The 72,089-nt window shown below is 45.1% G+C and overlaps 3 pseudogenes; all 3 read left to right on the forward strand.

The window, feature by feature from the left end:
* The first annotated feature begins 22,707 nt into the window (after positions 1–22,707).
* LOC144771357 (18S ribosomal RNA) lies at positions 22,708–24,460 on the forward strand (annotated as a pseudogene).
* An 8,453-nt stretch (positions 24,461–32,913) lies between these two features.
* Positions 32,914–34,685, forward strand: LOC144771360 (18S ribosomal RNA; annotated as a pseudogene).
* A 987-nt stretch (positions 34,686–35,672) lies between these two features.
* On the forward strand, positions 35,673–35,825 carry LOC144771165 (5.8S ribosomal RNA; annotated as a pseudogene).
* The last annotated feature ends 36,264 nt before the right edge of the window (positions 35,826–72,089 follow it).

Genomic DNA, 72,089 nt, shown 5'->3' on the forward strand with positions numbered 1-72,089 from the left:
GACCAATGGGTGCGCGGCCTTTTCGCGAGACAGGTTCTCACGCTTCGGCACTCACCCCTCCTTTACAATTCCAGCTCCGCTACACACCCGCTGTTTCGACCAATACCAGCGCGGCACAGAGTGACGTCAGAGCAGCTCCGCAACTGACTCCCTCAAGGAGCCTCTTCTTACAGCTTGGGAGACCTTCGAGGGACGCCGCCACTCACCTTCCTGTTTTCTCTCAACGACTGGCCGCACCCGCTCCGCGGGTGCCGCTGCGCGGTCAGAGACACCGCCTGGACGAACTGCCCTGGGACCTGGAGTGTGCGTGGGACGAGAGGAACATTGACCAGCACAGGAGAGCAGCGCTGCAGGGACTCGCTTCCCCAGGAGTCCCTGCCTGACCTCTGACAACAGGTCAGCGCCCCCTGTTAGCCCCGCCCCCCGGACGGCACACACCTTCATAAACAGACTTTGATCCCTGGCGCAGGTGGGAGCCTCTTCTTACAGCTTGGGAGACCTTCGAGGGACGCCGCCACTCACCTTCCTGTTTTCTCTCAACGACTGGCCGCACCCGCTCCGCGGGTGCCGCTGCGCGGTCAGAGACACCGCCTGGACGAACTGCCCTGGGACCTGGAGTGTGCGTGGGACGAGAGGAACATTGACCAGCACAGGAGAGCAGCGCTGCAGGGACTCGCTTCCCCAGGAGTCCCTGCCTGACCTCTGACAACAGGTCAGCGCCCCCTGTTAGCCCCGCCCCCCGGACGGCACACACCTTCATAAACAGACTTTGATCCCTGGCGCAGGTGGGAGCCTCTTCTTACAGCTTGGGAGACCTTCGAGGGACGCCGCCACTCACCTTCCTGTTTTCTCTCAACGACTGGCCGCACCCGCTCCGCGGGTGCCGCTGCGCGGTCAGAGACACCGCCTAGACGAACTGCCCTGGGACCTGGAGTGTGCGTGGGACGAGAGGAACATTGACCAGCACAGGAGAGCAGCGCTGCAGGGACTCGCTTCCCCAGGAGTCCCTGCCTGACCTCTGACAACAGGTCAGCGCCCCCTGTTAGCCCCGCCCCCCGGACGGCACACACCTTCATAAACAGACTTTGATCCCTGGCGCAGGTGGGAGCCTCTTCTTACAGCTTGGGAGACCTTCGAGGGACGCCGCCACTCACCTTCCTGTTTTCTCTCAACGACTGGCCGCACCCGCTCCGCGGGTGCCGCTGCGCGGTCAGAGACACCGCCTAGACGAACTGCCCTGGGACCTGGAGTGTGCGTGGGACGAGAGGAACATTGACCAGCACAGGAGAGCAGCGCTGCAGGGACTCGCTTCCCCAGGAGTCCCTGCCTGACCTCTGACAACAGGTCAGCGCCCCCTGTTAGCCCCGCCCCCCGGACGGCACAATCTCCCATTTAATCAAGACAGGAACTCGCTGCGCGAGAGCGCGCGGGAGCGCCGGGCTAAGCCCGGGCAAAGGGCGGGCCCTCTGTGGCCCTCCGTGGACCGAGGAGCCGGGCCGGGGCCATATCCTTTACGTCCCTTTAATCATCTTACGAGCAGCTTCTTAATGTGAGTGAGAACTTATCTGTCTTCTTATTCTTCTCGTATTAAGCCAGCATTCAACCATCAGCCACTATGATTACTAAAGTGGTTACTATGGACAACTTCCTTATAAAGAAGGTAGCGCAAATTAACAGTAACAGGAGGGCTTCACTGGGTTTGGAACACTCACCTACTATTACTACTGTACCAGAACTCCTAGTAACTGATCCTGATAACCCTGTGGCTATGGAACACTCAGTCCCTGCAGGCAAAGTAACCATTGTAACAGCTATGGTCCATGCAGGCCAGTCTGATAACTTTTGTGCTCCAGTTCCCACAGTATTGGCTATATCATCAGCCACAGGAATACATGATCTCGCAACTAAAAAATCTCCTAGAAAATACAAGAAAGCCCGAGTGAGACGGAGGGGGAAGCAAAGTAAGGCAAATTATAAAATTACACAAGGAGGGGGGAGTGTGCCTGAAACTGCACCTCTTCTTCTTGAGTTGAGATCCTCAAACCTGGGAGGAGTGGGGGATGCTATCTCACAGAGTCGACCCACAGATTCTGTGATGCTTATTGACTGCTTACAATCAGGGATTATAGACAATACTGATAATTTTCCCCTTGACCCCACTACAATGAGTAAGCTTCTTTTGTCTAGTACGCCAACTAGCTTTCCTTTACCAGATTCATATACAGGGAACGATAATGGAAGGCTATCAGGATCTCCAGAAATGCCCATTGAGGCATCTTTTAGGTCTTCCATTTCACCACCCACTATAGGATTAAGTAAAAAAAGGGGGGGTGAACCACTGTGTAATAGACCTCAGAAGATAAGGAAAGGGGTAGCTCAGTCCCCACAGCCACATATTGGTCTAATCCCATTAGGTGAAGAGGCCATGCTGGCCAAAATCTTAGAATTAATTAGGGGTGTGTTGCAACCGATTTTGGATAAGACCGACTTGATGTCCACACATTTGGACATCATAGAGAAAAAGGTTGAACAGAACTCCGTCCTTTTACATGAATTAATAAAAGGCCCGGAAAAAGTTAGGACGAATCCCACAGTTAAGATTAACCCTCCTGCAAAACCTAACGCTGTAATGCCCCTTATAACATCTGCTCCTATTACTCCAGTAACTAAGACATCAGCACCCGTGTTTAAAAAAAGGAAAGTAGTCCAAGAAAAGGGTAAAGTGGGTAGTCCAACGACTGTGCCATCAGCTCCCACATTGCAACCGCCTGCTATTCAGCTGGCGGCCCCATTAACTAAAGAACAAACTCAAAAACCTGGGGGATCCCAAAATCATGGTGGGAGAAAAGACCCTTTAATAACTAATCCGAGAAATAAGAATCCCCCAACTATTGCCTTAGAAAAACCGAGTCATACAATAGACTTACCCCCAGATTGTGCCCCTTTTGTCATTGTAATGGCAGGGGTTCCAGAGCTACCTACAGGTAAATGGGAAGATCACGTTGCCTTACGGAACAAGGTTACATTCTGGCTCCGAGACAACAGACCGTTGCCTGCATCCATCAATGGAGAAATCGTAAGTGTAAGACGTGCCCATTGGGTGGGAGTCAGACCTAAGGACAGAATGGGTGATGTAATAGTCATCAATTTTAAGGATTATAGGGCCGTGAGGCACATTGGAGATTGGTTTGATGCCAGTAGCAGCGATGCCATCTCCACACATCTTTTATCCTATTTCTATCCCTATGCACCATCAAAAGACAATAATAAACAGGGTTGGAATAGGCAGCTATTTCAGAAACCACCATACCGACAGCGGGGTTTTAGAAAAGTGGGACCATGGGATATGCCCGGTTTAATGGGGCCACCACCGTTGAGGGGTTATCCTCTTTACGTAAATGCTCAGGAGCCCCATATTCATATGCAAAGCTCGGAGGAGTTTTATCCCAGACACCAGGTATTAGATTATCAATACCCCCCTATAAATAGCCGATATCCACTACATCCTGAGTCCAACCTCCTGCAGGGGAGGCGATGGTATAATAAAGAGTTCCACCCGCCCATGTACAATTTACCTATTCAAAATCGTTTCCAGATTTTTAATGGGCTGGACGGGGTGGATTGACAACAAGCTCAGATATCCCAAAAAAATTTGGCTGGGAATAAGTTTTATCCTTTAGTCTCTTACCCCTTTATTAAGGATATAGTTCCCCTTAAAAGTACTGAGACTCTGAGTAGGATTCCCCAAGATTTGCCAACTTTACAAAAGACCCCTAATACTAACAGCTTATTGCTATGTAACAGTAATATCCAGGAACAGATACAATCCCCCACAGTTGATATCATTATTAGGGGTGGGGAACAGGCAGGTGAAGGCCTGTCCCAGAAAGAGAATGATTTATGTGCACTGTTGTTTTGGAATATAGCAGGGTTTAGGCAAAAAATCACAAATCCGGCATGGGAGTCAGTAATAAATGGTCAGGATATAGTGGCTCTGCAAGAAACCTGGATACAGGAATCAATTCATGTAAGTGGCTATAGAACTTTCTTTACACCAGCTGTCGGAGGTCATTTTGGAAGAGCTAAGGGTGGGTTGACAACGCTTGTTTCAAATCAACTTAAAATTAAACAAGCTCACTGCCATTTAAGTTCTTGTTATTTCCAAATTATAACTTTACGGAATTATAAAGGAGCTGTGGTGCTAATTATTAATTTTTATAACAATGTCCCGAGAGATGATATTCTGGTTGTAATGAAGCAGCTTAAAGATGAAATTCAGTTAGAGGTAGACAGAAATGAAAGGGACCTGATAATCATATGGGGGGGGGATTTTAATTGTTCATTATGTACTAAAAGGAATCAGGGCCTATGTGGCCTTATGACTGAGAGAGATATGTACTTGACACACTTTGATCATACCTTGATGGGGGACTTACTAAATGAATTATTATTCATGTTTGACTTGGGGTTTGCCAACGAATCTGCCCCAGAACCTACACCCTTTGTTCCGACTTTTGTTGGTAGAGGCTCATCGACAACTATTGATTTTATTATCACTTCCAGTAATCTCAATCATAGACTCCTGGGGGTTACGAATATCCAATTACCCATAAGTGACCACCTCCCACAATCTCTTAAGGTAGTAGATTTGTTCCCAGACCCATCGACGGCCGCGCCTCTAGTAGAGACAGCGGTTGATGTTGTCCTTGGGAGACAAAATGGGTACACACTTAAATGGAGTAAAGTAATCCCCACAACCTTTTTTGAGAAACTGTGGGAGGCGTGCTCAAATAGTTTTAGGATTTGCCTAAGTGATAACTCCACTAAAGATCAAATTATTGAGCACTTTGGAACAATTGCTGCAAATATAAAAAGCAGCCTAAGGGTGGAGGCAAAACGCAGAGGCAGGGGGCCAAAGAGCTGGTTTAATACTGTATGTACAAGGGCTTTGAAAAATTTAAAACAGGCAGTACATAGATGCCCTAAGGATAAAAATGAAATAAGAGAATGTAGGAATACATATACTCAGGCCCTGAAAGCAAGGAAAACCGCATTAAATAAGGAGGCTTTAGATTCCCTCTGTGAGGCCTCGCAATCCAAAGATTCCGCTGCATTTTGGAAAGCAGTTAATACTCCTTTCCCTTATGAAACCCACACGGCGCGAATCGAGATTGCAATAGATGAAGATAAATGGGTAGACCATTTTTCAAATCTTTATAAGGCACAGGAAGACATCCATGTTGGGGGTATTAACTCTAGCCTGGATGTACAACAGAGTTATAACTTGGTTACGACAATTGAGGAAGTGCTCTTAGCCCTGGGATCAACTAAATGCGGTAAGGCTGCCGGACCTGATGGGATTCCGGCAGATTTATTTAAAGCTAATATTGAAATTTGGGGGCCAATGTTAGTACAACTTTTTAATGCAGCTCTCTCATCGGGCCTGAAAGAATCTTGGTTCACCTCAGTCATTGTCCCGATCTACAAGAAGGGGGATAGGAATAGCTGTGCCTGTTACAGACCAATCTCCCTTCTTGATTCCTCAGTAAAAATTTTAGGACGTGTTGTGTTGGCAAGACTCCAAAGCTGGGCAGAGGATAATGATATTATTAGTGATTTGCAATTTGGTTTTCAAAAAGGGATTGGTACAATTGAGCAAGGGTTAAACCTCATGCTCTTGCAGCATAAATATATAAGGATAAAATCCGAGCGCTTGTATTTTACTTTTGTCGATCTCTCTTCAGCGTTCGATTGTGTATCACACTCTAAACTGTGGGATATAATGAAAGGTTTGGGAGTGGATAATAACATTATCTGTTTTTTGAGGGAACTCTACAGTGGAGCTACAGCCTCTGTTCGTTACGGCAGGGGGGGAGAATGCTCCAGACAATTTAGCATAGGTCGCGGAGTGCGGCAAGGTTGCGTACTGGCACCTTTTCTATTTCTTCTCTATATCAATGGGCTCGAGCGTCACCTGCTGCATGAGTGTAGGGATATGCCCAGGGTGGGGAGGAGGGAAATCCCTGCGCTCATGTATGCGGATGACGCAGTACTCATGGCACGCACTCCTCGTGCTCTACAAAAACTAGTAGTTAGCTTTGAGAAATTTATGTTGAACCTGGATCTACTAGTTAACTGTAGTAAGACTTTCTCAATGAATTGCGGCCTAAAACCAGGCAAATCAATGAAGCGTATTGTTTTAAACAATGTCCCGCTGGATAACACCCCAACTTTTTCTTATTTGGGCATTTTATTCCATGAGTCAGGCTCCTGGACAAGCGCTATTAAGGCTAGAACTCTTTTATTTATGAAAACGATCATGGCCTTACAGAATTTTGTTAGGAAATTGGGCAGGAAGCCGATAAAAGAAATGTTAACCATCTACAAAGCTACATGCTTGTCTGTGGCTATGTATGGCTCTGGTCTGTGGGGATATGCAAATGTTGATCAAATCCAGCTGGTAGAGAACAAATTTCTGAGGGGAGTTCTAGCAGTCCCACAGTGTGCAGCCACATTCAATTGTCACGCTGAACTTGGCCAACCTTACATAACGGACATTATCAGAATTCAACCTATCCTATTGTGGCATAGGGTATGGACTACTAATGAGTGCGTTATGAATCGGGCTTTGCTATGTGACACCCTCAGTTTGGACCATGCGGACAGAATGGAATGGTTGAGTTACGTAAATCATTTCTTGACCGAGATTGGACTACATTCATATTTTTCGGACCCAATCTCAATGGATAATATTCCTAGGAAGCTATTAAAAACTATCTGCCTGGACCACCTGATGAGTAAGAGGAAGAGAGTGGAAATTTTGAAATCTACAGTACACTCTCACCTTCCTACCCTCTGTGATACTAATACTGTACAGCCATATTTATCCCTGCCCATGACTAACTATGATCGCTTTCTTTTAACTCGTTTTAGATTTTGTATATTTTTTAGATTAGTGTCTTTTCCATGCATGAACTCATGGACTCATATTCTGCCCACTTGTTTGTGTGATGGTACATCACAACAATCTGATATTCATATCCTTTTTTTCTGCAAATTTTATACTGCTATACGTAGGAAAATTATTGTCCCTTTTTTAAAAAATATGAATTTAACCAGATGTCGCCCAGCTTTTTTAGAAGTACAGAAAATGGACACGATTTTAACTGTTACTGTGATTTTAAATTATTTAAAAAGTGTTTTTAAATTCAGAAAACAAATTCAAATTGAAATATCATAGATTCCTTATTGATCTACCTCACTGTATTATCAATTATGAGAAGAATTTATTGTAATTACTGTACCTTGTTTTATGTTTGCTACTTTTATGGTTAATTGTTTTTTTAACCGAATAAAGTTTATTGAATGAATGACTCCCTCCCTCACAAGGTAACGGAACTTAATTTCCCTCTTAAAGTGCAAGTGCTTCAGTTATTTAACAACGAAAACACATTCGCCACTGTACTCGAGTGTCTAGAAAGGAAAGATTATGTTTCACTGCAAGTAAATCTCTTCTGTCTACTTTTCATTTACTACGGATAGATCTCTTCTGCCTACCCTTCACTCAAGCATTAGGGAACCTGCTACTTCTTTGACTCATCCACTTCTTTTCGGGATATATACTAAGTCTAAAGTTTCACTAGCGAACCCCTTTTGCTATCACCCAAGCTTCGACGAACCTGCTACTCCTTCCGGTGTGACCCTTACTAGGTTATCTCACAATAGAAGTTTTGCCAGCGAACTCGTCGCTATCATTTATTCAAACATATATTCAGAAAACCCTAATTAGCGCTTCCAGTTCTGCCTAACCTGCACTAATTTTCCTCTAGTAAGTGACCTCACTACGGCGTGGATTCTCTTCACCACCCGCTATTCAATTCCCCGGGGATTCCAGACAAACACTAAACAATTACTAACGAGTGGGTTAATACATGTATCAGTATATCAGCAGAAAAAACAATTTAAAACCTTTCATAATTTTCAAAGCAAAAACATTTCACGTGATCGATCAATTTCAGAAGTAAAAATATTCACAATTTAGCAGCAAAATCTTTATAGCAGCATCCGACCTATCTAACTACCTTAACTAGTCCTACCTAACTTTAACTAGTCCCTAACCATAGCTCTGCTACCAGAAAATTACTGATAGAGCGCGCAGGTCACCCGGCCAATAATTTCACCATACACGTACCGGACCCATAACACTTCTTAATTTATCATATACATTAATCAGGTGACCTTGCACACTACTACCAGTAACCCTGGTTCCTTCCTATTTATTTCTACCTGTACCCGACTTACCAATCCACCGTTACGGGTACCCATGACCACAACGGATCAGGGAGCTAGCTGTGAAAGAAAGGCAGACAACCAAAAACCCAACATTTATCTTTCTTTGTATTTGTAAATGACCACAAACTCAGGAAGTTTTAAAGGTTTTATCTAGAATTCAGATTCAGAGAGCATACAGTTTATAACTAATAAGCAATCAATAATTAAGATAACAAAGAGCACATATCCATATAGAAAATATATCAGGGCAACCATTTATGAGTCTAATGAAAGATAAGAACAAGAAACATGTTAATCAAACTTGCAGAGATGAAATGTAAGATTAAATAACTCTAGATGGGGCAATCTTAGACACAACTAGAATTTCACTACTGGGAAATACTTCAAAGTTGAATACGAGTTTGGGGAAAAAATCCTATACATCTATAGGAAGGGTAGAGAAATGGAACACGCTATAGTTCTAGGAACATTACTTCAATCCACTCGAAAAGGGAAGATTATAAACCACATCTATATTTCATAAACGGTATGAAGAGTTGTACTTAAAGGAAGGGTAACATAGGAACATGCTAAAAAAACAGCAATAACGTATGAGCTTTCATTCAGTAGCTTTGCGAAAGCATGGAAAATCAATTATGCGCAAAGGTGTGTCTTTATTAAAGCAAAAGACAGAAAATAGAAGGTGCAGTATAGAGTTTCAGCACTATATATTTACCTAGAATGGTGTGAAAACCAACCCTGGCCATGGATCAGTCAAGGACAGGAAAAACCCCAAGGAAGGACAGTCATCAATGGGACAGCAGGTGCAGAATGGACACCCCAGGACAGGACAGGAAACCCAGATTAGGATCAGGACAGGACCACCAAGGCACGACCAGCACCCGCAGTTTGGAAGCAACGCCTGCGCTCCACCCTCTCTTCAGCTATCGGCCAGAACCCCGATTGGGTTATCGAACTCCCCAGCAAAGTGCTCCGCCAGCACTTAGGGTTTCTTTAGCAAAACCCCCCAAAGTCTATGGAATTTTCGGACAGAGTGCTCCGCAGCCCTCTGTATAAAGTCACCTATTGAGTGCGTTGGGTCAGTGACAGGTCAGCTATTCGGACAAGTCGGACAATTTCTCTAGCTAAACCTAGGCTAGTTATACTGTTTTTGGGTCAGTGTACCACCCCCCAAATGTTGCAAGTGTCAGAATCCCCAATTTCGATTGGTCCCCAAGTAGGATAGGTTGACACACCAATCACATTTGACTTCTACTAGCCGGGTTTTACATATTCTGAGACCGCCTATTGATTTTGGGGTTCCCATGACCTATTCTACTGAATACAAAGAAAGATATACAAATGTTTCAAATGTAGAACATTTCGACTTCTTCGGCTGGGTGAAGGTGCATCTTCCCAGGCACATCTTGGCTGCCACCTCTGGTTGGCAGTCATTCAATGTCACCGGCCAAAGTCTGTCATGCGCAGTAAAGCATCTTAATATGGAGTCTCGAGCATCCCATCAGACCCTCGATATTGCGGTACATGAAAAGTAAGCGAAAACAAATTAAAACATAGAAAATAAATGAATACACTGTATACCATGAATAGCTACTCTATACCCCTTTACTTAAAAATATACTATGGCATTAAGGTTTAGTGCAACAGACAATGACATGAACGCATCAGTGCAAGCTTCACCATGTGAGGGCATAGGCAGCCATCTTAAAAGCCAGTGCGCAAGCGCAAAGGTTCCCACCAGAACTGCAAGTACGTCACGTCACGTCACGTGAGTGTGACTAACGCATGCGCAGAAGGAAAACCCGCCAAAACAGCGGCCATTTTAGATACAAGAGTTATTGAGTTAGTAAACACAGAGGCAAGCTTCACTAGGGCAATCCCAATGTAGAAATAAAGGGAAATTAATAAGACAAACAGGTTGAATTACGTTATTACATGTTATTTCGAGGTTCATGAATCCAAGCAAGTCGCGTAATATGCGAATCCTTGCTCCATCAGAGGGCCTTGTGTGCGTGGGTGAGGAGACGGAACGTTATTCTCTTGCTGACGGGGAGCCAGTGGAGTTCCTTCAGGTGACCGGAAATGTGAGCTTGACGGGGGAGGTCCAGTATGAGTCTGGCTGAGGCGTTTTGGATGCGTTGGAGTTTTTTCTGTAGTTTGTCTGTGGTTCCGGCGTAAAGGGTATTTCCATAATCCAGTCGGCTGGTGACCAGTGCGTGGGTGACTGTCTTTCTTGTTTCGGTGGGGATCCAACGGAAAATTTTCTTGAGCATGCGTAGGATGTTGAAGCATGAAGATGAGATGGCATTGACTTGTCTGGTCATCGAGAGGGAGGAGTCTAGGATGAAGCCCAGGTTATGTGCGTGATCTGTAGGTATGGGTGATGTACCCAGGGCCGGTGGCCACCATGAGTCGTCCCAGGCAGAGGGGGATGATCCTAGGATGAGGACTTCCGTTTTGTCCGAGTTTAGTTTTAAACGGCTGTTCTTCATCCACTCGGCTACTTCTTTCATCCCTTCGTGTAGGTTGGTTTTGGCGGTGTTTGGGTCTTTGGTGAGGGAGAGGATCAGCTGGGTGTCGTCTGCGTAGGAGATGATGTTGAGGTTATGTTGTCGCGCGATGGATGCGAGGGGACTCATGTAAACGTTGAAGAGGGTGGGACTGAGTGATGATCCTTGTGGAACGCCGCAAATGACTTCGGTGGCCTCTGATTTGAAAGGGGGGAGGCGGACTCTCTGGGTTCTTCCGGCGAGGAACGAGATGATCCAGTACAAAGCTTTTCCTTGTATTCCGACGTTGCTGAGGCGTTGTATGAGGGTGCTGTGACAGACTGTGTCGAAGGCGGCGGAGAGGTCAAGTAGGATGAGGGCAACTGTTTCTCTGTTGTCCAGTAGCGTTCGGAAGTCGTCTGTAGCTGCGATGAGGGCGGTTTCGGTGCTGTGTTTGGCTCGGAAGCCGGACTGTGAGGGGTCGAGGGAATTGTTGGATTCGAGGAAGGCGGCGAGCTGACTATTGACGGCTTTCTCAATGACTTTGGCAGGGAATGGGAGGAGTGAGATGGGGCGGTAGTTCTTGAGTTCAGAGGGGTCTGCTGTGGGTTTCTTCAGAAGGGCGCTGAGTTCGGGATGTTTCCAGCTTTCCGGGAAGGTGGCGGAGTTGAAGGAACAGTTGATTACCTCGCGGAGGTGGGGTGCGATGATGGAGTCTGCTTTGTTGAAGATGTGGTGGGGACATGGGTCGGTTTGAGAACCTGAGTGGATGGAATTCATAAGGCGGATGGTGTCTTCAGTAGTGATTGGGTTCCAGGCGCAAAGGTTGTGAGAGTGCTGTTTTGGTTCGGAGGTGGGTGGAGTGGACCGTTCTTCGGACTGGTTTTCAAAGCTCTTATGTATGTCGGCGATTTTGTTGTGGAAGAAAGAGGATAAAGAGTCGCAGAGGTCTTGGGAGGGAGTGATGTCGTTGGTGCCGGCGGTGGGGTTGGTAAATTCTTTGACGATGTTGAATAGTTCCTTGCTGTTGTGGGCGTTGTTATCGAGTCGATCCTTGAATGCTGATTTCTTGGTGGATCAGATCAATTGATGGTGTTTGCGGGTGGCGTCCTTGAAGGTGGTCAGGTTGTCAGTGGTTGGTTTTTTTTCCCATGTTTTCTCGAGGGATCGACATAACTTCTTGGATTTCTTAAGGTCATCGTTGAACCAGGGGGCCTTTTTGTTACCTTGCTTGATCTGGTGGTTTTTCAAGGGTGCTAATTCATCAGTGCTGTGGGTGATCCATTGTGTGAGTTTGATGGCAGCTTGGTTTGGGTCCGATGATATGGCAGGGGGGTATTGGTTAAGCAATGTGAAGAGTTGGTCGGTGGTGATTTTGTTCCAGTTTCTTCGAGGAAGAGGTTGTGGGGGGTTGTGGGTCGTGGTTTTTTTGTAGCTGAAGTGTACGCAGCTGTGGTCCGTCCAATGGAGAGCTGTGGTGTGATCGAAGGAGAGGTGTTTGCTGGAGGTGAAGATAGGGTCGAGCGTGTGTCCGGCAAGGTGGGTGGAGGTGTCAACAAGTTGTTTGAGTCTGAGATGGGCCAGGTTGTCCAGAAGGGTGGTGGTGTTGCTGTCGTTTTTCTTTTCCAGGTGGAAGTTGAGGTCTCCCAGTAGGATGTAGTTCTCGGATGTGAGGGCATGTGGGCTGATGAAGTCAGTGATGTCTTCGTTGAATTGTGTGCGGGTTCCTGGTGGTCTGTAGATGAGGGTGCCTCTAAGTGTAGTCCTGGGGTTGGTGTGGATCTGGAAGTGAAGGTGTTCGGCGGTCGTGAGGTTATCGTCGGAGCTGGTCGTGATTCTGATGGTGTTCCTGTGGACGATGGCGATGCCTCCTCCTGTTTGGTTGGTGCGGTCTTTTCGGATGATCTTGTAAGCGTCCGGGCTGGCTATGGCGATGTCGGGCGCTGATGAGGCGTTCATCCAGGTTTCTGTAAGGAAGGCGACGTCCGGCGAGGCAGTGTCGAGTAGGTCCCAGAGTTCAGTGGCGTGTCTGTGGACCGAGCGGGTGTTCAGCAGGATGCCCTTCAGGTGGTTAGAGTTGGAGCTGTGTTAGGAGGAAGTGCATTTGGTGTGGGTCCTGGTGCAGGCGAACTTGCAGGAGTGGCAGGCGAAGGGTCCATGGGTGTGTCCTGGGGCAGCTTCGCAGCATTGTGGTGTGCGTCCAGGGTTAAGGGCAAGGAGGGTAGCGGCGTCATACGTTATGCGGGTGGAGTGGGATTTGCGAGGACCAGGGGGTCTGGCGCTGGCGCGGTCCAGGCGCGGACGGGCATAGATGGGCTTACCTTTGGCGCACCTTCGGCGCGCATAGGGCGCGACCGCTGCGCGTCAACGCTGCGCGCAAAAGCATCTGTCATAAATGGATAGTGGAGGTGGGTGGGGCGTGGGAGGAGCAGCTGGGAAGGCGGTAGCGGGGTGGAGAGACGGGCTGTGAGGCGCAACAACAACAAAAATGGCTGCAACAAAAAGAAAGCGAAACAGGGCGAGACTGGGGCACAAACTAAGGTGATTGTATGGGCAGATGCACAATCGGGCAAGAATTACTTTAAAATTGAATTTAATGCGAGCAGAGCAATGCGAGCGCTACAATTACAATGCAGGCAATGGCAAACAATCGCACTAAGATATCGCTCCAGATAATGGCAGCAGAGCGAGCGGAGGTTTGAATTAGCCTGAAAGCGCTACGATACCACAGAGCCTCGGGAGCAGATTGGAGCGCTACGATGCCACAGTGCCTTGGGAGCAGCTTCAAGCGCTATGATGCCACGGAGCCTTGGGAGCGTGGGGAGCGACCTCTTCTGAGCGAGTCAGGAGAGTTCAGGAAATTTTACATGGTGAATTGGACTCTCTTGAATGTTATGCGACTTATCACTGCGTGAACATGATAAACAATCTCTAACAAACCTCTCAATGTGTTTGTCCATTCCTGGCCACCAGAAATCTTCTCTAGCTTTTCTTTTTAAACCTGTCATACCACCGTGACCTTCATGTAGGATTTCCATCAATTTGGGTCTTAAAGACGTCGGAACCACTAACCTGTCACATCTTCTCAAAACACCGTTAACTACAGAAATTTCCTCCCATACTTCTTTGTATTGTACAGTGTCCTCGTGCAGTTTCCAACCGTCACTGATTGACAAATTTTCAATTACCTTTGTTATACCTAGGTCATCTAACATGGTCTGCTTCCATTCGGTTTCTTCTATGGCGCAGCATACATCTGAAAGCTCAGCTACAACCCAATCATCCATTTCAGAGTTAATTCCATCATAATCAGACTTATCTACAGGAAGACAGGACAAACAGTCAGCATTAATATTCCTCAAACCAGGAACATACTTTAAGCAAAAGTTTAATTCTTGTAGCCGATAAATCCATTTTGCTATGCGAGGTGTAGCCCTGCCTGCTCCAGAAGTGGAAAATATATCTATTAAAGGTTTGTGATCCATTTGTAAATCAAAGCTCGTCCCCCACACAACATTCCTGAAATGCTGTACGCCCCACCAACATGCTAAAGCCTCTTTTTCTATCGTGGAATACGTACTTTCAGCTCCCTTGAGCGTACGCGAAGCAATAGCTATTACACGCTCTTTGCCTTCATGTATTTTCATCAATACCGCACCCAAACCATATCCATTTGCATCAGTCACTATAATACTTTTATCATCAAGATTGAACAGTTTCAAAGAAACAGCATTGGCAACAGCACATTTAACATCTTCAAATGCCCCTTAGGGGGTTAACACAAGTAGAAAAATTGGGTAAGAATCTTGAACAGTACTCAGCAAGACCAAGGAACAATCTTCATTGATCCTTGTCTTGTGGAATGGGTGCATTCTCTAAATCCTCCACAAGTTTGAATTTAGGCTTGACACCCTCTGATGATAAGGAATGCCCTAAGTACTCCACTTCAGTTTTACAAAATTTACATTTCTGTAAACTAATGGTTAAACCAGCTTGTTCTAATTTATTTAGAGCAATTTCTAACACTTTGTCATGTTCAATTTTGTCTTTACCCCAAACCAATATATCATCCTGGAATACCAATAGGTTTGGTATATCCTTAACGATGTTCTGCATCACTCTCTGGAATACTGCGGACGCAGAAGCAAGACCGAAGGGCATTCGATGAATTGATATGCACCTTCTGGTGTAATAAAAGGTGTCAAATGCTTGGATTCAGGTTGTAACAAAATCTGATGATGAGCACTTGACAAATCCAATGTGGAGAAAAGCTTACCATTGTCAATGCTTGATAACATCTCGTTAATATGGGGTAAGGGATGGCGATCCACCCATATACTCTGGTTCAAATCTCTCAAATCCACACACATGCGGATATTGCCATTGGGTTTGCGTGCGATAACTATGGGACTTAACCACTCTGACACTTCTATGGGTTCAATTATGCCTTCCTTGCATAATCTATTCAATTCTGCTTTTAGAGAACTTCTTAATGCTAATGGAACATTCCTTACCTTGTGAACTTTAGGCATGGTTCCTTCCTTTAAAATTATTCTATGTCTAAATTTTTTAAGACAACCCAAATCTTTCTTGAAGAGATTGGGAAAGTTTGTTGTCCAAATATCATACTCTTGTGTTCCTGTAAGTAACACTTGGGACGGATGGTTGGGATTTAGAATTATGTCTAAATTTTTCTGTTCCCTCCATCCAAGTAATGACTTACCTTTTTCTACAACATAAATTTTAGCATCAGTTTCTCTTTCTTAAAATTTGATTTTGGTTGAAAAATACTCCACAACAGATCATTTCTGCCCACAGTATCCTACAGGATTTACATCCGTGGTTAGTAGGTAAGTTTCTCTTTCTTGAAATTTGATTTTGGTTGAAAAATACTCCACAACAGATCATTTCTGCCCACAGTATCCTACAGGATTTACATCCGTGGTTAGTAGGGTTGTTGAACCTAATTTAGACCATACTTGTTTATCAATAAGTGTAAATGGTGAACACAAATCTGCCCACATAGGAATCATCATATTATTTACACAAATATCACATTTAGGAGGTTTGTACTCATCACGTTTTTTCATGCCTACATCATTAACATCATCAATGGCATAAATTTCAACTTCACTGTCATCAGAATCTACCGTAGGTTCATTACAAATAACATTTATATTAGATTTAGATTGATAAGAAACCGATGCTTTGCAATTTTCTTGCATTTGTAGCATCTGCTTTTGGCTGCAGGACAATGAATAGCATCAGACGAATGTCTATTGCTGCCACATCTATAGCACACTCTATTGGCAGTCATAAATGGTTGTTGTTGTTTCTTCTTTTCAACTTTACTTTCAGATTTCTTGTTCATAGATTATTCAACAGTATTTATTTCACATACCTTGGAAGAATTTGATTCGCTCTGAGTTCCAGTACCTGTTAATTCCTTCACATACTGTGACGTATTTTCAATACATTTGGCAATTTGTATTGCTATGTCTAACGTGGGATCCATCAAGTCTAGTAGTTTTTCTTGAACCTTTTTGATATTAGTAGAATGAATCAATTGATCTCTAATTATTTTGTCACGTAGATCCTTGAACCTACATGTGGTGGCTAATTTCCTTAAAGCCGCGACATATTGTTCGATTTTCTCACCCTGCGCTTGTTTCCTAGAGAAAAATGTATGTCTCTCAACAACAATACTCATTTTTTAAAATAGCAAGTTTTCTATTGGAAACATAAACTTCTGCACTGATGGCTTCTAAATATGTAATAAAAGATTCCTTCCAATCTTCCCATGACATGCAAGGGGCTCCTGGGTCTTGTAAAAATGGGGGAGGAAGGCTGATAGTTTGGTTAGACATGCTTGTACAAAATAAATATTATTATATTGAGGAAAACAAAATGGGATTGTATTACTGTCTATATAGCAAAACGTGCCCTCATTAATAAATAAACAGGATTAAAGAACCATACATTAGAAGCAAACAGTTCGCTCACCGCAAGTTGTTGAAATCTAAATTACCTTGATGAAAACTGGTACAGATAACCTGCTCTATGAATTTTTTCCGTTTTATTTTAATTATTGTAGAAACCAAATGCGCAAAACAATGCTCGGTGAAAAGTATTCTTAGATTGGATTCGGAAAAGAAAAATGGAGGCACGTACACCGTAACTTTTGACCTTACGGAATTACGTGTGTCCGCGCTAAGGCACTTGGGAAATCTGAGTCGAGGAGAACGTCCCAGAGAATGCCGTCAAACGCTCCATGCCTGTTCGAAGGAAAACAAAGCGGGCGCAGCTGTAATCGTTCAAATAACGAACAGTTGCTGTTAGAACCAAAGTTTAGTAACTTACAGAATGTCTTGAAAATGCGGTAACACCAATGGAAATGTTCAATAAAACGGTGATGCGGTGCAAGTTGCAGTGCAATTTTAAATCCAATAAGCTTATTTTCAATCAAAGGTCGTTTCAAAAGGTCAAATTCCTTAATACTGTTAAAGAAAAATTGATCCCTGAAATGACACTGGAATACTTCCTCCACATAGAAATATTTCTCAGAAAAGATTTATACTGGCATCAGACGATTTCTTGCAATCTTAACTGTATCACATAATGATGACAATACCCTCGATTGCACTTACGTTTGTTGGTAGCAGATCTCCTTGTCTTCTATATAAATAAAATATAACTTCACAAGGACCAAGGACACACCAACTACTAATAATTCTGAAACTGGAAAATCTTGTTAAGGGTCTCCGATGTTCAAAGACTTAAACATGCAGCTGCAATGATCTTGATGAACTACTCCAAATTAAATCCCTTTATCCTTCTTCATAAGGTAGACATCTTCATCCCACCCTCAACGCCATTTTTAAGGATAAGGGACACAAATATGTTATAAGGAAAGGATTTATTGTAGATACAGAGCAGCAACCCTTAACAGCTGACATCCACTGCTCGCAGTTCTTCCTCTCTCCCACCAACTGCTTTCTAGTAGTCCAACAACAGTTGCTATGATACAGTAGCTGGAACACTTCAAAATACTCAATTTACATATAAAGGAAACTTGTACTAAAACTGTAATAACAATGTATGAGAATAATACAACACAGTTCTTTCCCATTCCCCTAGGCATCTGAACACACTCTCCTAATGGTGAAGTGTTCAATCATTCCTTTAGTTTATGGGTGATACAAAGCATATTTTTGTGAAAAATCGCTCTCTTTCTCAAAAACTCCTCCATTTCATTGGAAAACAATTAGACACCATTATCTGCAAGAAGGATATTAGAATTGCTTTCACACACAAAAACTTGACTTAGACACTGGGTGGGGGCCTGATTTAGATTGTGACAGATGGGTTACCCCGTCACATATAAATTCCAGACAATATAATGAGATTTATGTGTAGGCAGATGAGATATCCATCAGCGCTGTGACATAGTAACCCATCTGCCACTGATTGAGTAGTTGTCTCGTGCACCAGAGCTATTTCTGGCCACTTGGAATACAAATCCTTCCAGACAATTACATAAGATGGCCTAAAAATAAGCAAAGAACTTAATAAATCAAGGGAAACGTCTTTCCAAAGTTGTCATGACAATTCCCCACATACCAATTGGGAGTCCCAAACCCCTTTGATTTTTTACTTATGTTACAATCAACACACCAAATTAATTTCTACTTCTAAATCAATGCCAGGCCACCAGTAGAAAGCTCTCAAATGCTCCTTAGTTTTGCTTATTCCTTTATGCCCATATGGGCAAATTCAATTAGTTTCATCTACATACTTGTTGCCAGAATCAACTAAAACCCTCTAAACAAGAGTCTGCCTTACATTGACATCTCCTGCATAATGTTTGAGAATTCTCTTGTAAACACACTATCCATTTGGCCACCTTCACCATCACACAAAGAATCACATATAGACTTAAATGTCTCAATTATAGCTAACTCTTCCAGCCATTACATCTCTGTTACACAACCATTTGCAACCTGCACACTATCCTCTGTCTACCACTCAACTTAACCATCAATATCAGTTTCTACTGCACTGACCAACCTGTAAAGGCAATCTGCTGCTTTGTTTGACACACTAAGAATATATTTAACTGATTAAATGGGAATCCTGCAATGCAACAATTGACTTACAAATATGTGATGAAAGGGCATCCAACCCTTTCTTGTTAATAACTTCCTGCAGAGATTTTTGATCACAGTAGAGTTCGCATCAGGTTTCATATAAACCATGCTTACATGTTTTTATTGGCCCAAACACACCATTAGTCTTTCTATCTTAATCATAGATTATCTTCACTCCAGTTCGAGTAAAGCTCTTGAAGCAAATTCAATAGTACCTAAGATGTGATCAGATGGTCGGGCTGTCCTGAAAGTCATGATGAGGGTTAATTTGAGTCTTCAAGGCCAGACACAGCTCCATGAGGTCGGTATGTTTTCTTCGATGGCCCCCTTGATCAATTGGCGTGCACGAACTACAAGCCTTGTCTGGATTAGTAGGGCCTGGGCGGTGCCCCCATGAGCCTAGGTCTGCAGCTACCTTCCAGCCCTGCTCCTCAAAGGGTGTTTCCTCCAAGCCTTGCTTCTTGGAGAAGAGGCAGGGATGCGAAACTGACATCCACATGCAGGGCTGCCTGCTTGAGGAGGAGGAGGAGGACAGTTTATCAAGCACTGTGCTGTGATTGTGATGGCTAGGCTAACTTGGAAGTCCAGATGATGACACATTTGACTCTTGAAGCTCAGCCAGGGCTACAGGTGGTTGATTGTGTTACTTCCGATGACCCCCTTTCACTCTGGGTGCATAGATTACAAGAAGGGCAGGCAGTATTACTCCAGATTTTTAGAGAAAAGGTTTGAGGGACCCCATTGTCCCCTAGTCTTTTTTCCCAGGTCGGGTTAGGGCTTGTGCTAGCTTGACTTGGGATCTCAGGAACCTGAGTCTCTGGTGATCTTCCGGCTCTGTCCAATAGGCCTTTTTTCCAAGCCTTGCTTTCCAGAGAGCAGGCAGAGATGCGAAGCCAGCACTGTACTGTGATTGATTGGGTTCAGAAACTCTGACCGGCCCTAGGTCAGAGGTCCAACTAGCCCAGGGGTGGACGCCCCTGGGCTCCCTTCTCCGGCCTGTTGTGTTGCAAAATGCCTGGGATGGGGTCCCAAAGGTCTGGACAGCTCTCCCTTGCTTGTCTGGGTTCAGAAGCTCTCTCCGGGCCCTGTGTCAGAGCACCATCAGCCCCCTTAACCCCATACCTGATACCCAGCTCGGAATCTGAGAACCTAAGCCTCAGAGTTCCTGTCATCTCCAAGGGTGAGCAAACTCCTTTTTAAAGATAAAACATGGCGCGACCGCATGGCTGTCCTTCAAGTCTGGGCATCTGATTGCCTAACATACATTCCTATAGGGTGTACAGATGGCAGGGCTCCCCTGGAAGTTCGGATATGGACTCCAGGAGGTTGGATGAGGTTTCTACAGCCCCTCTGTCACTTCTTGTGCAACAGACAGCTAACCCGATACCTCAAAGTAAACAGAATCCTGGCCCCTTCCCAGTCAGGGTTCCGCAGCAACCACAGCACCGAGACTGCCCTCATCGCCGCCACCGATGACATCAGGACCCTGCTGGACAACGGCGAGACCGCAGCACTCATTCTCCTAGACCTCTCTGCCGCCTTCGACACCGTATGCCACCGCACACTACGCGGACCCCTCCACGCCGCAGGGATCCGAGACAAAACTCTGGATTGGACCACCTCCTTCCTCTCCGGCAGAACCCAGAGCGTCCGCCTCCCCCCATTCTGTTCCAAAACCTCCGAGATCATCTGCGGCGTACCCCAGGGATCCTCCCTCAGCTCGATGCTGTTCAACATTTACATGGCCCCGCTCGCACACGTAGCCCGACAGCACAACCTCAACATAATCTCCTATGCCGAAGACACTTAGCTGATCCTCTGCCTCACCAAGGACTCCATCACCGCCAAAGCCAACCTCCACGAAGGAATGAAGGCCGTCGCCGACTGGATGAAGACCAGGCGTCTGAAGCTGAACTCGGAAAAGTTGGAGGTCCTCATCCTCGGCTCCAACCCTTCAGCCTGGGACGACTCCTGGTGGCCAACGGCACTGGGGGCAGCCCCGACACCCACCGACCACGCACGCAACCTGGGAATCATCCTCGACTCAATGCTCTCAATGACCAAGCAAGTCAACGCTGTCTCCTACTCCTGCTTCAACACCCTCTGCATGCTCCGCAAGATCTACAGATGGATCCCGACAGATACAAGAAAGACATTCACCCAGGCCCTCGTCAGCAGGAGACTCGATTACGGAAATGCCCTCTACGCGGGAGCCCCAACCAAGCTCATCAAACGACTACAACGCATCCAAAACACCTCGGCACGACTGATCCTTGATGTACCATGCCACGGCCACATCACCCCCATCTGAGAAACCTGCACTGGCTCCCCGTCAACAAGGGGATATCCGTCAAGCTCCTCACCCACGGACACAAAGCACTTCACAAGACTGGCCCAGACTACCTCAACAGACAGCTCTCCTTCTACATCCCCAACCACCAGCTACGCTCCGCCAACCTCTCACTCGCCACTGTCCCACGCATCCGAAGAACAACCACCAGTGGAAGATCCTTCTCCCACCTCACCGCCAAGACATGGAACACCCTCCCACTGAGCCTACGACAGACACAAGACCTGCTGACCTTCAGGAGGATACTCAAGACCTGGCTGTTCGATCAGTAGATCCGCCCCCCCCCAGCGCCTTGAGACCCTCACAGGTATGTAGTGCGCTTTACAAATGATTGATTGATTGATTGCAAGAAAGAGGGGTAGTCTAGCTCCAGATTAATAGGTACAGTGTACTTGGGACCTTATTGTGGCCAGGTGCTGCCTCGGTCTGAGGCTGCCTTCCAAGCCTTGCTTCCTGGAGAGCCGGTAGAGATGCAATGCTGACATCTCCATGCAGAGTAGTCTGCTTTGGGTGATTTAGTCAGCACTCTACTGTGATTGTGCTGTGATTGTGATGGCCGGACTGATCTGGAAGTCCCGATGACTCTCCAATCCCAGCCAGGGCTCCAAAATGCGTTTGCTCAGATGGGCCCCTTTCACTTGGTTTGCATTACAAGAAAGGACGGTAGCATGCCTCTGGATTATTAGGGCAAGATATGAGTGACCACGTTGTCCTCCAATCTTTCTCCCCAGGTGCTGCGAGGGCTTGGGCCGGTTTCCAGGAGCCTAAGTCTGTGACTGGCTCCAGCCCTGTTCAATGGCTCTTTCCTCTGAACCCTGCTGCTCAGAGAGCAGGCACGGATGTAAAGCTGTTGTCCATGTGTAGGGCAGCCTGCACAGGGCTGATTTAGCCAGCACTGTACTCTGATTAAATGGGCCCACTTGGCCCACTTAGCAATAGAATGCTTGGCCAGTCTTGTCTGTTTTTTCAAGCAAAGAGCTTTCATCTTGCCTGGACTGGCCAACTCAAAGGTCTGTCTTTTTGAGGAGGCCACTTAGCAAAACGGATGCCAAGCAGCTTGTAAAGTTGTCTGTCCAGGGCGGATGGGATTGAGTGGTGCAAGTCCAAGGTGATATCTGGTGGTTCGGTCCCTGTGTGCCTGTCCGTTGCCCTTTTCTACCTAGTACCTATCCGTAGCAGCTCAGAAAGACTGTTCTGTGGTGTGGCCCGATTGCCTAAGGTGGGACAAAGCACCTCTTGCTCTGGCTGCACTTTGGCCCACTTTTACCTTTTGTTGTCAAGGAACAGGCTGGGCCTGCCAGTCCCTGTTTGACTGCCCTGTCCTCCCAGCGCCGCAGGCAAGCAAGGACTCCCAAAGCAAGCACCAGAGGGGTGTGAAGGTCTGTCCAGGATGGGCACGTGGCTTTTCCTTCTGTTCAGCAGGTGCAGCTACCTGGTTGATCCTGCCAGTAGCATCTGCTTGTCTCAAGGATTAAGGCATGCATGTGAAAGTACACACAGTTGGTACAGAATAACTGCGAATGGCTTATTAATTAACTATGGTTCCTTTGATCACTCCCTCTGTTACTTGGATAAACGTGGTAATTCTAGGGCTATTACATATTGATGAGCGCTGACCTCCTGGGATGCGTTTATTTATCAGACCAAGACCGAGAGCAATCCGGGATCACCTGCCCACTTTGGTGACTCTAGATAACCTGCCAAGGATTGTATGTATCAGTGATGGTTATGATACATAAGGATGTCTGTCCTATCAGCTTACAATGATGCTTTCTGTGCCTACCATGGTGACCATGGCTACTGGCGAATCAGGGTTCGATTCCAGAGAGGGAGCCTGAGAAATGGCTACCACATCCAGGCAACAAGCATTCAAATTACCCACTCTTGACTCGGGGAGGTAGTGAGGAAATAGAGCAATACAGGACTCTTTCGAGGCCCTGTAATGAGGATCTATTAGACGGCATGTCTGGTGCCAGCAGCTGTTAATTCCAGGTCCAATAGCATATATTAAAGTTGCTGCAGTTAGAAGCTCAAAGTTGGATCTTGGGATTGAGTTTCATGGTCTATTACAAGGATAACTACTGCTTGTCCCAGTCCCTGCCTTTCGGTGCACCCTTGATGCTCTTAACGTAGTATCCTGGGGGTCTTAAGTGTTTACTTTGAAAAACATTGAGTGTTTAAAGCAGGCCAGTCACCTGGATACTTCAGCTAGGAATAATTGGAATGAGACTCTGGTTCTATTTTTCTATTTTTTTTAACTGGGGCCATGATTAAGAACAGCGGCATTCGTACTGTGCAGCTAGAGGTGCAATTTTTGGGCTGGTGCAAAAAGAACCAAAGCTAAAGCATTTGCCAAAAATATTTTCATTAATCAAGAACGAAAGTCAGAAGTTCACCATTGTAGTTCCGAACATAATGGATGCAGACTAGAGATCCAGTGGCGTTATTCCCATGACCTTCTGAGCAGCTTCCAGTCTTTTTGTTCTGAGTCGAGTGTGGGTGCAAAGATGGAAATCAAAGGAATTGACTGAAGGGCACCCCCAGGAATGGAGCCTGTGGCTTAATTTGACTCAACACAGGAAACCTCACCCGGCCCAGACAAGGAAAGGATTGACAGATTGATAGCTCTTTCTTGATTCTGTGGGTGGTGGTGCATGGCCATTTTTAGTTGGTGGAGCGATTTGTCCGGTTAATTCTTGTAACAAACAAGACTCCTCCATTCGAATTTCTAACTAGTTATGTGACCCCTAGTGGTTGGTGTTCATCTTCTTAGAATGACAAGTGGTGTTCAGCCACACGAGATTGAGCAATTTATGTCTGTGATGACCTTAGATGACTGGGCTGCACACATGCTACTGAATGGATGACCATTGTCTACCCTTTGCTGGCAGATACGGGTAACCTGCTAAACCCTGTTTGTGATAGGGATTGTGGATTGCAATTATTTACCATGAACGAGGAATTCCCAGTTAGTGGGGGTCATAAGATTGCATTGATTAAGTCCCTTTCCTTTGCACACACTGCCCTTCGCTACAATCAATTGGATGGTTTAGTGAGGTCCTTAAATTCAGTCCCAATGAGGTTGGCAATTGCTCTGGTGGAGCGCCAAGTAGATGATTAACCTTGACTATCATTAGGAAGTAAACAAGGATTCCATAGATGAACCTGTGGAAGGATCATTAACTGTACAGCATCCCAACCAACTGACTGACAGTGACAGTCTGAACTCTCTGGCATCTCCCAGATGGAAACCAATGCACAGGGCTCAGCCCAGTACTTTGTACCAGGCCGGCAGAGCTGTCCATGGTTGCTGGGCTCTTAGGGGAGGAGTTGGCACAGGGTGGGGTCCTCTACCTTGGAAAGACCCAACTGAGGTGACAGGCAGGTGAAGCCCCGGACTCTCTGGGAGGGGTACAATATGAGAATTAGCCCTCCCAACATGGAACCCAGCACACGCCTCTGGTACTTGAATTTCAGTCACTCCCAGGGCTAGAACTCATGGAAGGACCTGTCACCTGGGCCCTCTCAAGCCCGATCCAAGTCTACCTAGATTTTGAGTGACTGAGAAGTGGCCTATCTTAGGTGGCAAGGCAGCCTGGATGAAAAGGAGCCGGGCCATGAGGGGACCCTGTCTGCTCACAGTAGAGATTTTGTTCCTTCTCATAGCCAGTGTGAACTGCTTCATGGAGTGTCAGGAGATGCTGCCCCCGGCACCTCGAGCTTCCATGAGTGTACTGGAAGTGGGTGAGTTGCTTTTATAATATGAAAGAACCTGGCTCTTCCCCTCTCAGTGCCTCCTACCAGGGTAAGGGGGACCCCCAGCCCACTGGCATGGCTTGGTGCTGCTGCCTAAACTGGGGACTCTCAATGTGCAAGGATTGAGTCCTGGCTCCCACTGGCCCTTCATATGTGGCTGATGGAGCAACCTTCCCTCAATGCCAGGTACCTGGTGGATTGGTCCCGTGTGACCAGACTGAAGATTAGAGACTCATGATGCACTGTCCAGGAGGGCTGGGGTGGAGCGTCCTGCCTTTGCTGCTGTGGAAGCCTCTTGCTTGCCTGCCTGCTGTGGTGGTGGGGTGGGACTCCTGGGCTGAGTGCCTGGAAACACTGTTTTGTAAATCATGGAGGCTGACTTGCAGAGGTGTAGGTGAATGTTACAAATGTTGCATGTGACTCTTTGCAGGGGATCACTTCCTCCACATAGAAATATTTCTCAGAAAAGATTTATACTGGCATCAGACGATTTCTTGCAATCTTAACTGTATCACATAATGATGACAATACCCTCGATTGCACTTACGTTTGTTGGTAGCAGATCTCCTTGTCTTCTATATAAATAAAATATAACTTCACAAGGACCAAGGACACACCAACTACTAATAATTCTGAAACTAGAAAATCTTGTTAAGGGTCTCCGATGTTCAAAGACTTAAACATGCAGCTGCAATGATCTTGATGAACTACTCCAAATTAAATCCCTTTATCCTTCTTCATAAGGTAGACATCTTCATCCCACCCTCGTCGCCATTTTTAAGGATAAGGGACACAAATATGTTATAAGGAAAGGATTTATTGTAGATACAGAGCAGCAACCCTCAACAGCTGACATCCACTGCTCGCAGTTCTTCCTCTCTCCCACCAACTGCTTTCTAGTAGTCCAACAACAGTTGCTAGGATACAGTAGCTGGAACACTTCAAAATACTTAATTTACATATAAAGGAAACTTGTACTAAAACTGTAATGACAATGTATGAGAATAATACAACACAGTTCTTTCCCATTCTCCTAGGCATCTGAACACACTCTCCTAATGGTGAAGTGTTTAATCATTCCTTTAGTTTATGGGTGATACAAAGCATATTTTTGTGAAAAATCGCTCTCTTTCTCAAAAACTCCTCCATTTCATTGGAAAACAATTAGACACCATTATCTGCAAGAAGAATATTAGAATTGCTTTCACACACAAAAACTTGACTTAGACACTGGGTGGGGGCCTGATATAGATTGTGACAGATGGGTTACCCCGTCACATATAAATTCCAGACAATATAATGAGATTTATGTGTAGGCAGATGAGATATCCATCAGCGCTGTGACATAGTAACCCATCTGCCACTGATTGAGTAGTTGTCTCGTGCACCAGAGCTATTTCTGGCCACTTGGAATACAAATCCTTCCAGACAATTACATAAGATGGCCTAAAAATAAGCAAAGAACTTAATAAATCAAGGGAAACTTCTTTCCAAAGTTGCCATGACAATTCCCCACATATGAATTGGGAGTTCCAAACCCCTTTGATTTTTTACTTATGTTACAATCAACACACCAAATTAATTTCTACTTCTAAATCAATGCCAGGCCACCAGTAGAAAGCTCTCAAATGCTCCTTAGTTTTGCTTATTCCTTTATGCCCATATAGGCAAATTCAATTAGTTTCATCTACATACTTGTTGCCAGAATCAACTAAAACCCTCTAAACAAGAGTCTGCCCTACATTGACATCTCCTGCATAATGTTTGAGAATTCTCTTGTAAACACACTATCCATTTGGCCACCTTCACCATCACACAAAGAATCACATATAGACTTAAATGTCTCAATTATGGCTAACTCTTCCAGCCATTACATCTCTGTTACACAACCATTTGCAACCTACACACTATCCTCTGTCTACCACTCAACTTAACCATCAATATCACTTTCTACTGCACTGACCAACCTGTAAAGGCAATCTGCTGCTTTGTTTGACACACTAAGAATGGATGTATGACGTTACAACGCATACTTTTACAACGCCTACCTTTACAACTCATTTTTTACACCGCAACATCCATTACAACGCACACCATTACAACACATACCATTACAACGAATTCTTTGAAACTGCCTTTACAACGCATTCCACTACAACGCATACTACCTTTACAACGCATACCATTACAACGCATTACATTACATTGCATGTAAGGTAAGTGTTGGATAGTGTAGGGGTAAAAATTACTATTCTAACTCCAGGGGGTGCAACAGTAGGGTAAGTGTTGGATAGTGTAGGGGTAAAAATTACTATTCTAACTCCAGGGGGTGCAACAGTAGGGTAAGTGTTGGATAGTGTAGGGGTAAAAATTACTATTCTAACTCCAGGGGGTGCAACAGTAGGGTAAGTGTTGGATAGTGTAGGGTACTATGTGTTGTAATGCTATGCGTTGTAATGGTATGCGTTGTAATGACTGCGTTGTAATGGCATGCGTTGTAGTGGTGTGCGTTGTAGTGTCATGCGTTGTAATGACTGCGTTGTAAATGCATGCGTTGTAATGGATTTTGCGTTGTAAAAGTTTTGTTGTAATGGTAGTGCGTTGTAAAAGTTGCGTTGTAAAGGTTGTATACCACTAAGAATATATTTAACTGATTAAATGGGAATCCTGCAATGCAACAATTGACTTACAAATATGTGATGAAATGGCATCCAACCCTTTCTTGTTAATAACTTCCTGCAGAGTTTTTTGGTCACAGTAGAGTTCGCATCAGGTTTCATATAAAACATGCTTACATGTTTTTATTGGCCCAAACACACCATTAGCCTTTCTTTCTTAATCATAGATTATCTTCACTCCAGTTCGAGTAAAGCTCTTGAAGCAAATTCAATAGTACCTAAGATGTGATCAGATGGTCGGGCTGTCCTGAAAGTCATGATGAGGGTTAATTTGAGTCTTCAAGGCCAGACACAGCTGCATGAGGTCGGTATGTTTACTTCGATGGCCCCCTCGATCAATCGGCGTGCACGAACTACAAGCCTTGTCTGGATTAGTAGGGCCTGGGCGGTGCCCCCATGAGCCTAGGTCTGCAGCTGCCTTCCAGCCCTGCTCCTCAAAGGGTGTTTCCTCCAAGCCTTGCTTCTTGGAGAAGAGGCAGGGATGCGAAACTGACATCCACATGCAGGGCTGCCTGCTTGAGGAGGAGGACAGTTTATCAAGCACTGTGCTGTGATTGTGATGGCTAGGCTAACTTGGAAGTCCAGATGATGACACATTTGACTCTTGAAGCTCAGCCAGGGCTACAGGTGGTTGATTGTGTTCCCTCCGATGACCCCCCTTCACTCTGGGTGCATAGATTACAAGAAGGGCAGGCAGTATTACTCCAGATTTTTAGAGAAAAGGTTTGAGGGACCATATTGTGCCCTAGTCTTTCTTCCCAGGTCGGGTTAGGGCTTGTGCTAGCCTGACCTGGGATCTCAGGAACCTGAGTCTCTGGTGATCTTCCGGCTCTGTCCAATAGGCCTTTTCTCCAAGCCTTGCTTTCCAGAGAGCAGGCAGAGATGCGAAGCCAGCACTGTACTGTGATTGATTGGGTTCAGAAACTCTGACCGGCCCTAGGTCAGAGGTCCAACTAGCCCAGGGGTGGATGCCCCTGGGCTCCCTTCTCCGGCCTGTTGTGTTGCAAAATGCCTGGGATGGGGTCCCAAAGGTCTGGACAGCTCTCCCTTGCTTGTCTGGGTTCAGAAGCTCTCTCCGGGCCCTGTGTCAGAGCACCATCAGCCCCCTTAACCCCATGCCTGATACCCAGCTCGGAATCTGAGAACCTAAGCCTCAGAGTTCCTGTCATCTCCAAGGGTGAGCAAACTCCTTTTTAAAGATAAAACATGGCGCGACCGCATGGCTGTCCTTCAAGTCTGGGCATCTGATTGCCTGACATACATTCCTATAGGGTGTCCAGATGGCAGGGCTCCCCTGGAAGTTCCGATATGGACTCCAGGAGGTTGGATGAGGTTTCTACAGCCCCTCTGTCACTTCTTGTGCAACAGACAGCTAACCCGATACCTCAAAGAAAACAGAATCCTGGCCCCTTCCCAGTCAGGGTTCCGCAGCAACCACAGCACCGAGACTGCCCTCATCGCCGCCACCGATGACATCAGGACCCTGCTGGACAACGGCGAGACCGCAGCACTTATTCTCCTAGACCTCTCTGCTTCCTTCGACACGTCTGCCACCGCACACTACGCGGACCCCTCCACGCCGCAGGGATCCGAGACAAGACTCTGGATTGGACCACCTCCTTCCTCTCCGGCAGAACCCAGAGCGTACGCCTTCCCCCATTCCGTTCCAAAACCTCCGAGATCATCTGCGGCGTACCCCAGGGATCCTCCCTCAGCTCGACGCTGTTCAACATTTACATGGCCCCGCTCGCACACGTAGCCCGACAGCACAACCTCAACATAATCTCCTACGCCGACGACACTTAGCTGATCCTCTTCCTCACCAAGGACCCCATCACCGCCAAAGCCAACCTCCACGAAGGAATGAAGGCCGTCGCCGACTGGATGAAGACCAGGCGTCTGAAGCTGAACTCGGAAAAGTTGGGGGTCCTCATCCTCGGCTCCAACCCTTCAGCCTGGGACGACTCCTGGTGGCCAAGGGCACTGGGGGCAGCCCCGACACCCACCGACCACGCACGCAACCTGGGAATCATCCTCGACTCAACGCTCTCAATGACCAAGCAAGTCAACGCTGTCTCCTCCTCCTGCTTCAACACCCTCTGCATGCTCCGCAAGATCTACAGATGGATCCCGACAGATACAAGAAAGACAGTCACCCAGGCCCTCGTCAGCAGCAGACTCGATTACGGAAATGCCCTCTAGGCGGGAGCCCCAACCAAGCTCATCAAACGACTACAACGCATCCAAAACGCCTCGGCACGACTGATCCTTGATGTACCATGCCACGGCCACATCACCCCCATCTGAGAAACCTGCACTGGCTCCCCGTCAACAAGGGGATATCCGTCAAGCTCCTCACCCACAGACACAAGGGACTTCACAAGACCGGCCCAGACTACCTCAACAGACGGCTCTCCTTCTACATCCCCAACCACCAGCTACGCTCCGCCAACCTCTCACTCGCCACTGTCCCACGCATCCGAAGAACAACCACCGGTGGAAGATCCTTCTCCCACCTCACCGCCAAGACATGGAACACCCTCCCACTGAGCCTACGACAGACACAAGACCTGCTGACCTTCAGGAGGATACTCAAGACCTGGCTGTTCGATCAGTAGATCCGCCCCCCCAGTGCCTTTAGACCCTCACAGGTATGTAGTGCGCTTTACAAATGATTGATTGATTGATTGCAAGAAAGAGGGGTAGTCTTGCTCCAGATTAATAGGTACAGTGTACTTGGGACCTTCTTGTGGCCAGGTGCAGCCTCGGTCTGAGGCTGCCTTCCAAGCCTTGCTTCCTGGAGAGCCGGTAGAGATGCAATGCTGACATCTCCATGCAGAGTAGTCTGCTTTGGGTGATTTAGTCAGCACTCTACTGTGATTGTGCTGTGATTGTGATGGCCGGACTGATCTGGAAGTCCCGATGACTCTCCAATCCCAGCCAGGGCTCCAAAATGTGTTTGCTCAGATGGGCCCCTTTCACTTGGTTTGCATTACAAGAAAGGACGGTAGCATGCCTCTGGATTATTAGGGCAAGATATGAGTGACCACGTTGTCCTCCAATCTTTCTCCCCAGGTGCTGCGAGGGCTTGGGCCTGTTTCCAGGAGCCTAAGTCTGTGACTGGCTCCAGCCCTGTTCAATGGCTCTTTCCTCTGAACCCTGCTGCTCAGAGAGCAGGCACGGATGTAAAGCTGTTATCCATGTGCAGGGCAGCCTGCACAGGGCTGATTTAGCCAGCACTGCACTCTGATTAAATGGGCCCACTTGGCCCACTTAGCAATAGAATGCTTGGCCAGTCTTGGCTGTTTTTTCAAGCAAAGAGCTTTCATCTTGCCTGGACTGTCCAACTCAAAGGTCTGTCTTTTTGAGGAGGCCACTCAGCAAAACGGATGCCAAGCAGCTTGTAAAGTTGTCTGTCCAGGGCGGATGGGATTGAGTGGTGCAAGTCCAAGGTGATATCTGGTGATTCGGTCCCTGTGTGCCTGTCCGTTGCCCTTTTCTACCTACTACCTATCAGTAGCAGCTCAGAAAGACTGTTATGTGGTGTGGCCCGATTGCCTAAGGTGGGACAAAGCACCTCTTGCTCTGGCTGCACTTTGGCCCACTTTTACCTTTTGTTGTCAAGGAACAGGCTGGGCCTGCCAGTCCCTGTGCGACTGCCCTGTCCTCCCAGCGCCGCAGGCAAGCAAGGACTCCCAAAGCAAGCACCAGAGGGGTGTGAAGGTCTGTCCAGGATGGGCACGTGGCTTTTCCTTCTGTTCAGCAGGTGCAGCTACCTGGTTGATCCTGCCAGTAGCATCTGCTTGTCTCAAGGATTAAGGCATGCATGTGAAAGTACACACAGTTGGTACAGAATAACTGCGAATGGCTTATTAATTAACTATGTGATGTATCCGTCAAGGAGGGAGACAGATTGCTCTCGATTTAGTGGTAAATGAAGATTTATTGGAGAAGTGAGATAGATACATGAAGAGCCCACGCCAACCGCTGCACTGGAATCCAGGAATACCTAGGCATAGGATTCCACATTCCAGAGCATGCGGCGAGGCGAGCTCAGCAGGCAGCACGAGGATACTACACATCCTCCTTACTAGAAAAGAAAAGAATTAATCTTAACAGTTAATACATACAAGCAAAGTAAATAGTTGCACTTTGCAGCCAGGATCCTTAAATCTTTGATAAAAGAATCAATCGGTTCAACGGGAAGTTGTTTTCTGCTAAGAAACTTGTGGCGTGCCACCACTTCATTGACTTTTTTAATGAACTGTTTATCGAGTTGCATAATTGCATTTTCATAGACATCAATTTCTTCTTCAGATGAATTATCTAATGTCATTGGAGGTAAATGCGAAAGAATTTGTCTTCCTTCTGCGCCAAGAGAATGCTTAAGTATTGCAAGTTTGCGTTTGTCCGTGTAGTTCTCGCCACCAATGGCTTCGAGATAGGCTTCAAATCCTTCACGCCATTGTTTCCATTCTAATGGTGGTTCACCGGGACTGGCCAAAAATGGCGGAGGAGCATTAAAACTTTCCATTGAGATGCAGAAGAATGAATGGAAAAAACTGAAGAATGTAACTTTAACAGACTGCAGAAAATGTCTTACTTAGGCATTGTGATGTCATAAACTAATGGTAAAAAGTTCTTGAGAGGAATTATTCCTTGAAGAGAGGCTTTGTGATGTCACAATAACAGATAGAACAGATGCTGCTTGCACTTGCTTGTACTGACGCTGCCTGCCTTGAAGAAAGGCTTTGTGATGTCACAATAGCAGATAGAACAGACGTTGCTTGCACTTGCTTGTGCTGACGCTGCCAGGTTGGAATGCAGAGAATGTTGAGCACATGCGTTAGCTCGCGCTGAAGTTTCCAGGCGCGTGGTAGAGCGCACGCGTCAACTCGCGCAGATGAAAACAAAGCGAAAAGTATTAAAATGAAAATAATCTCACCGCTTAATGTGAAGAAAGCGGGATTTTCACCAAACTGACATCGATTCGATAGCGAAGGCTCGGCAGACACAGAGGAGGGAATTCAGCATCTCATGATGGCAACGGTAATCTTGGTCCGGGGATACCGGGGCTGCAGGCTCAGAAATCGCGTAGGTTCGTTCACACCAAGTCGCCAGTGATGTATCCGTCAAGGAGGGAGACAGATTGCTCTCGATTTAGTGGTAAATGAAGATTTATTGGAGAAGTGAGATAGATACATGAAGAGCCCACGCCAACCGCTGCACTGGAATCCAGGAATACCTAGGCATAGGATTCCACATTCCAGAGCATGCGGCGAGGCGAGCTCAGCAGGCAGCACGAGGATACTACACTATGGTTCCTTTGATCACTCCCTCTGTTACTTGGATAAACGTGGTAATTCTAGGGCTAATACATATTGATGAGTGCTGACCTCCTGGGATGCGTTTATTTATCAGACCAAGACCGAGAGCAATCCGGGATCACCTGCCCACTTTGGTGACTCTAGATAACCTGCCAAGGATTGTATGTATCAGTGATGGTTATGATACATAAGGATGTCTGTCCTATCAGCTTACAATGATGCTTTCTGTGCCTACCATGGTGACCATGGCTACTGGCGAATCAGGGTTCGATTCCAGAGAGGGAGCCTGAGAAATGGCTACCACATCCAGGCAACAAGCATTCAAATTACCCACTCTTGACTCGAGGAGGTAGTGAGGAAATAGAGCAATACAGGACTCTTTCGAGGCCCTGTAATGAGGATCTATTAGACGGCATGTCTGGTGCCAGCAGCTGTTAATTCCAGGTCCAATAGCATATATTAAAGTTGCTGCAGTTAGAAGCTCAAAGTTGGATCTTGGGATTGAGTTTCATGGTCTATTACAAGGATAACTACTGCTTGTCCCAGTCCCTGCCTTTCGGTGCACCCTTGATGCTCTTAACGTAGTATCCTGGGGGTCTTAAGTGTTTACTTTGAAAAACATTGAGTGTTTAAAGCAGGCCAGTCACCTGGATACTTCAGCTAAGAATAATTGGAATAAGACTCTGGTTCTATTTTTTCTTTTTTTTTTTTTACTGGGGCCATGATTAAGAACAGCGGCATTCGTACTGTGCAGCTAGAGGTGCAATTCTTGGGCTGGTGCAAAAATAACCAAAGCTAAAGCATTTGCCAAAAATATTTTCATTAATCAAGAACGAAAGTCAGGAGTTCACCATTGCAGTTCCGAACATAATGGATGCAGACTAGAGATCCAGCGACGTTATTCCCATGACCTTCTGAGCAGCTTCCAGTCTTTTTGTTCTGAGTCGAGTGTGGGTGCAAAGATGGAAATCAAAGGAATTGACTGAAAGGCACCCCCAGGAATGGAGCCTGTGGCTTAATTTGACTCAACACAGGAAACCTCACCCGGCCCAGACAAGGAAAGGATTGACAGATTGATAGCTCTTTCTTGATTCTGTGGGTGGTGGTCCATGGCCATTCTTAGCTGGTGGAGCGATTTGTCCGGTTAATTCTTGTAACAAACAAGACTCCTCCATTCGAATTTCTAACTAGTTATGTGACCCCTAGTGGTTGGTGTTCATCTTCTTAGAATGACAAGTGGTGTTCAGCCACACGAGATTGAGCAATTACATGTCTGTGATGACCTTAGATGACTGGGCTGCACACATGCTACTGAATGGATGACCATTGTCTACCCTTTGCTGGCAGATACGGGTAACCTGTTAAACCCTGTTTGTGATAGGGATTGCGGATTGCAATTGTTTACCATGAACGAGGAATTCCCAGTTAGTGGGGGTCATAAGATTGCATTGATTAAGTCCCTTTCCTTTGCACACACTGCCCTTCGCTACAATCAATTGGATGGTTTAGTGAGGTCCTTAAATTCAGTCCCAATGAGGTTGGCAATTGCTCTGGTGGAGCGCCAAGTAGATGATTAAACTTGACTATCATTAGGAAGTAAAAGTCTTAACAAGGATTCCATAGATGAACCTGTGGAAGGATCATTAACTGTACAGCATCCCAACTGACTGACAGTGACAGTCTGAACTCTCTGGCATCTCCCAGATGGAAACCAAAGCACAGGGCTCAGCCCAGTACTTTGTACCAGGCCGGCAGAGCTGTCCATGGTTGCTGGGCTCTTAGGGGAGGAGTTGGCACAGGGTGGGGTCCTCTACCTTGGAAAGACCCAACTGAGGTGACAGGCAGGTGAAGCCTCGGACTCTCTGGGAGGGGTACAATATGAGAATTAGCCCTCCCAACATGGAACCCAGCACACGCCTCTGGTACTTGAATTTCAGTGACTCTCAGGGCTGGAACTCACGGAAGGACCTGTCACCTGGGCCCTCTCAAGCCCGATCCAAGTCTACCTAGATTTTGAGTGACTGAGAATGGCCTATCTTAGGTGGCAAGGCAGCCTGGATGAAAAGGAGCCGGGCCATGAGGGGACCCTGCCTGCTCACAGTAGAGATTTTGTTCCTTCTCATAGCCAGTGTGAACTGCTTCATGGAGTGTCAGGAGATGCTGCCCCCGGCACCTCGAGCTTCCATGAGTGTACTGGAAGTGGGTGAGTTGCTTTTGTAATATGGAAGAACCTGGCTCTTCCCCTCTCAGTGCCTCCTACCAGGGTAAGGGGGACCCCCAGCCCACTGGCATGGCTTGGTGCTGCTGCCTAAACTGGGGACTCTCAATGTGCAAGGATGGAGTCCTGGCTCCCACTGGCCCTTCATATGTGGCAGATGGAGCAACCTTCCCTCAATGCCAGGTACCTGGTGGACTGGTCCCGTGTGACCAGACTGAAGATTAGAGACTCATGATGCACTGTCTAGGAGGGCTGGGGTGGAGCGTCCTGCCTTTGCTGCTGTGGAAGCCTCTTGCTTGCCTGCCTGCTGTGGTGGTGGGGTGGGACTCCTGGGCTGAGTGCCTGGAAACACTGTTTTGTAAATCATGGAGGCTGACTTGCAGAGGTGTAGGTGAATGTTACAAATGTTGCATGTGACTCTTTGCAGGGGATCACTTGGCGTATGTGTTGATGAAGAACGCAGCTAGCTTTGAGAATCAGTGTGAATTTCAGGACACATGATCATTGACACTTTGAATGCACCTTGTGCCCCTGTGTTTTTCCCGGGGCTATGCTTGTCTGAGGGTTGCTTGAATATCAATCACCATGGGGCTCTCCCAGGACACAGTTCGATCTGTCGCAGGGGGATCTGCTCCATTGGTCCTCCCCAGGTCACACCCCTGATTGCCCATGCAGGATTCCCACCAATCCCACTGCAGAGGTACGCCACCGGTGTGCTCAGTCTTCACAGCCTCGATGGTATGGGCGCTTAGTCGGCCCCAGGCCTGCAAAACCCAGGTTGCTGGACTGTGTGCTGCATGTGGCTGTCTATGGTATACCATTGCTGCCCTTGTGCACCACCTTGGTCACCCGTGGGTGTTGGTTTCTTTTCTGGCCTAGTGGGCTTTGGTTTCCAATCTGGAAAAGGGTATACTGTTGTGGCACCCTTTTGCAAAAAAAGCCATACCTTTGGCACCTATAGAATTGGTCCAGCTCCCCCAAACTTTGGTATCCGACTGCAGCCTCAGATCAGACATGGCAACCCTCTGAATTTAAGCATATTACTAAGTGGAGGAAAATAAATTATCCAAAATGTCCTCAGTAATGGTGAGTAAAGAGATGAGAGCCCAGCACTGAATCCGTACCTGGCAGCATACAGAAGGCTTACTCCTCAGTGTTGCTCAGGGGGCTCAAGTCCTTCTGAAAGAGGCTGACCCCGTGGATCGTGTTAGGCCGCTAGTAGCCCCGGGGCATCGGGATCAGGTCATCTTGGAGTCGGGTTGCTTGGAATGCAGCCCAAAGTGGGTGGTAAACTCCAACTAAGGCTAAATAGGGGTACAAGCTTCGTAGTATAAGGTAAAGTTGAAAAGAACTTAGAAGGGAGAGTTAAAGAGGGGGTGAAAGAGTTGAAAGGTAAACAGGTGGTGTCTGTGCAGTTCACCCCGAGGATTTAGCACGGTGGGAAGGTTGGTCAGGAGGATTCCATACCCAGCTACAACTGGCCCGGAGAGACATAGAGTCTAAGCTTCAATGATTAGGAGGGCTGCTGCGGTGTGCATTAAATCCAAGAGTGAGGGTCCAGGTGGGCCTTAGTGGAAGTAGAAAATACTCAAGTGAGAACATTGACGGCCGAAGTGGAGAAGGATTCCAAACATGGGTCAGTCAGTCCTAAGAGATTGGTGAGCGCTGTTTGGAAAGCACAGGTGATGACCTAGGGTACCCTCAGCCAATCAAAAGTGAGTCAGGTTAAGATTCCTGAACCCTGAGCGGCAGAGACAGGTGCCCTCATGGTATTCAAGGCAGTAACACAAATGATCCTAGAGAAACTGGCAGAGGCCCTGGGGTGAAGTTAGCTTTCATTTGTGAAGGGCATGCCACCCTGGAATGGGTTCACCCTTAGAGAGAAAACATTGTTGATCTGGCAGCATCCAGTGAGCTCTCGCTGGTCCTTACCAATCTGAGGGCAAATACGCGTCATATCCGCAGCAGGTCTCCAAGGTGAACAGACTCTAGCATGTTGGAAAAATGTAGGTAAGGGATGTCAGCAATCAGATCTGTAACTTTGGGATAAGGATTGACTCTATGGTCTGGGGTGCGAAGTGGGACTTGACGCGCACCATGGCTGTATAATGTGTTGCCCTCCTGGGTGGTGGCGACTCTGGATGTAAGTTGGGCTCTTCCTGTGGATTGCCCTAGCTATGGTGGTCAGCTCCCCCAGTGCCCCTCCCTGGGAGCGAGGTTGTTATTCTGCCTCTGCACACGCTTAGCATATTACAGGGGCACCCAACTGTTTAATTAAAATAAAGCATTGAAAAGGCCTGAGGTAAGTGTTGAAGCCATTTGATTATTGCCCAATGCTGTGAATGTCAAAGTGAAGAAATTCACTGAAATATGGGTAAATGGCGAGAGTAACTTAAAACCACATGCACGATTTCTACATTTTACGAGTTCCTAATTGCGCCTTTTTGCCTCTCATAGTTAGGAAGTCGCCAAATGTGATGTATAACAGTTTGCGATTCCCAGTGGGTCACAAATGGATCATGAGGCAGGTTGCACTTTGCGAACCATTGGTAATGGCCAAAATTACATTGATGGTGGCCTGCTGGGGTCGGCATACCACCTTGTCTGAGATTGCTTTTTGAATAAAGCAATTTAGTTTTGTAATGCAGCCTGTTTTCCTTAAAGTAAAATGGGATGCATTCTTGCTATTAGGAAGGGACGCCCTTAACACGCCCCTTCCTAAATCCAACTCACAAACCCTATTTTGTGATTTAGTAATAGGTTTCTGACTCGTAAACTAGGGTTACTACATGTCAAAAGGCTATTTAGCAGTTGCAAACGGCCCATTTCTCCATTTGCGACCACTAAATCCTTTTGTAGCCCTCTGACTCTCTTATCCTCTTCTCAGTTGCAGTGGCCTTTACCTTCAAGTGCTTCTACTGGTAAATGTCTCTAAACCACTATAATCATTGAGGAGAAGTCTATAAAGATAGGCCAAACAACGTTCAATCATGCCCGTGAGCAGGATAGTAAGAAATGGTGAAACTAGCAATCCCAATTCCAGATGGGGTAGTACCTGGATATTGAAAAACCCTCTAAAATGGCGACAGGAGGTGCTGTCTTTTCCACAAATCATTAACCTCCTAATCAAATTTGTCAACCCTACACCTAGATCTACACGACAACAAACCAAATCACACTGTATTGCCCTGTTCATCCTTCATACTAGTAGACAATGAGGAAACCTTAGACCTGAGTGAAAACATTGAATTTGTAGCCTCACCAGCCAAGAGTGTCACAATTGCTTTAAGATTTGAAAAACTGACAGATGTTTATGATGCTAAGGATAAACTCAATGAAAGGTGAAGTGATTTCACCCAAAAAGTCACATACTAGAAATATCCAAATGAAAACTACATCTGCGACTTGAGTGGATAAATAATGGAAACCTTCAAAGAACTTAGAAAACACAAAGGATTTTACCTAAAAACAGTGGCAAGGATGTCGAATTCCACACTATTGCATGCCACTATGCAAAGTGCAAAGGTAGAATAATAAAAGGAGAGCTACAATTCCTTTGTAGCTTTTGTTACCCCAGATTCTGAACAAAAATTGGAGTGTCACAACATGCAAGACATGCACACCCAAAAGCACAAAATACTGCTAGACTGCGAGACTCGCAGCTCTATGATAAATGATAAAATTGAAAATATCATCAAAACTCACAAACTAAACTTATCGGACAGTAGATTGCTAAACTACGATTTGCAATTGTTAACATCATATGACTGGAGAAAAGAAAAATTAGAAAAATGGAAAAATCTCCCTTTCAATGAGATGGCATTAAATATTTAGAAAATCAAATCGATGCAAGCAGCACACCATCAAAAATATGGTCAAAGAAAGAAATATTGCTGCTAACTGAATTGAAAAAAGCGTATGAACACAAAACAAATACAAATGTGTTCATGGTACTGCATCTTGACAATAAAAACAGAAAACAAATTGCAGAGAAAATAAGGGATAAAATAGAAAAAGCAAAAAACTTGCAAAGGATGCGTAGGAAGCATCCACCAATATTGAACGCGACTCCAATGATGAACTGGAAATATCTATGTAAATAACAAAATAAATGCATAAAGACTTTATAAGCAGGAAGCATGCACCTAAAATCATTAAGTTTCATGATCTAAATGTCAGAATATTGAATGCTAAAAAATACTCCAAAAATCTAGAACATCAAAAAGCTGCTATGGTCCTAACAGAAGAAATTGTAACTTATATCTCAGAAAATACCAGTGATATAAGTCCAAAGCCAGTTAGTTGCAAAAAACAGCCAAATGAAATTGGTAATGAACCTATGAGTGGTGCTCAAGATGAGATTATGAGTGTCTCAGTCCAAAGTAACATGCCAAAAATGGTAAGAAAAATGAAAGGCTCAAACCGCAGAAGAAAAGATATGTGAAAGCAAAGGGCAGCTATAAGAAATATCAGTCAATGGTAAAAAAAGAAAAATTGGCATTTCCCAGAATAATCACTGACAGTGAAGAAGATGCCATTTCAGGAATCAGTACTGACAATATCTTTCAATATTAGAAAAACATTATTGAAAAAGAAAATAAGAACAATCTGAAATTCATCGCTATAGATAGAATACCAGAAGAATGGGATTTCAAATGTGTGTGTAAAGAAATCACAAACTTGAATTAATAGAAGCATTTGAAGACTTTACTTAAACAAAGCAGTGGGGCCTGATAATATTTGTTTAAATGATCTATACAATGTTCACAAAAAAGAACCAGGGATTCTGCCCAAAATATAATATACATGGTTAATAATGAAAAGAGTCACAGAATGTATACAAAAGAACTAATCAATTGTAATTCCAAAGAATGTACCAATCAATGAGCTAAACAAAATAAGCAATTGGAGACCGATCACCATTGGTACATCATTCATTAAGCTATTTACCATAATACTGACCAAAAGACTTACCTCTTTCATTAATTTGATCACAAAACAAAAGGGCTTCATGAAAGAAAGAGGATGTTTCAAAAACCTGACACTGCTACAGAGCATCATAAAGGGGGCACAAAAGAATAAACATTCTCTTGCAGTGGTGTTCATCGACCTTTCTAAAGCATTTGACTCTGCTAGCCACGGTCACATTATATGTAAATTGTAAATTCATACTTGTATAGCGCACTACTCACCCGCAAGGGTCTCAAGGCGCTTGTACGAATACCGCTGTGGAACCCATCCTGGCTTTCCCTGTGAGGTGTCCACTCCTGGGCACCCCCAAGGTGGAGGCCAGGCATCCTTAGCGTTGTGGGGGCCGTTGTGGAGATTAAGTAAGCTATTGCCCAGAGTTGCAGATTGGGACTCCATGATTGGAATAGGCACCGAGGTGAGAATTATCAGATCCGTGGAATTTTTGAGCCCAAGACCCGCCGAGGCGGGGAATTGAACGCTGGTCCCGGGCTAGACCTCTGCATCAGGGTCTGCCACTCTAACCATTGAGCCACACTTCTCCATTATACAGAGTCTCAAGAGACAAAGAGTTCCATCGTACATCAGAGATTTAATAAAAGAGCTTTACACAGATTTATCATTATTCTTAAAGGGTAAAAACAATTAACATACAGCAGAAATAATGATATCTGGAGTAAAACAAGGTGACTCACTATCCCCACTACTGTTTAATATTGACATGGATCCTCTAATATGTGATCTTCAGAAAAATTGCAAGGACTTTACATTTGGATCAGATGGACTTATTGAGAAAATCACCACTCTAGCCTTTGCTGACGAGATAGCAGTACTCAGTAACAAATGGGAAAAAATGAATACTGATTTGAGAATAATTAAAAAATTCAGTAAAACAACAGGCCTAAAACGGAAGGTGAAAAAGACACACATTTTATTCATGTCACAATAAATATAAAATCCTGGTGAATAATTGCAAACCATGGCAGTTCGTAAAACAAAACATTGAAAACATATACCAAGGTGACAGTGAGAGATACCTTGGAGTGAACTTTGATCCTTACACATGCCATACACAAAACAGCAACATTAATGAGGTACCAACAGTATTGGTTCAAAAACAGTTTATCACTCAAATCTATTCAAAAGGTTGAAATATTATGTCAATATCTGGATCCCAAACTGTCATTTAAACTGGAATTGCTTGGCACATAAGCAAAGACTCTCATCGATTTAGACAAGACAATAAAGAAATATGTTAAACACTTTCTCCACCAACCTGCTTACACCTGATGGCCTCCCTTAATCAAAAAGATCAAATGAGGGCCTGAATATACAAAGCTGTGTACAATAATAGGAATCAACAAAATCAGCAATTTATTATACCTCAGAGAAACGCGAGATCCCTACATTGCTTACTCATACATGTTTACAGGGGATATGATAAATGATAAAATCGAAAATATCATCAAAACTCACAAACTCAACTTATCGGACAGTAGATTGCTAAACTACGATTTACAATTGTTAACATCATATGACTGGAGAAAAGAAAAATTTGAGAAATGGAAAAATCTCCCTTTCAATGAGATGGCATTAAATATTTAGAAAATCAAATCGAGATCCCATTGGACCAGGCCGTAAGATATAACACAAAATTCTTTTAACATATTCATTCTGTGTGCCGGCCCACCGCGTTATCACACGTCTCCAGTTAAATTACGCATCCTCGATCTTTTAATCCTGTGTTTTCCAGCTCATAGCCAGGTGCTGCCATCTTCTTGATCAGACGTATCCTATATCTCATTCCATCATACCCAGTGTTAAACAACTACCCTCCCCGCTCGTGCTGAGTCTGAGGGAGACAGAGATAGGGAAATGCATAGAAAAGTAGCTCTCCCTATACTGCACTTTTTACTCAAGCTCTATATCTTTTTTACATTTTTAACAAATGTGGTAAACCACTTTCCTTATATTTGAGTCTGACAGATGGATGTACGTTGGCTCGGTACTGTACCAATAGACAGTATAATAAAGGACACAACATGAACATTCCATTACTGAGTAGTACAAGCACCTCCGTCTAATACCCAGATAATTGCACATCTCACAGTACTCTGACACACTGAGGAAGATATCTCCGCTAGTGGCAAGGGGTCAGTCCTCAAAATGGCAGACCCACGAAAAACACACTTATATACAACTCCGGTCTCGGTAACTCTTCTTTCAACATGGCAGTCATTTAGCGACAATTGCTGCATAAGATTGATGGTAGCGCGCAAAGGGTGCGCTGTTCAGGTTTGCTGTCTGATTTTGACAAAACACAGAGCATCCCCACGCCCGCCAGAGAGGTAAGTAGATAGTGTTTTTTATCTAAGCTGCATTAAGCTTCATTCAAGTGTGCGTACTCACACTTGGGGGTCCATTAGGATATCGGGCGTGTTGCCTCCGCCAGGGTGGCGGTGGCCACCGCCACCCTGGCCGAGGCAATCCGCCCGACAACCACTCTCGTTTTCCCCTCCGCCAGATTAGGATGGCGGAGGGGACAGTGGCGGACGGAAAGACCGTCCGCCGCTTTACCGCCGCGGTCGCCTTCCGACCGCGGCGGTAATAGATTAATATGGTGGCGGTGTCCAATGGACACCGCCAGCCATATTATGATGGCAAAATGTGTGGGCCTTCCCGCGGCGGCAATGCCGCCACGGAAAGGCAGGCGGAGATTGCTGCGGGGGCCCCCTGCAGGGCCCCCAGGTTGCTGCCACTGTCGGGGGGGCACATGGGGGGTACCTATGGTACCCCCACATTTACATATGCTAAGCGCCAGGCACCGCGCGGTGCCTGCCGCTTTGCATGTGTGAATGCGTCAACTTATGTTTTACATTGTGGCGGGCGGTGCAGAGAGCACCGCCCGCCACAATGTAAAACATATAGGATGTGCCCGCCACTGTGGCGGGCACATCCTAATACCCCCAACGGGACCCCCACCCTTGTGGCGGGCGGTCCCGATTTCCGTTAGAGTGTCCGCCCGCCATCCTAATGGACCCATTGGTTGTTAAATCTTACAGACGTCCATACAACATGTCAGTGTGCTGCTCTTAATACATGTGACAACACGGAAGTTTACACACCTGTTCCAACGAAACTCATGACAGTTGGACTTTAATGCCAGGTAGAAAGGTAGGCTGGCTGTTGTGAGGATCAACTCAGCCATAATATTCAGTTGTCCACCTATGTTGACACTGGGTTGTTAATTTGTGCAGTTGGTATGTTGACCGCTGTAAACTGCAGCTGTGACTCTTTTGAAAAACAAATAACTAAATATTGGACGCAGCATCATCCTAAAAACGCATATGAATTCAACCACAAAGTTGGGTAAGTATAACCATCACACCCCAATTATTATATAATTGATAGCGACAATATTTAACCAAATTCAGAATTACCATGCTTTTCGCCATTTTTGTTTCTCTGGTTTTAAATAATAGAGGGACACCATTCTGAACCGGCGCAGCACAGGCGTACGCACAGGCGTACTCACAGGCGTACCCACAGGCGTACCTGACCGGACCGGACAAGGCGACTCTCTCCACTTCTTGCCGCACCCGCTTCGCGGGTGCCGCTTCGCCCAGGAGTGCGTGGGGCATTATCTCGGCATCCTAAGGAGGATGACCAGCAAGGCAGGCAGGGCAAGAGGCTCGGCGGGGCTGCGAGCGTGCGGGGACTCCGTCAACCAGGAGTCCCTGCGAGACCAGGGATACCAGCATCCGGTCCGCTCTCCCTGCTGGCCCGCCCCCTGCCCAGCTGAAGCTTGTTAAGGCTTCCACCACCTTTTCTTCTTTGGGACACCATTCTGAACCGGCGCAGCACAGGCGTACGCACAGGCGTACTCACAGGCGTACCCACAGGCGTACCTGACCGGACCGGACAAGGCGACTCTCTCCACTTCTTGCCGCACCCGCTTTGCGGGTGCCGCTTCGCCCAGGAGTGCGTGGGGCATTATCTCGGCATCCTAAGGAGGAGGACCAGCAAGGCAGGCAGGGCAAGAGGCTCGGCGGGGCTGCGAGCGTGCGGGGACTCCGTCAACCAGGAGTCCCTGCGAGACCAGGGATACCAGCATCCGGTCCGCTCTCCCTGCTGGCCCGCCCCCTGCCCATCCCGGCCCTATAACACAGCACTTAACTCCCGCAGTGCGGGACGCAGCCCGGGGCGAAGACCGGGCTAAGAGCGGGCCGTTTGAGGCCGTTCGAGGTCTAAGAGGGCTGGGCTGGGCTACCCCCCTTGGTTTCATTATATTACCTTTTTTGTTATTAGTGTTAACTTCACTGTGTATTCTTGTCCTCTGTTGTGTCAATAATGTGCTCACGGGGTAGTCGGAGCAAAACTGCCTTGGGTCTCAAAAAACCTAGTGGGACTCTGGACGATTTCCTCACAAAGACTAACTTGGCCATTGATGCTGAAATAAATAAAATGCAGCACAGGGTTTCCTTGGAATTAGATGCTGCTCGGAAACTGTCTATGGACATTGCTTCCTCCAAAAAATCGTCCCTGGGAAAGCTGGCCTTAGCACTAACTCCCGAGCGTCCAGCTGGCCCTCGCCCCTTGATTACAATGGCTGAAATGCATCACCCGCCACCCGTATCTCCTCTTAAGCAAGTTAAGGTTTCTATTCCAACCGCTTTAGAGGTGCCTGTACCATCCATTTTTGTGGCAGGGAAAAAATCACCGGGGAAAATTGTCATGCCCAGGTCAGCTGCTATCGCTAGAAAGGCTGCCCTCCAGCGGAAAAAAATTCTGGCAAGGTCTACCTTTGCTCGTAAAAAGGCAAGGATTGCCCGTTCCCAGTTTTTTAATAATCGACGTCCATTGGGTATACTAGGGACAGAGGATGCAAAAGATAAAGTTGTACCTGCTCCACTTGGTAGTGACATTAGTTTTGCCCCAAGTGATGTAGAGTTAGAATCCTTAGTGGAAAATTCCCAGGTCAACAATAACATAGTACCAAACAAGTGTAGATTGAGTAAGGTTGAGGGGGACAGAAGGAGGGATGAGGAATTTTTACAAACAGTTTGGGACACGCTCAAAAAGTTACTTACTCCCCTAGAACTACGACTCTCCCGTATGGAAAACCATTTGTTAGAAATGGACAAAACTATTGTTACATTGGCTAGCTTTAGTCTTAAGCAAATGGAAGCTAGGGTCATACAGGATGGGAGCTTGATGCCACAGCCACTTGTGGCAGACCCACCTGCCCCCCCCACCACAAACCCCAAACCTGTGCCTAAACCTCGCACAATTGTTGGAGATAGTGCCATCAACTCTTCTAATCTTAGCCTTTGTTCTATGCCTCAGGACCCAATACCACCGAAACCCACACAACAAGCTTGCCCCGCTAAAACTACAATTCCACCAAAGGCGAGGGCTCACACTACCACATCACAGAATACAACACGTCCAAAATCTAGCTTAAAACCTGTTGTACAACGTCCTAACGACTTGACTAATAAAAACTGTCCACCGTTAGAATCTAGTAGACCAAATTTTCGTGGTGGATATATTGATCTACCTCCTGAGGCGAGCTCATATGTCATCATATTAACTGGCGTTCCTTCTCTTGGCCATCAAACAAAAGAGGACCCTTGGTCTCTTAAAAATAAGGTCATCCACTGGCTAAACAAGAACAAACAGATACCTAGTCACCTAAGAAGCCAGGTCTTAATGGTGCGTAGAGTACCATGGGTTGGACGCACTTATAAAAACATTACTGGTGACTGTATAGTGGTGTCATTCGCTGATCCCAATACTGCACAGCACCTTTGCTCATGGCCCCATTACGAAGGTGATCAGTCAATCGTTGTTAGACCCCTCACCTTTTTTTATCCCCCTCAACGGCAATTTGACATGGGTGGGTCTTGGATGACAATTCAAAAGCCCAGGCTTAGAGGTTTTGGGTACGGTGGGCCCACACAGAACACTGGATGGCAAGGTGTGCCTACCTGTAACATGTTTGGCTGTTTGGATGAGGTTGACTGACATGGGGGGGGGTTGCTCTTAAGCATCCAGTAGATCTCAGTTTGCCTTCCCGGGTAGCACCTAGTATAGAATGCACCATGATGCCATCGGGATTATTAGTTCCAGTGGACATCGATGGTGAGCGTATTCTGATTGAGTCTGGAGTTCCGGGACACACTGCGACCTCCAGTTTTAGTAATCCAGCTAACCCAATAAATATGGCATCTTGGAACATAGCAGGTTTAAGGGGTCGCCTGGACAACGATGATTGGGTCGATTTCATTATCACTCATGATATCATCGTTTTCCAGGAAACCTGGTCAGTTGATCCCCTGTTTAGAGTAGGTTTTCTAAACTTTTATAAACCTGCTTTGCAGGGTCTTAGGGGTAGGCCTTCAGGTGGGTTAACTATTTGGGTAAAAAACTCACTCTGTTTTAGTGTGAAGGAAATCCAGGTGAAGAACCCCGATCTCCTTTGTCTGCTATTGCGCAAGGAGAACTGCAAGGACATCCTTTTAATTAATATCTATGCCAGGGGTTGCCAGGGTGGAAAAAAACAACCCATCCTTAATGACTTGGAAGCCTTCCTAAATGAGCAGAAAAGTGACCAGCTCGTTTTGGTGGCTGGTGACTTGAACTGCACATTTGAACCCATTATGAATCTAGGTGAGGATATAGGGTTGGAGGATGACTCTGTCTGGAATATTCCCCCGCTGGCTATAACTAAGGGAGTTAAGGGAACAGAGGCTGCCCTCCACTGGCTTGGTTTCTGTTTGGAATGGGGGTTCCGTGCAGTGAACGGGCGTTGCTTATCTGATAAGGTGGGCAACCCAACTTTCAATAATGGGCTTGGTGTGAGTCGTATTGACTATATTTTGGTCAATATCGATTCCTGGGACACAGTAGTGGACATGTCAATTGAAATAAGGCCAGAGAGTGATCATGATCCACTCTTATTTGTATTTAAGGTCCCGGGCTTAGCACCCCCCCAGGCTGAAACAGCCTGCATTACATCAGATCTGGTTCTAAGTGACAATAGAAGACGAGTCCAATGGCCGAGGGTCATAGTAGATCAGGAGCTTGTCAGTCAAATAGAAAATCTTGCCCTTGAAACCAGAGATAAGATGCTTGCATTTTCACCTGACGACGACAGGGCTAAGCCCACTATTGTTGATCTTCAAGAGACATGTTTTGCGGCCATTAAAGAACTGCTTACTAGGCCATATAGAAAACAGAAAGTGAAGCAACCCAAAGGTTGGTATACTAAAAATTGTCGAGAGGCCCATAGTATACTAATCGCTGCTGTTAAATCTAGAAATACCCCAGAAATCAGGACAGCCCGACAGGCCTATAAACACGTTATTTGGGAAGCCAAAAGGGAATGGGACGATTCATATTGGACGGAACTCCTTAAAGCCTGTGAATCATCCAACCAGATTAAGTTTTGGGAGTTGGTTAGGTGGGGTCGGGGCTCTGACTCACTTACTCCGGAAAATTATGTTTCCTCTGATGATTGGGTGGAATTCTTTTCCACTCAGTTTAAAGACCCTAACATCGTTCATTCAGCTACTGAGTCTGTAGTGGGGACCTCACTAGAAGTTTATGGGGATGTTCTTAACTTCTGCTTTTCTGACACCGAACATGCCTTACACTTAGTCCAGTCTGGGAAAGCCCCAGGCATAGATGCTGTTCCCGCAGATCTTTTTAAATTAAATATAGAATTATGGGTCCCTTATATAACAATTTTAGCAAACTCTATTGCCGCGGGAGCTAGGGTGCCACAATCCTGGAAAGGGGCTGAAATACTTCCGGTACACAAGAAAGGGGATCGAACTTCTCCGAAAAATTATCGCCCCATCAGCTTGATAGATACTATTCAGAAAGTGGTATCAAGAATGGCCCTAGCTAGAATTCAGGGGTGGATGGAGCAGAATAATATACTCTCCCCCTTGCAAGCAGGGTTTAGATCAGGTACTAGCACCCTAGACCAGGTGTTTCGCCTTACCATGTTATACTGGAAGGTGGTCCTCTTGGGCGGAGGTGTCATGTATGCCGCCTTTGTCGATCTCAGGTCGGCTTTCGACCTGGTTCCGAGGGCCAAGTTATGGGATGCCCTTAGACTTATGGGCCTTCCACTTGAACTTCTAGAGCTGGTTAGGCGTCTACACGAGGATAATTTTGCCCGTGTAAGATGGGGGAAGCAGGGTCAGGTAACCGCCAACTTCCCTGTCGAACGCGGGGTTCGGCAGGGTTGTGTGTTGGCACCCACGCTGTTCCTCCTATTTATTAATCGGGTGGTTGCCTTCTTTAATGAAACTCAAACTGATGCACCCACCCTGGGGGGGGCCAAGTACCCCATGTTAATATTCGCTGATGATACCCTGCTCCTCTCTAGGACTCGGAGTGGCCTCCAGGCAGCTTTAAATAGATTTGCAGAGTTTTGTTCTGAAAATGACCTTCAGATTAACGCTGATAAAACGAAATTTATGGTTTTTAACAAAAACAAACAAATTACAAGTTCATTTTTATTAGAAGGTGTCCCTATTGAACAGGTCAAAGTCATGTCCTATTTAGGCGTGACTCTTGACCATCAACTTAACTGGAATCCCCTGCTGGAGGTTTTAATTCTAAAATTTGTCCGCCTCACTGGCTGCTTGCTAAAGGAACAAAAAAAAACCTTGACAAAACGCATTACACCAGCTTTAAAAATTTATGAGGCCAAGGTTAACGCAGCCACTTTGTACGGTGCGGACATTTGGGGTTACAAAAGCTTGACAGCATTGACCATAGCACAGAATAGGTTCCTTCGGAGTCTAGTTGGGCTTCCGCAATCGACACCCATAAAACCCTTGCTTTTGGATTTGGGCTGCAGACCTCTGGATGAGATGGCACAGTACCGGCTTGTCGCCTTCTGGTGAAGACTCTGGACTACTCATGAGCTTAGCCTTTTTGCCCACGAATTGTGTGAAATTAGATCATTGTGGGGTGCCATGAAAATCCCTTGGCTGCGGGAGGTCAAACAGACTCTGGATTCCATGGGCCTTTCTGAATTATGGTTGCATCCGGAATGTGCTAGGTTCCCCTCCAAAGTGGAGTTTAAAGAGCTATTTTGGGCAGCAAAGAAATCTGTTTTGGTTTCACTCTCATCAGAAAATAGCCTAACGGGATTGTTCTTATCACATAAGATTACACCATCCCTTGAGCCTTTTTGGGATTTGATATGCAAAGCCCTTGACCGCAAGCTGTACTTTCAGTTTCGTGTGGGAACGTTGCCGATCAATTCCTTTACTGCAAGATGGACAAAGTCTTCTACCTCTAAGTGTCCTTTTTGCTCTGATCAGGTTGAGAGTATTGGCCATATATTTTTTGCGTGCCCAGCATATCGGTTGCCCCGACTAAAATGGCTGCAACCAATTTGTAAAACTTTAAATTGTGTAGAGAATCGCACTGCCCTGTTGAAACTACGCGACATGCGCACTGAAAAATCTGTGATTTGTGTTGCTAAATTTCTGGGGTGGATGTGGCTGATACGTGCAAAGAACGTGTAACCCTGCTTTGATTAACTTGTATTCTTCTTCTTAACTTGTGTTTTTAAATTTTGTATGTCGCCTACGGGCAACCTTTTTTTATATTTGGGGTTCCTTGGAATATGCAAAAAAATGTTGATATCTTGTAAATATTTTTATTTTGTGGTCTTTTATGAATTTTATTCGAAATAAAGACTTATGAACCTGGATTCTCTTTGACCAATTGTCGACGCGCATATTTCATCAAAACTGCATCTTTTATGATTTTGCTGGCAATCCTGGGAAGACTCGCATTAGCTTCAGGCTGCCAGTTATATAGAATTGATATTGACTTGGATATAAACAAAGGCCATTAGTAGGTCAGTGAGCAATAGATCCGTTCCACAGTGGATGAGGCAAATTGGGTGCACAATCTTCTCACTCATTGTGATATTCTTTTTTTTAATGTTCTTTGTTTTCTATTTTGAGGCACTGCAGATGTTTCTTTGAGCATTATGAGATGTTGGTAATAAGGAATGTCTTGAGAGCTGGGATTCTTTGGTAAACTCTACTTTGCATGCACTGTATAACAACATGGACTGATATAAACAGCAAGAACTCACTAATGCATGGACCTGCATGAACTAAGTTTACAAACCACTTTTAATGTGCTGTATATACAAATTGAAGAAGGCTTGCATGACCATATTTAGATTAGTTATGTCCACATATACAGTGAATGTTCCTAAATTTGTGGTTTCCTGAAGAAGGCTTCCTGCCAAAACACACATTAAGGGAGAAATGTATAACATAAAATGGCCAATGCTTTGAAATACAATTTATAAATGTCTCAAGTATGATATTGGAAACATTGTATGTGAAATTATATTACTGTTTGTGACATTATATTTATCATTGTTTTTGTAAATAGTGAGGGAGAAAAAAACAGTACCAATCTGACTTGCCTGTTATTAAGGTACCATGTCTCATGTTTGTGATTTGATGTATGGTGTTGATGAGTGAAAAGGATGGACTGAGTGAATGGTTGACAAAACAATAAAATGAAATTATTTTAGATGTTTTTTAAATTATGTATAAACTACTTGTCTAATATATATTGAAATACATCATCAATCATTGTCATGGTCATTGCATTAAATGCTCCAATTGATGTCAAGATGGATTTGATAGTTTAGAAACAGAAAGTTTCCTAAGACGTTTGTACATTTTATACACCAGAGAGATCATCTCCAGAGGAAGATATTGGACATTTGCTAATTGCAGAAACTGCAAACATGTAATGCAAAACAATTGCTTATGTATCAGGTACATTACTTAAAACAAAGGGCATAAGAATAAAAAGGCACAACAAAATTCCAGAACTACTCCTTGATAAAGCAAAAAGATTTGGTTGAATGACATAGACATATAGGGAACCTCATATCAAAAATAATCGAGGCAAATTAAGAAAGCCTGTTGTGGTGTTCACCAAATATGGTATTGCGGTGGTGAACTGATGTCTCAGTCTGATATGAAAATTCACAAAATTCCCTTGAACAAGCATTTGACAGCAAAGTGAATTACTAGCAGGATTTATCACAACCGATCAAACTATCACAAATTGTTCCACTGTAAAATGTCATGGTTCAATTGTAGGATGTGGGGGAACAGGTTCAGACATTTGGTGTATGTGTTTGGCTCAGGAGCCAATGGGGCAAAGCTACCATCTGTGGGGTTATGACTGAATGCCTCTAAGTCAGAACCTCCTCTAAACAGTAATGAAGTTGCAGTGCAGCAGAGTCTCTGTTGCCCTGGGGTAGCCGGCCTCTGGCCCGGAGCCTAGAGCTACTCTCCCAGGCCTGGAGTGTGGATGGACGGCGGCTGCCTCCATCTCCATTAGCACACTACATGTTCATGGGGCACGTGGTGCTAAATCATTTGTAGATGACCTGATTCTGGATCAAATGTTCTTAAGTAGTAGAACAGCTACCTTGCTGTGATCTATGGAAAGTCATCCTCTGAGACAAGCATTTGCCTGTGCCTCCTGGGGACCCTCTGCCACTAGGCCAGTAGGAGGGACTGGGTGCGAGCCCGTGGGAGTCGGCTGGAGAAGTTAACTCTGACTTGTGTCTACATTCTGGTTATGTAAGCCCCCAGTAGTAAGGGAAATGGCTTTCCAGTCAGGCAGGGGAGGTTGGCTGGGGGCTTAACCCTCCTTAGCGCTAGAGGCTCGGGACCAGGAAGGTGGAAGAAACAAATCCAGGTCATCCTTAGTTGAAAGACTGGGGGATACAATCCCTACCCAGGGCATGGTGGCTACAGACTGGGTAGGATGTTGTGCCCTTCTGGTGTATGGAGTGGAGACATGACCCAAACCGAAGGCCCAGACTGATACCGGGGCAGGGTGGTGTCAAACCAGGGAATGAGTCTGTGGCTCCTGCATGTTGAACAGCTCTTGTAATACTCTGTGAGAGGGGGACAAAGCCATGATTTTCTCCTGGGGGGCTTGTTTGATGCAGGTCAGGCCTCGAGGCACCAGGCAGGGCCACCTTCCCTACCCAGGCCATGGTGGTGTCAGACCAGGGAGGTGTCTGCGGCTCCTGAGGGCTCAACAGCTCCCATAATCCCCTGTGAAAGGCAGGCAAAGCCATGGTCTTTACAGGCAAAGGGCAGGGCCACCTTCCCTACCTGGGCCATGGTGGCGTTGGATCGGTGAGGAGTCTGGAGCTCCTGTGGGATGAGCAGCTCCTGTAATCCCCCCGTTGGAGGCCTAGTCCTCAAAGGCCAGTGGTGCCAGCCAGCATGCAGAGCCTTGCACCCTGCCCAGGGCCGGAATGGAGCCCCACCCAGAAGGGTTTGTTAGGTTTCAAGATGTCCACCAGCTAGCTTGTCAGCTTCATGTGGGCAAAAATGTCACCATTGAGGTTTCATTCTGTGGGCCAATCAAGCCAATGGACTAGAATGGATGTGCCAAATCAGTGAACAATGTCACCAGTCCAGCTTTCCCAATTTAAAATACACCCAAGCATAGTGTTAGGTGGTGTTGTATTAAGTTGTTATTTCAAGGAAAAGAGCATAATAATTGGAAAGAGGAGTCTTTGGTGTTGCCGCAATCAAGGTTGAAGTCTTCAATTCAAATGTGTCTATTTGTGCAGTTGATTTAGAGGTAAAAGATTTGTTTTCAATTATGAGATATTGTAATGTAGGAAAGAACTCGGTTGCTTCTGCTCTTCAGAGAAAGAGTTCTGAAGACAGCAGATTCTCTGCCTTACAGTCTCTGTTCCCTATCACAACTGACCCTGACATCGTTGAAATTAGTAATTCAAGCATGGATGGATGTTTCATTAAACCAGACATCGGCTATCGATAATAATGCCTGTCTTTAACTGTAGACTTGCAATTTTGTATTAGACAACTTTATTAAGTTTTGCAAGTGCATACTACAAACAAAATCACATTGCTCCATCAATGCATCCCCATTGTAAGAGAGCAGAATATAAAAAGCATTCAGCACAACTATCACATAAGCCCCTCAGCATTCAGAAATCAAGTAGACAAGAAAAAGATCAATAATCCTAGAGCAATCAGTCCATGCCTGCTTCCCTCATCATTTACTCCAAATCTTGTTATATTTGGCAGGGCAGCCTCTAGCCTTATATATTGGCTTCTCCTGCTGGGTACACCAGTCTACCCCTCTTCGCCACTGCTGGATTCTTGGATGTGTTGCCGATTTCCAGTGAGTGGCTATATCCCTTTTAGCCACCATTGCGGCCGTGCCTTGCAAGGCCCTGTCTGTCCTTGTGCCCCCTGCCCCTTCCAGTATCCCCGGTAGCAGCAATGCCAGGGAAAGATCTATCTCCCAGCCCAACACTGTGGTGAGCTGTGCACTACCGCTTCCCAGAATCTTTGAATGCTGGGACAGTCCCAAACCATATAATAGAAGTTAGAAAGAGTGTGAGAGCATCTCAGCATTCAGGGTATGAAAGGAGTCCTGCTTTATGTAGACGGTCCGGGATGAGATATGCACACTGAAGATAATATTTTTGGAACAGTCGTATCTTAGAGGATATTGTAATTACCCTAGGCACCATCAAGGCATTTCTCCAATCATCGTCTTCCAGTGGTCCCACCTACTCCTACCACTTTGCTCAGAGGGTTCCAATTGGGTCAGGGGCATTAATCATGAGTGTTCCGTAGATCTTTGAGATCCCTCCTCTCCCTCCGCCACCCAGCATGATCTCAGACTCAAGGGGGCTGAATTCTGGTAGACAGGTGCCATGTGCTATATGTGTATGTACAGCATGACAACACAGTTGGAGGTATTAATGAAATTGAGTCGGGGACAGCTTGTATGTGGCCTGAAGGTCCTGGAAGGAGTGCATATGTGTTCCACTCCATACATTTTCCAGCAGCATCCCAAAGACTAAACCCCTCCAGGGCTGATTCCTCTCTTAACCATTTGCAGAGCCACAGGGGAGTTTCTTGCTAGAGTGTGGCTGCCCGCCCCGTATGTGTCAACACTGCCCTCCAGCTGAGAAACACCATAAGAGTAATCTTTGGCATTGTGATGGGGATTGTAGCCCTGTATAGCATAGCCATCAGGTTGAAGAAGCCCATAGCGGCGAGCTCTACCCTGTAAGCTGGGTTGGACCATCCCCTAGAGAACCAGTCGTTTATGACTGTGTTGCTAAATAGTACAGATACAGGTTCATCATACCGAGGCCCCTATCAGACGTGCTATATTGACATTTGGCGTACACAATCTGGTTCTCTTACTATGCCATAAAAAGTGCGTGGCGAAGGAGTCCATTTCCCAGAACCAGTGTCGAGGTATCGCTTGTGGGACGTTTTGGCTAAGATATAAAAATCGCAGAAGGACCATCATCTTATATAGGGCAATCCTGCCCATGATATTCAGATGGAGTAATTGCCATTTTTACAGGTTGGTTTTGACTTTCTGGATCAAGGGGGTCATATTAAGTGACCATGCGAGAGCAGGGTGGAGTTTCATTTGTATATCTAACAAGTGGAAACTTTGTTTTTATATTGAGATGTCGGCCTGCCAGGCCACACAGTCCTGTCAGCAGCACTAAGGTTGAATTAGCAGGAGTAAAGTTTAAACCAGAGGCTTCAGCAAAAAGTCGCAGTATCTGAAGGGAGCGAGGGGCACTTTGCGTGGGGTTAGAAAGATACAAGAGGATATCTGCCGCATATAACGCTATTCGGTCATCGTGATCTGTGTCCCATGTCCATTCGCTAACCTGAGCGTTGCCTTGATGAGACGAACTAACTGCCAATAGCCAGCGCAAAAGGGAGTGGAAGTGGGGACATCCCGGCCTAGTCTCCCCTCGTACATGGAATACATCGGACACTACCCCATTTACCTGTACCCGCACCGTGGTGTTGGAGTAGAGTACCCAGACAAGTTTATGAAACCGGGGTCCCAACCCTGTTTGTCGCAGGACCTGGGCAAGGTATTCCCAGTCCACAGTATCAAAAGCCTTCTCAAAATCTATGAGAAATAAAGCTTGTGGGGGGCACAGTAACTGCTGACATGCAAGGGCCATGTGTAGATACCACAGTGAGTGCTGCATACTCCTCGCTGGCATGAAGCCACATTGGTTCGCATGTATGAGGGTCTACAGAGCGCATTTGCATCGTGTAGCTTAAAGGGTCACTAGGAATTTTACTTCTTCATTAAGAAGTGAAATGGGGCAGTACTCTGGGCAAGAGACTGATAGGGGCTGGGTTCTAAGGATGTAATGGATATCTTAATTTAGAACTGATTGTTGGATTCACAGTGGAAGGATGTCAGTGGGACCTCAAATAGATGGAATTGCCTCGATGTAAATCAGCAACTCCAGCTTTTAAACTATGATCTATAGACATAGAGTAAACAACTAATCCAAAATCATTAAAAAATAAATGTTGGAAGTGGCCCTTTTTACAGGGTTATCCCTAAACTTTTTGCTTCTTCCTCCTACTTTTCCTGACCTGTTTTTATTGGCTTTAGGACTCTGGGCCCTTTACCACTGCTAATCAGTGCTCAAGTGCATATGCTCTCTGTGTAAATTATGATTATGATTGGTTATCCATGATTGGCATATTTGATTTACTGGTAAGCCCCTAGTAGAGTGCACTGAGTGTGCCAGGGCCTGTAAATCAAATGCTACTAGTGGGCTTGCATCACTGGTTGTGCCACCCACATGAGTAGCCCTGTAAATGTGTCTCAGACCTACCACTGTAGTGTATGCACACAGCTTTAAACTACCATGTGACCTGGCAAGTTCACCCACCTGCCAGGTCCTAGTCTTCCCTTTTCTTACATGTAAGGCACCCCTAAGGTAGGCCCAAGGTACCCCCATGGGCAGGGTACAGTGTATGTTAAAAGTAGGACATGTACTGGTGTGTTTTACATCTCCTGCACTACTGAGCATTTCGTTTTTTACTATTGAAAGGCTGTCTGTCCCTTAGGTTAACATGGGAGCTGCACTGTAACATCTTACAAGTGTAACTTTCCATTGGGACAAGATAGAGAAATGGAGTTTAGGATCTCTGATCTCCGAATTTAATAACACATATTTCAGTAAAGATGGTTTTTAAATTGTGTGTTTGAAAATGCCACTTTTCAAAAGTGTCCATTTTCTTACTTGCCCATTCTGTGTGCCTCTGCCTGTTTGTGTTCACTGTCAGGTTTTGAAGTGGAAGGGACTGGGGATGTGCATTCACTCTAGACAGTCACAAGGCGGGGGGGGGTCGAGGTGTGTTCTGCCTTGCCTAGGTGACTCATATCTTGGCTGAATAGACATGGTCTGCATCTAGAGTAGTGGAAGGAGTTTCACTACTGTGTCTCCTTTGCACAATGCTGTTGCCACCTCCCATAGGGAAGCTGGGCCAGAGAAGACAGAATTGGTTTGGATTGGGCTCATATACCCTTGCCCCGAAGAGAACAAAGAGAAAATGGGCTATAGGTATTGGACCTTAAACCCCAATGAATAAGATCACTTCTGGAAACAAGAGGAGCCTCTGCCAAAGAAAAGAGCTGAAGAGCTGTGAGGGAGAGTACTGCTCCTTTGTTGTGTGTGCTTTGCTGGGTTGGCCTGCAGTTGCTGCTTCTGCCACAGAGAGGACAAAGGACTGGACTTTGCTCTGTATCCTGCTTCTCAATTTTCTCCAAGGGTTTGTGTGTGCCTGCCCCCTGTTAAGAAGCCTAAAGGACACAAAAGACTTCCTGCAACTCTGCTGTTGCAGCTGGACTCTGCCATCTGTGAGTCCTACCCATGCTTGAGGTAGGTGCCTCCTTCCAGTCAAAGGGCCTCAGAAGTAGGTTTTGCAGTGGAGCTCTGCAAGAACGAGTGCAAAACAATGCAAAGCTTTGCAAAGCCTTTCGTACCCGACGCCCAACGAAGCGAAGCCTCGCCAAGTCCCACCGAACAGCTGAAAGCCTCTCGGAATCGATGCCGGATGACACGAAGCTTCGCGAATTCCCGCCCAACAGCTGCTAGCCTCTCGGAACTGAAACTGGATGACGCGAAACCTCGCTGCGCAGCCCCCAGCACCAACGCCAGATGGCGCAAAGCCTTGCAAAGCGACACATCACCTCTGGTGTGTCAAGCATTGCACCTGTGCGCCAAGTTCTTCCATGCATCACCCGCAGACCAGAGCTGTCTGCGATTTCACTTCCCCCTACAGTCCAGATTTGGCACATCCCTTCTCCTGCGTGCAGCAGAACTGTTGCATCGCCTCCCCAAGGACTCAGGAACTGACCCTTCGCTGTGTTTTCTGGCACTTCCCTTCTCTTTGACTGTTTAGCCTTGTGAATTTTGAAGCAGCTACAGGTACATTGGTGTAAAATCGCGCATCCATAGTTTTCTATGGACCACGTTGCTTGAATCCTTTTAAAGTCATACATGTATGTTGTATTTTTGTAGTTTGGTCTTATTTGGTTTAGATACTGATTCTTTATTATTCTAAACTGGTGTGGTCTCCATTTGTTGTTTTCACTGTGTTACTGTGTTTGGGTAAAAATACTTTACTCATTGCCTTTGGGATAAGCCTGTCTGCTCGTGACAAGCTACCAAGGCGGTGAGCAGGGGTTATTTAAAGTGTGTAATCCCCTTACCCTGACTAGAAGCAAGGGTCCGTAATTAGACAAAGGTGGATGCCAACAAGAGTCTCCATTTCTAACAACAAAGAAAAACAATTCCGATCCCTAGTTTGTGGTGTAGGGCATCAGAATTAGAATTATATTATTATAACTCCAGTCTAACATACTGTAGAGAAAGAGCATACGTTTGGCACCATTAGATTTACTAATCTAACTCCAGTCTGACAAACATAAGTAAGTGTATATTCGAGGTCGAGAGCAAATGTACTATTCAAACTCCAGCAGGTCGACAAATAACAGGGAAAGTGCATACACAGGAGGGAGGTAGATATACTATTCTAACTTCAGTTAAAAACACATTGAGAAAATGCATACATTGAAGAGCTAAAATTTACTATTGGAGAGCGGTGTCTCATGTACAGTTCTAACTCCAGTTCGATAAACATCAAAGGGGCTAGTCAGCGTTACTAAATTAACTCTAGTCTTGCTAACACTGATGAAAGTGCCTTCATGTGGGGGATGATCACATTTATTACTCTACAAACATTGAGGAAGCGCATACACAGGGGGGGTAAAATGTACTATTCCAAACGCAGTCTAACAAACATTGGGGTGAGTATACATTTATTGTCTGGAACAGGCCCAAGCAGATGGCATCATCTTTTTTCAGGAATTAGGTCCTACTTTTGCTGACCACGCATGGCAGGGAATCCTTTTTTATTGGTCTGGAGCTCATCTATTCACCTTCAAGTTGCATGGCGCAGCACATAAGAAATAAGGCTCTAACAACCCCTGAAACAAAGGTTACTCCTATTGATCCTTGTGCATGCATCCTCTTGTTGCGATGGGCACACCAAGCCAATTATGATGATTCAAGAGACCAGGGTCACTGCATGAAATTGGATTTCTAGTTGAGGGGGGTGTAACCCTTCTCAAAGAACAACCACAATTCTTCTCAGGGTGAAGTCGGAAGCAAACCATAAATTAACCTGGGCACAACCCTTGGGTAGCTTGCAACAGAGCAGTCAGGCTTAACTTGAAGCGGTAATGTCACATGAAAGTATTTGTGAAACTCTCAAAACAATAACACAGTGAAAGCTCACCACAAAAGGATCTCACACTAGCTTAGAAAAATAGAGTAATTTGTAATAAATGAACCAAGACCACAATGTCAAAACTCCAATCAGTAGATCTAGAGATATGCAATTTTAAAGATTTCAGTGTAAATAGAGCCAAAAATCCCAAAGAGCCACACGCGGCTGTCTGGTGGTGCGAGATTGGGTGAAAGTCACATGTTCAGGCACACTGCGATGGAGCATGGGTCAGATACAAGGACCAGGTTAGTCCAGCTGAAAAGTTACCTTTGCAGTATAGTGGCCATGAGGAGCAGGTAACTATAGCAGTTGGTCACCAACATAGCGCAAAGAGCAGGTCTGGCGCTGTGGAAGGGCATTGTTGTAGCGCAAAGATCCTGTTGTCATTGCCAATGGGGAGACCAGTGCTTCCCGACGGCACTCCCCGTGAGCTATCGATGCTGTAGCACGATGGGTCGGGCTGATGGAACTTCGCGTTGGCAGGCTGTGTGATTGACGAGGATTCTGCACCAGTGGGCCTGTTTGCAGTCATGAGGAACCCAACAACTTACATTTAGCCTGTCTATGGCCACAGCAACGGTCAAAAACCTGAGGGGCACCACTTGATACAGCTAGATCTGGTTGCTGGTTCAGGTGATTGTGAGCCTGTTATGTCCCCGTGGCTCTGTACAGAAGGCCACCAGACTATCCTTTGAAGTCACTGTGGGTGTTCTGGGTTCAGGTGCAAGTCCAATCCCTCTGACTCAGCCAGGAGGGCAGCAGGGCAGCAATCCAGCAAGGCAGCAGTCCAGCAAGGCAGTGGTCTAGTAGCGCAGCAGTCCAGCAAAGTGACAGTCCTTTCAACAGCACAGCAGTCCTTCTTCCTGGTAGAGTATCCACAGGTCCAGAAGCAGGCCCGGACTGGCCGTTGCAGGCACCGGGCAATCCCCCGGTCGGCCGCATGGGTGGGGGCCGGTTTTGGGCCCCAGGGGGCCGTTTTTGTTACAGGGCCGGTTTTTGCAGCATAGCTGCAAAAACGGCCCTGTAACAAAATCGGCCGAAAACCGGCCCTGGCAAAGAGTGCGGTCGCACCCCCAGGGTAGAGGGGGGGCCGGCTGAGCACTTTGCCAGGGCCGATTTCGGGTCCCAGTCCGGCCCTGTCCAGAAGTGTACTAAAGAGTTATTGTCTGAGGTGCAATATTTATGCCTGGTGCCCTACCTTTGGAAGATGGGAGAAGTTTCTAGAAACTCCCTTTGAAGCCCCCAGGCATCCTTCCTTCCGTGTCATGGCACATCTAAGCTCCCTATTGTGTGCTGGTATCTAGGAGGAAAACACAGAGCCTGACTGTCAGCTACACTCAGTCATGTGACGCAGAGACAGGCTGCAGGCACTAAGGGCCCGATGTAGGTCGGTCGGTAACGGCCGAAAATCTGTATTTTCGGCCGTTTCCGACCGGTATTCAGTAATCGGTATGTAGGGACACATTATTTTACAGATTCGGTAAATTTACCGATCAGTAAATTTACCGAATCTGTAAAATACCGATTCGGTATTTATACCTATTCGGTATTATTGATATGTAGGTGGGACTCTTCTGAGTCCCACAAGCCTTACAGAATCGGTATTTTACCATGAAATCCAACTTCATGGTAAAAAACCGATTCCGGTGTGCATGCACATGTGTGCATGCACACCTGTGCCATATGACAGGCAGACCTGCCCTTAGGGCAGGTATGCCTGCCACATGGCCCCCGAATCTTTTTTGGGGGTGCTAGAGGGTGTCAAAGTGACACCCCCTGCACCCTTGTCAAAATCTGTATTTACCGATTCTGTAAATACCGACCGGTAATGCCCCATTCATTCCTATGGGCTTCAAAGCCCATAGGAATGAATGGGCCATTACCGGTCGGTATTTACCGAATCGGTAAATACAGATTTTTACCGATTCGGTAGCAGGAACATCTGGATGTTCCTACATCTCAACCCCTTAGATTTACCGATTTTTAATTACCGAATCGGTATGATTCGGTAATTTAAAATCGGTAAATCTATTTTACCTACATCTGGGCCTAAATGGCTAAGGCAGGTTAAGTGCAATTTTCAAAATTGTAACTTAAAATCCGACTCTACCATAAGTTAGGATTTATCGTTACAATTGCAAAGTCAGCAAACATGAACTGTTTACCTGTTCCCATTTGAAATTACATCCTGTTATTTGTAATGATGTAACTCCAAAGTTTTCCTATGGGAGAGGTAGGCTATGCAGTAGTGAAAAACAAATGTAGGAATTTTCACTACCAGGACATGCAAAACTTTAAAGTGCATGTCCTACCTTGTATATACACTGCACCCTGCCTTCTGGCCTGTCAAGGGCCTAACCTAGGGGTGACATAGATATAAAAAGGGAAGGTTTGGGCCTGGCAAAATGTGCATTTTGCCAGGTCGATATGGAAGTTTAAAATGAGACACGCAGTCTGCAAAGGTAGGCTTGAGACATCATAGAGAGTAGGTGGCACAATCAGTGCTGCAGGCCTACTAGTAACATTTACTTTAAAGGCCCTGGTCACATATAGTAAACTTTACTGGGTACTTATAAACAAATTAAATATGCCAATCGGGACTAAGCAAGTGTTACCATGTTTTAAGGAGTGAGCACAAGCACTTTAGCACTGGTTAGCAGTGGTAAGATGTGCAAAGTCCTAAGGGCAGCAAAAACTAGATCAGCCAAAATGGAGAAGGAAGGCAAAGGGGTTGGGGGAGCCATCCAAAGGCTGATAGATCTAACAGCCCCCCTATCTGGGCCTCTTGTTGGAATCCTGAGCACCTTTTGAAATTTGCATGGTCATCTTGCAGAACACCTACTTGTAGGAAACATTTTTCAAATTGTTGCAACTGCACCTTCTCCTGGATCTCTGTGGATGGGTTCTAAAATCCTGTAGACAAATGAGAAACAAGAACTGGGTGACACAAATTATACGATAATAGCTATAACTGTACAGAAGAATTAGATACTGGACAGTGACTCTATATGACATTGATAACACTCTGGGCAGAGGAGGGGACAGAAAATGATTGACAAAAGGAAACTCACTTTTAAGCAGGATAGCATTAGGGTTCCAATGGTTGAGAATAACTCACCTATTCATGCAGCAAATAACTTCCTGCACACTTGGCTTTGCACTTTGAAGTAATGTAAAATTAAAACAAATGTTTGTGGATGGATTCACGAAGAAAACATAGCCAGAGGCACTAAGAAAAGATACGGTGCTAGTACTTATATCAGTGGCATTGAAACATCTAAACTGCAGAAGGTAATTTAAGATCATGGTAAAAACACAAGTTGATCTCCATCAGGGCAGTTCCTGTCCCTCACGAAAAAATGCTTTTCTCGTGCCTACTGAATATTGCCACCGCAACACACTTTGGAAGTAACTAATCTGTGGTGATTCTTCTAAATGTCCAGCTACTGCACCAGGCACTTCAAGACTATGCCACTCTAAGTACACCATTCAGAGAACTGACTACACAAGGATTCGCATTTATATAATCCCCAATATCTGAGGAAATGTTTTATCACATGAAATTGAAATTGAAACTGAGGGCCATATTATCAAGGAAGCTGCGGTAGTTTATCGCCGCTTTACCGGCAGGAAACTGCCGATAGAGCGGCGATAATGGCCTTGATAATATGCGATTCGAATTTCAATCGAAGCCCAGGTTAGATGTTCACACATCTAACCTGCGCATCGATTGAAATTCGAATCGCATTTTATCAAGGCCATTATCGCCGCTTTATCGGCAGTTTCCTGCCGTTAAAGCGGCGATAAACTACCGCAGCTTCCTTGATAATATGGCCCTGAATTCTGCTAAGTACTTGGTATACTTTTATCGAAAACTAAACGAGGAAGTGACTGTTGATGCCAACTCTTTAGGACTGGTAGCATACTTGGCACAGCAGGAAGACAGAAGCAAGTACACCAAGGCACGTGCTAGCAAATGCAAGCAGAATCTTGTTGGACATGGAACAGCCAGAATAAAGTATTACGTTTACCTGTTGTAAAGGTAACGTTTATGTACTGCAGAGATTCCTCATCATCACTGATCACCAAGCATGGCTTACCATGGATGTATGACATTACAACGCATGCTTTTACCACGCATGCCTTTACAACGCGGTTTTTACAACGCATGCCTTTACAACGCATAGTGCTTTGGGGTACTGGATAGTGAATAGTTTAATTTACTATTCCAACTCCAGTCCCCGTGGACACTAGGGAAGGTGTTGGATAGTAAATTAAATCTATTCCCTATCCTAGAGCGCCCCCCAGCGCAATGTGTTGTAATGGTTTGCGTTGTAAAAGTTGTGTCGTAAAGGCACTGCGTGGTAAAAGTTGCGTTGTAAAGGATGTTTCCCCTTACCATATTTGGGATCCCATGATTACGATGCCACCCAGGAGTGAGTGGTGCAATAGTATAACTACACAGTATCTACTTCTTCCATCACAAAAGAGGCAACACATCAGAGAAGGAGAGCAGAACTTGAAGGAACAGATGCCTAAATGTTGCAGCTTTTAACAAGGTACATTGAGGAACCATCAGTAATAGCAGATGGGATGCTCGTCTGTAGCTTGTGTATAATATTTTGAACGAGGTTGAAAGCTTGCAGAGGACCAACCACAAGAAGGTCACAGCCCCATTGTCATAGTAACAAACTCTGAGCTAAGAATATGGTACCCAAAGCTAGACTAGATGGCTGAGACCACTGCAGGCGCGCACGGGCATAGTGCTTCACATGTTCAGTCACACATGCTCCACTGCACATGTCCGCACCACCTGACAAAGTGTAGGGTCTAATGATAGGTTTGTTAACATGACCTTCCTCAAAAACCTTCTGGTGGCTTTGGATGAATAGTCACTATTCCTAATAATAAAGATCATATTGCAAATAGTACCTCCAAAGTCAAAGTGACGGATGCTATCCCTGACAGTTTTGCTGCATGAGGTCTGCCTCAGACAGTAAAATCAAACAATGGACCATTGTTGACCAGCAATAAGTCCCATGACTTTTGAATTAGTTGTTGAAACAGAAAATAATCCATATTTGACCTCAAGGTTTGTGGGCACGCTGAAGAATACAGCTTAACGAGTGAAAGCAGAAAAAGTGGCTTTGAAAAGAGCATTATGCCAGGTCTTCAGGGCTCATCAACATACCTCCACTCGACCAGCCTTGAATGCCCTGCCACAATAAGGTTTGGTTGACCAATGTGCACAAGGCTGCCACAATAGAGACCCACCTCAGTAGACGTGAAGGTTAATTCCAAAGACATCAAAGGGAATGGCATGAAGCAGTATGTCAACACAGGGAGGCGCACAAAAAAGACAACATACACGAGGGCGATTATTAGCTAGTGTAAAAACAAGGGAAGAGAAATTCTGACACTGTGGTAACTTGAAACTCTGGAAGTCTCTAAAAGGAAAAACAATATTATTACAGTTACGCGAATAAATTTAACTTTCTTTCACGCGAAGTGTCTCTCACTTTAAAATGCTGGGGTTTCGACTCCAGTCCATCATAAGACGAAAACAACAAAGAAGATGACTCATGGAGGACACGTGCTAAAATACCATTTATTACAGAGAGGGAGAGGGGTGGAGAGTGAGAGCTAGAATCCTGGAAGGAATCAGGCATTAGAATGGGACTCCGCAGGGCAATGGACACTTCCAGTGCAGAGGAGGGGACAGGAAGTGGCTGGGGAAAATAAATTCACTTTCAGGCAGGATAGCCTTATAGTGGCATGGGTCTACTACTTTGTTCAGAAAATCGGGCAGGGAGGGAAATAAAATATAAACAGTCCTGTATAGAAAAGTCAACAAAGAACAATGAGAGCTTCCACTACAGTAAGCACAAAAACGTTATAGGAGTACGGAATAGTGTGTTTAATTTACCACGGTGTAGAATATAACGCCAGTGGTGCAATTTAACAAGTTATGGATTTCAATGGAGTCATAAAGTGATACATTTGGGGACAAAGTAGAATGTGTTTTGCTCATTTCCATAAATGTACCAGTATAGTTGCCAAAGCAGGCATATTATAATACTGTAATTGAAATGGTTTTAATATCCTTGAGGTGAAAACAGAGTCAATCTGAAAGCATCGTCAGGTCACGTCTGATACCAGTGTAGTGGAGAAGTTACTATTTGCAGTGGTCTCTGGACTCCATCTTGTGGTCACAAAAGGTATTAACGTAACAATCCCATTAAATCTGTTTCCCACTCCCTTAAAAGCGCAGCTTTCACTTAATCGGTAGGAAACGCGTTGCAATATAAACACATTTAATGCAGACATTTACATCTACATAGGATACGCCGACATATTTATTGCAGAATTACTAGTTACAAATATATGCTTTCATAAATTGAATACAAATACTGCATTTTTTCCCCAGGCAGTGCATATTTTACAGCACAGAAAAGGCCACAAATATGGTAGACAGCAATGAGCGCCAAAATCTTACACCTCTTCGAGGCATTACTCTTTTGAGGGAAATATTTTGTTTTTGTTAGGAATAATTAAAAGTCATCTTAGAATTTGCAAGCAAATATGTTTTTAAAAGAAACGAATTCGGGCACTGGAAATGCTCAATAGATTGTATTTTCAGTTAAAACTATTTGACTAAGCATTTTTACATGACCATATGTTTTTTTAGGTCTTTAGCTGTCCCAGCACACTATTGCTTTTTTCAAAAACCATGTATAATATACATTCTTAGAGGGCCTTTGCAGCAGCATTCATCTACGATATGTCATTCTCAGGGTGAAATTTTGAAAAAAGTCACGCAGCGCAGCCCCCGAGAGTCTACGCTGCGTTGCGCAGTAAGGAGGGAGCAGGAGAGCACAATATCTAGGGCTCGAGTGGGGGTAGCACCGTCACACGGGTGGATGGCGTCCTCCCACTTATTTTACCGTGAGCTCGATAACTATAAACTGCAACTGAGAACAAGCCACCTTTCGTGACGTCACTTCCTGTTGTGACGTCAGCGCCCCCCCTCAGCATCCCCCCCACTTCTTTTTTCAGGACTTGTGCCCTGGCCATATCTTCTGAGATATGGCTCTATCCTCCCCTTTCCCTTGCGTTGGCACTGATTTCAGCTGCCTTGCGCCATGCATACACCTTAGCGCTGTAGCGCTGTGGTGTGTACATGAGTGTAACATAGATTTTGCACAGGAAGGTTACGCTTCCTGTACAAAATACTATTCTAGGCATGATGCAAAGCTTTTCCCACTTTGCACACGTGCTGCCCAGTGCAGCACGCATGCAAAAACAGAAAAGCACGGAGAAATGAAAGCATTTCTCCTGTTAGCGCCTCCTTTGAAGGGTCGTTAACTTTTGGCACAAAAACATGTTTACAAATCTTTGTAAATATGGTTTTGCATCAAAAGGCATAGGTAGTTGCATGGGAACACCCATGATTCACCCATTTAATGCCCCCTCGGTGCAAAGTAACACAAAGCAGTGTTGCACACTGCTTTGCTTTACTTAGAGGGTGCTTTCCAGCGCAAAACAAGTTTTGTCCTGGAAAGTTTTGTCCTGGAAAGAATACTGCAACAAAAAAAATGTGCACTTGTTAGCGTCACTTTTGTAAGGCAAAATTAGCGCAAAAGGTTTGAAATTCTCCCCCTCAGTTTGCTTTCACCCATAGCACATAGCATGGGACTCCTGGTTCGCTTCAGCATGAGTGACTCCATATTGCCGATGCACACGTGTGCGCAGCCCCAAAAAAACATAGCTGCCTTCAGTCCCAGAACCGGAGGCGAAGTCTCTCCTTGAATTTAGACAGCTTTTTCTCCGAAAGGTAGTGTTGTGCCCAATTCTAAATACATGTAGTGACAAACAACATGTTTTTTCTGTTCTTTAATGTTCAACGTCAGCACAAGGTGGGCATATTGCTTAGCTTGCAATTGAAACGTAGAAGGAGCACATCTAATCATGCCCTTCCCCATAAGCACAAGGCATTATTACTCACTATTAGTGACATAAAACATGGAGCACACTTAGACCTTTGGTGGCAGCTGTGGTTAGTAAAAATTGTTTTAAATGTATATTGTGTACATGCTTTGAGTGTGAGAGCATGTTTATGAGAGTGTGTGTATGTGTGAGCATGTGGGTCTGTATGTGTCAGCATATGTGTTTAATTGAAATTGAGCTAGAGTCAGTGACAGGTTGTGAGTGAGATTATGTGGGTTTGAGGCCCAGATTTACTATTATCTGAAGAAAGGTAGTAGTGCACCAAAGTTGCTGTGCTACCTTCCATTAAAGGGAGAGAGAGAAATGTGCCATATCTTCTAAGATATAGGAAATGTTTTCTCTCACTTGTATATTTTTGGCAGCCATGTACCAACACAAACACTGTTGCACCATAGTGCAAAAGTGTGTGTGTTCTCTGAAACATATGTTTTTATACTTCAAGACATCCCTTGCAGTATTAAGTATGCTTTAAGGCCATCCCACTTTGTATGAGTGATGTACAATGCAGCATACATGCAAAGTTGGAAAAACAAGGAGAAATAAAAAAATTCTCCTCTTTGAGCTTGCCTGAAGGAGGCCTAAGATTTTGGTGCTAATTTCTATCTACCAATGTTTGTAGACAGGGATTTGTGTCAAAACCCTTGGGTGGTTGGGAGCCGGTAGCGTATGCAATGCAAGATGGCCACTGCGCCTTAAACATTGTTGCATATTTGCCCAAACAACAAATTAATTCTGACGAAGGGGACTTAATTTCTGCTTTATTGACTCCGCAACATCCTCTCCATACTTGGTGGACTCTGCAGTGAGGTGTTTGCGACTTTTAGATGTCCATGGTGTGCTTTGAGTGTGAGAGCATGTTTATGAGAGTGTGTGTATGTGTGAGCATGTGGGTCTGTATGTGTCAGCATATGTGTTTAATTGAAATTGAGCTAGAGTCAGTGACAGGTTGTGAGTAGGATTATGTGGGTCTGAGGCCCAGATTTACTATTATTTAAAGAAAGGTAGTAGTGCACCAAAGTTGCCGTGCTACCTTCCATTAAAGGGAGAGAGAAAAATGTGCCATATCTTCTAAGATATAGTAAATATTTTCTCTCACTCGTTTATTTTTGGCAGCCATGTACCAACACAAACACTGTTGCACCATAGTGCAAAAGTGTGTGTGTTCTCTGAAACATATGTTTTTATACTTCAAGACATCCCTTGCAGTATTAAGTATGCTTTAAGGCCATCCCACTTTGTATGAGTGCTGTACAATGCAGCATACATGCAAAGTTGGAAAAACAAGGAGAAATTAAAATATTCTCCTCTTTGAGCTTGCCTGAAGGAGGCCTAAGAATTTGGTGCTAATTTCTATCTACCAATGTTTGTAGACAGGGATTTGTGTCAAAACCCATGGGTGGTTGGGAGCCGGTAGCGCATGCAATGCAAGATGGCCACTGCGCCTTAAACATTGTTGCATATTTGCCCAAACAACAAATTAATTCTGACGAAGGGGACTTAATTTCGGCTTTATTGACTCCGCAACATCCTCTCCATACTTGGTGGACTCTGCAGTGAGGTTTTTGGGACTTTTAGATGTCCATGGTGTGGAGAATCTTCTTCGCTTGTTTTCCTCACAAATGGTGGTCATTGTCTACCTTTCTGACAGGAATTGCTGTGGATGTGGGCTTTTCTATAACCACTCCCATTTCTCCAGGTTGCTCATCGCCCTCTTAAAGGGATTGGTGTATAGCTGTTGCTGCCTGATAGCTTCCTTCTATGAAATTAAAGGAGTTTTCCTATTTATTTCAAAACCTTGTTAGCTGACTTTGAGAGTTGCGTCTAAAACTGCCCTTTTATATTCCTTTTCCACAACTTTTATCAGAAAAGCTGTGCTACTTTAAACACATGTATAGACAGTATTTTACATGTTAATCTAATGCCTTCTAACCTTTACTATATATAATTGGTTGTTTTTGCAAATGCTGAAAAAGGAGTCCAAACAAGCGTTAGCTCCCACAAATAAGCGGAAGCAAACTGCCTCACAACCACCCATAAAACCGAAGGCCATTGGCTCACAAGAAACAACACAAAATAAGATTTTGGCAGAAATTCAGGCAATTCATGTGAACACAGACACCATCTGCTCAGACATTAAAATTATTCACAGAGACATTGCCTCCCTTTTACGAAGGTAGCAGACAATGAGATTAAAAACTGTGATAATACTAAAGCAATTGCTACTATGACAACATTGGTTCATCAGGTTGGTTCTCTCCAAACAGCCTTACCCCCTTTGCTGCGTGCGTCGGCCAACGGCCGTCGTGAGCACTACCTCGGTAAACAGAAACATATGAAATCATCTACGCATCTTTAATGTCCCAGAGAATATTGAGGGTCAAAGTTGTGGTCTTTTCCTGGAATTTACTTTACCAAGCTCCTCAGTATTACGTTTCCAGAATACATTCAAAATAGATACGGCCCACCATATCCCCTCCCATCGCAAGCCTCACTGAACTAAACCTCGACAAATTATAGTTAAAGTTTTGAGACACCATCATCTTCTTCCCATCAAGAAGACTGCACAAGAAATACGAAATCTATTTATTGAAGGTAATAAAATCTTTATTCACAAATAGTTTTCAACAGAGACAGTAAAAATTTGACAACAATTCTCAGACCTGTGTCCTAGATTACGAGATGCTGGATATAAATATGGCCTTTTGACCCCTCTACAATGCATATATGTATGTATGATGTTTCTACGTCCTTCTCCTCACTCTCTGACTTGATACAATTTTTAGACCAACATGATTTATTTCCATGGAGTTTCAACCTTCAGTTTCTACTGGGTAAAGTTTATTTCCCCTCCTTCTGACAGTATATCTTTTTCATAGCAGCTATATGCAGTGGCTCTAGTCTTGCATTGTACCTCTGTCTCTAGTGTTCTCTTACACACGAGGTCTTGGTTGAGGAACTCCATATAAATTGTTTGCTGTGTTATCTTTTTTCTATGGAATACTTCCTCTTCACTGTCCTTTTTCTTTCTCAGGTTTTCTATTTTTCAATAACTTCATAAGGCTCACCAACAAAAACTACTTGTTCTGTCTTTGAATGTTAAGGTTTAAAACATCCTGTCAAAATGAATTTTGTTTTAAAATATAAAATTTTTTTATACTGATGTTTTTTTTTAACAAGAAACTCATGTTAATGATAAAACCCTGCATTCAATGTCTAAGGAATGGGTAGGAGATATAGTTTGATCCCCTGCGGTAAGGCGTAAACATGGTGTTGCCATACTCTTCTCACCATGAGCTCATGTGCAATTACTAACTCATCATCACTGTTCAGAAGGTAGATATATTTATGCACAAGTTAAAGTGAGAGAACACATTTTAAGCTTTTTTAACATCTATACTCCCACATTAGATGATCCCTCTTTTGGAAAAATTTCACTACTGAAATAATAAAATTAGACAATGCTCCCGTCGTCATCCATTATTTGATCATTCCCCTGCTTCCAAAATCTGGCCCACTAAATCATACCACATTTTGAAGTCATTTTTTTCTGATACTAAATTGATTGAATTTTGGAGATTGGCACACCCTACAAAGAATGTACCTTCTTCTCGAATGTGTATTCCACTTTTTCTAGGATTGACAACTTCTTGTCCTCATGTCCTATACCACATGATTACTGACTCTACCATACAGCCTATTACAATTTCTGACCATACTTTAATTTCCTTCTCTATATTGTTATCAAACACTTGTCCTACTAATACGAGATGGAGAATGAACTCTGAAATAGTTCTCAATCAAACTAATTCCAAACAATTGTCATCTGTCATGAATATTTATTTTATTAACAATAACTCTACACATACTTCCTAAATTATTAATTGGGATGCATGTAAAGCACTTGTTCGAGGAACCACAATAACTATTGTAGCTCATGAAAATAAACCTTTTCATGCTCATCTGTCCACACTAGAGAAACACATAGCAGATCTTTAAAGGCCTTTTATTTCTTCATGAGATCCACAATACAAATCTCATCTTCAGAAGTACAGGTATGAATATAACAACATGCTAAGTAAAAGAGCAGGATCTCTTATTTCAAAAGAAAAATCAAACATTAATTTCTCCTCAAAAAATCTGACTGAATTTTAGCAAACTAGCTAGACATTAAAAAAGAAAAAAACTCAAATACCTGCCATTAAGAGGAATGATGGTACCTTACTTACTACTACATAGGACATATCAAAGGAGTTTTTATCTTTCTATACCTACCGGTATTATATGCCTACAATCTAACAAGATGATGTAATTAATACATTCCATAAAACCTACCAACTACCTCACATTTCTGAGGCAGATTGACTCACTTTAGAAAATTTACAGAATTCCAAAATTCTTCTATGATGGGTAGTTCTTTTAACGAGGCCGCCATTATTTTTCTACCAAAAGCAAATAAAGATTCTAGTTTGGTTCCCAATTATCATCCTATATCCCTTATTATTAACCCCGGGCATAGCTTGCAGAGTGCAGCTAGGCGTAGTTGAACGGAGTTGGGGGGGAAATCCGTGAAACTCCGCTCAGCCACCTTCCTCCACCATGCCTAAATAAAAATACTACTACACATAAATTAGAAAGAATAAAAGTCACTTACCTTGTTGTGGTGTCCCCGAGCTGCCCTCCTCCTTCTCCTCGCCATACATCTTGCACGAACTGCACATGTGCGCTCGCGCATGCGCATTTCCCACAAAGAAATGTGCATGCGCGCACCTATGGGCAGTTTTTGCAAGATGTACGGCGAGGAGGAGGAGGGCAGCCCAGGGATGCCTTAACAAGGTAAGTGAGTTTTATTCTTTTTAAATTATGTGTAGTGGTATTTTTAATTTAGGCAGGGTGGAGGCAGGGGCCCAATTTAGCAGGGGGGCTGTCTAACTCCACTCCGCTGCGGAGTCAGAGTTTTTTTCCCTACTCCGTGTTCGCAGTGGAGAGCAGATTAGGGAAATTTCCACAGACTCTGCTGGCGGAGCGGTGTTCTCCACCCGTGCCTACTTATTAACCAAAATTGCTAAATTAATGCCAAAACCTTAGCAAACAAGTTCTCACTTATTCTCTCCTCAATTTTCATCCTAACCAAACAGGCTTTATGA

The sequence above is a fragment of the Lissotriton helveticus genome, chromosome 7, assembly GCF_964261635.1.
Source record: "Lissotriton helveticus chromosome 7, aLisHel1.1, whole genome shotgun sequence".
Lineage (NCBI taxonomy): Eukaryota > Metazoa > Chordata > Amphibia > Caudata > Salamandridae > Lissotriton > Lissotriton helveticus.